The sequence below is a fragment of the Haliotis rufescens genome, unplaced genomic scaffold, assembly GCF_023055435.1.
Source record: "Haliotis rufescens isolate VD_foot unplaced genomic scaffold, xgHalRufe1.0.p SCAF_13, whole genome shotgun sequence".
Taxonomy (NCBI): Eukaryota; Metazoa; Mollusca; class Gastropoda; order Lepetellida; family Haliotidae; genus Haliotis; species Haliotis rufescens.
This window is the reverse complement of record NW_025963813.1, coordinates 28,269,971-28,342,059: the sequence shown is the minus strand read 5'-3', so window position 1 is coordinate 28,342,059 and position 72,089 is coordinate 28,269,971. Positions and strand designations below refer to the sequence as shown.

Genomic DNA, 72,089 nt, shown 5'->3' with positions numbered 1-72,089 from the left:
TACACTAACGATCACGCAGATGTACACTAACGATCACGCATATGTACATTAACGATCACGCATATGTACACTAACGATCACGCAGATGTACACTAACAATGACGCAGGTTTACACTAACGATGACGCAGATGTACACTAACGATGACGCAGATGTACACAAACAATGAAGTAGTCTGAGAGGTACATGGACGACAACTTATATGTACACTAACGATGTTGCAGATGTACACTAACGATGTTGCAGATGTACACTAACGATGTTGCAGATGTACACTAACGATGTTGCAGATGTACACTAACGATGACGAATATGTACATGGACGATGACGCCGATGTACGATAACGTTGTTTTCGATGATGCGGAAGTGTGATCACAACGAAGAACAAAGTCTTACATATTGGTGTACAGTGACGTTCACTTATATATATAGATGACCCGCGTGTACCAAGATACAAATTTTCGGTGACACACACTGGCACAGCATAATCTCAGAGGCATGTAAAGTGTGCTGTGTCGGTGACCTTTAAGAGTGCCACCTACTTGTGCCAGAAACAAGGACCGCAGCGAGCATCGTGACGACCCATGCGTCGTTAGGCGACATCAGACGACCGTTACATCCAGCTTCACGAATCACAAAGTCGGCCACTTATGTTATTGAGACACAACGTGTACAACAGAGGTCTATGGGCCGTGAGTCGATACTGCCCGACTGTTTGATCAAGGCTGTTATACGCTGTAATCTCCAAAGCGGGTTTCAATTGAACTGGTAGAGCAATGTTCAATCCAATATGTCCCATTGTAACGGTTGATTTCACATGATCGTTGCAAGAGTGTACAATTGCTGTCCTGTGTCTTCAACCGTTAACAACGGCGGATCGATACAAACTTATTGAAATCTCTCCCTACCGGAATGGATCGTTATGACTAAATTGAGCACTACTGGGACATGTTCTTCGTGATTTCAAATGAATGTGGTTAAATAAATACACATGTAGGAGAGACCTACAGCAAATAAAACCCAATGTTAAAGCAATTTCAACACGACATCTGATTTGACTATTTGAATTTTAAATGCTCTATCACCCTGTTGGGATGTAAGAGGGAGGTATGGAGAGTTAGGGACCGATCATTTATTAGTGTAGTTAGGGTAGGGGTTGTGATTTTGGTTTTGTGACAGAATCTTGGTCACTGCTTCAAGAAAGGGGTCCATATATTTTTTCAAACCATTTTTTTCAGGATATCTAACATTCTCAGGCGTGAAGTGCTCCAGCATGTATCGTTGTTTCTTTGAGTTTAGAGTTCAGGCTAATTTTGCCTCAAATATTATATCCACGGTAGAAACACTTTGTGACCGCAATATAGGGGTTGTTTTGGGGATTGTATTTGGGAAATGTTATATGGCAGTGTAATGTATTGTTAAACAATGATTGTAACTGAATTTGATTGTAACTGAATTACATTGTTTCTGTTGAGATTCAGTATATGTTCATTGCATTGTATTTGGACAATGACTAGTTGTCAGGAACGTAGTACCATATGATTTAAGCAGTGGTGAGGAAGTTATTACATTTAGATGCTTGAATTATCTGTAAACGTATGATAGCATGGATGGATGTAAAGCGTTATAGAAATAAGTGGAATATTCTGTGACGTTCTTGTGGCACTGGACTAGGCAAGCACTGGGTGGAAAGTGTTGGAAGCTAACTAGACTATATAAGTGGAGCGGCGCGTGCCTGTCACCTTACATTTCTTCTGACATTACATCAAGACCAGCTTTCGTGTGAAGATCACTTATCACCCCGAATTCCCAGCCTAGGCCTATCTCAGAAGCTTGACCGCTGTTGCGGTGAGGTGATTATTATTCTTGTCATTGTCATTTCCGCTGTTCTCACAGCCATTTTAAATATTGTACTACCACTCTATTGTGTACTTCCATTGTAATTACTGTGCAGTACTTTGTATTGATTTGTAAACCAAGTTAATTTTGTTAAGACCATTGTGGATTTATACCATTTGTTGATTTCACACTAAAATTCTTAAGTACAGATTTCTGGGTTAAAATATTGTTTCAATTTGGGAATCGACACGTAATGGAATGTTAAAAACTAAACAGTTTTGACAATACTAAGCTCTGTTTTTATTACGATTCAGGCATAGTCCATTGTAGGATTCAGACGATCTAATAGGGGTGAGAAACGGTGTTTGCGAAAAATACATGCAAAGGCATGTCATTTTCTGTCCACGTCAATATGAAAAATAATGTACACGCCCGTAAAATACGTTTATAACGAACACGCTTAAAACGAACTGACGGATATAACGAACTTTATTTTTGGTCCCGGCCATTTGCTGTATAGATGTTGTATATATGCTTATAACGAACTACGGTTATAACGAACTAAACTTAGTAGTCCATTTGAGTTCGTTATAACCGTAGTTCACTGTACATGTATTCGAAAAAAACAGGATTAGGTTTACAATCATAAAAGGCAATACAATGGGTGAAATGTGTGGCAGCAACAATAATTAACAGGCCATAGTAGGTTCGTCTGTGAACTCACGAATGTCCAGAATTTGTCATAGTCGAATGTCTTCAATGATGCACATGTTCCGTTTCTGAATCCAGGAAACAGTGTTGGCATCCCGTCCGCAGTGGGCAAGAAGATAAGTCACAAGTCAGATCATAGAATGATAAGAATCAGATAGTCTGTCCCGGAAGTAAATCGACATCTGGAAACCAGCTCCCCACACTCCATACCAGGAGGGGAACGGACTGTAGACAACTAAGGAAGGTCACTCTTATTTATGTGCTGCCGGTGGCGTATCACAATAGGGCACTAGAACATTCATCATTTTAAGAGGGCCGGTCGGGTAGCCTAGTGGTTAAAGCGTTCGCTCGTCACGCTGAAGACCCGGGTTCGATTCCCGACATGGGTACAATGTGTGAAGCCCATTTCTGGTGTCCCCCGCCGTGATATTGCTGGAATATTGCTAAAAGCGCGTAAAACCGTACTCACTCACTCATTTTAAGAGCATTTCAATCACCAAAAACTAAACTAACACTATACACTGCCACATAACACAGCCTAAAACTTCATACCTTTCTAGCAGTGGCGCTAATAACACAGTTGACGATATATATCATAACAGTTCATGGCATGATGAATTTGCACGTTCAGCACGTGTTCAAAGCATTGATGAGACGTTTCCAGTCTACCACCTCTACTCTGTTAATGAATGCCTAAAGCGCGTTGATATCAAAAGCGATTCCTTTCCTTGACTCTTCACGATCTCTAAAATTTCCCGCCCCATTAATGCTGACAATGTAATCCAAAGAAATACAAAATTGAAATGTCTGTGATAAAAATGTAAGGATTGAAAATTACCTGACGACCCAGTTCTTATTACGCGGATAATTATAAAGTCGGATCGAGGACAATAGATTGCGGCGATTGGATTTTTAATAGGTCGGGTTCTCCTACATTTAGCCGGAGGGGAACAGAAGAAAGATGATGATATATCCTTGATATGACTTCGCTCCTAGAAACTGAGCAGCTGATTTCACAATGACATGCCGGTTTCTTCCTCCGGTCTTTACGGAGTCGATTACATTTAGAAGGAGTGATCTGATTGCTTAGGCATGACACGGTCAACATGTGCCTGGACACGAGCGGGACCCGAGGGCCAAGGGAAATGAAATTCAGGGTCTAACGAAGCCACTTCTTTGCAGGGTCGAACTGGCCCTACTCCTGCAGATGGCTTGATTGGCCTCTCTTATAACCGTGGGTCATTGTTTTCAGACGCGCTGGATCTGTTTACGTTCCATTTATACCACCGATTGCTCACTTGAATATTCGGTCGATCGTCTAGTTCACAACAAGATTGACGAGCTTACCGTACACAAGAGTATCTAACGTTGTTTGTGCTTTGATACGCAGTTCGTATCGTTCTTTCGTCCTTTGAGCCTTTGATTTTATTTATTATGTTTGAAAATGATTGTGCGGTTTTAAGATTAGTTATTTGTCCTCTTGTACGTGCCAGAGGAGACAATCAGCATAACAACCGAGACCAGCTACTTAAAGAGCCGTCTCGTGAAGATTTCTGGTTAGAACAGGTCTTCAGCAACCCATGCTTGGCGTAAGATACAACAATTATTGTCGTTAGAGGCGACTAACGGGATCAGGTGGTCAGACTCGCGGACTTGGTTGATACATGTCATCATATCCCAATTGTGTAGATCGATGCGCATGATGTCAATTACTGGATTGTCTGGTCCAGATTCGATTATTTACAGACCGACTTCATTTGGCTGGAATATTGCTGACGTTAAACAACAAACAAACAAACAAAACTTACAGAACCGAAAAGTCCACAAACGAGTTGCTGCATAGCTACTTAGAAGTGTACAAAGGTAGATGAGAAGACAGTCGTATAGAAGTGTACCAAGGTAGATGAGAAGACAATCGTATAGTAGTGTACCAAGGAAGATGAGAAGACAATCGTGTAGAAGTGTACCAAGGTAGATGAGAAGACAATCGCGTAGAAGCGTACCAAGGTAGATGAGAAGACAATCGTATAGTAGTGTACCAAGGAAGAGGAGAAGACAATCGCGTAGAAGTGTACCAAGGAAGATGAGAAGACAATCGTGTAGAAGTGTACCAAGGTAGATGAGAAGACAATCGCGTAGAAGCGTACCAAGGAAGATGAGAAGACAATCGTATAGAAGTGTACCAAGGAAGATGAGAAGACGATCGTGTAGAGGTATACCAAGGTAGATGAGAAGACAATCGCGTAGAAGTGTACCAGGGAAGATGAGAAGACAATCGTATAGAGGTGTACCAAGGAAGAAAAGAAGACAATCGTGTAGAGGTGTACCAAGCTAGAAGAGAAGACAATCGTATAGAAGTGTACCAAGGACGATGAGAAGACAATCGTGTAGAGGTGTACCAAGGTAGATGAGAAGATAATCGTGTAGAAGCGTACCAAGGAAGATGAGAAGACAATCGTGTAGAAGTGTACCAAGGTAGATGAGAAGACAATCGTGTAGTGGTGTACCAAGGTAGATGAGAAGACAATCGCGTAGAAGTGTACCAAGGTAGATGAAAAGACAATCGTATAGCACATCAACATAGGGTCAGAGAGTATAGTAAACACACAGCTACAACAGAGAAGCGGATCCACGGGGTGAGAGAGTATAGTAAACACACAGCTACCCACAGAGAAGCAGAAACACGGGGTCAGAGAGTATAGTAAACACACAGCTACCCACAGAGAAGCGGATCCACGGGGTCAGAGAGTATAGTAAACACACAGCTACAACAAAGAAGCAGATCCACGGGGTCAGAGAGTATAGTAAACACACAGCTACCCACAGAGAAGCGGATCCACGGGGTCAGAGAGTATCGTAAACACACAGCTACAACAGAGAAGCATATACACGGGGTCAGAGAGTATAATAAACACACAGCTACAACAGAGAAGCAGATCCACGGGGTCAGAGAGTATAGTAAACACACAGCTTCAACAGAGAAGCGGTTCCTTCGGGTTAAATAGTATAGTAAACACGGACCTACAACAAAGAAGCGGATCCGCTGGTCCAGATAGTATGTCTCAGGGTCACAATAGAATAAATTTGTCGGTCACTAACAGCAGGTGAAAACAGGGATCGAGTGATCAGGCTCAGACTGACTCCCTTTGAGTCATCGTGCATGGATGAAATGGGAGTCTTGCTCACGCAAATACTGGTTTACCTGTCCCAGACTCAATTATTTGCAGGTCACCTTCAAATACCTGGATTATGTGCTACCTGCGGCATTAAACAAAATCCCTTCATTAATACACTACATCGTGTCATTCCTTCATTCACCCACCATTCAAGACGGTGTCAACCCCCCTTTCTGGGCATCCGGCATACCCCTAAATTAGGATAAGACATATGGATGAACAGCTTTATTACAATTAGGAGCGACGTTTCAGTGTTGGTTCTAACACCGTTATCAAGCAAGTAAAGTACAGAGTATGGTTCACAAGCATATACTAGTATACAGGTGAGAGGCAGTGTTTATACAGTTGAGTAGATTTGGATGTAGTGACACTGGAGTGGAGAAGCCTGTTATGTACACAAAATGCGTGATATAAGGTAAACATCCTAACAGGTGAAGCCAGTCGTATAAACAAAGGGATTATGACTGATTGGTTGCGTCTTTGATGAGTTAATAGTACGCAAGTGGTGTGTAATAGCCTTGATCACGGTTGATTGATGGTCTTTGGATGTTGATGGCTTCTTGAAAGTTTTCTGATTTTGAAGTCTTTGAGGTTGATTGTTAGGGCCTTGATTTTGTCCCACTGGATACTGTGGCTGGGATTGTCACGGATATGGTCCGATAGAGCTTACGTGGATGTCAACTTTGGAGACTGAGCTTTGATGTTTAATACGGGTTTGAGGGGCCTTGATGTTTCCCCAATGTAAGTTTGTCCATAATTACACGGACTGTGGTACACTGCTCCTGGTGGTTCTTGCCACCTAGCCCGCAACCTCGCACCTCTTGGAAAGACTGCAAGGTCCTTTGTGGCTGATTCATCTTAAAACTGCAAGAAGATCTACGACACCCTTCAACCAGGCACCTTAATCAGCTATTAATCTGATTCCTCTCTTGATTTGTATTGGCATTTCAGCTAGGAACTGTTATGTGTGAGTGAGTGAGTATGGTTTTACGCCACTTTTTGCAATATTCCACCAATATTACAACGGGGGACACCAGTAATGGGCATTACTCATTGTATCGATGTGGGGAATCGAATCCGGGTCTTTGGCGTGACGAGCGAACGCTTTAACAAACTGGCTGCCACACCACCCCTTAAAAACTCTTGTGTCATATCAGTGTACACAGTTGATATGTGTAAATAAAACTGGGCTTTTCACATAGAATGCATGATCATGCGTGCTCATAAGCTTGGTGTTAAACATATATAGTAGTAGTTAAACATTTCATGGCATCTAGCGTACTGCATTGCGGCAACCAAAGTACAACTTAACAGGGCTCGGCATTGGCACCGTCATTGAACTCCCAGTGGTTGAATGGAAGACCAATTCCATTCAACAATGAACCTGTCAATCAAATTTCATTTCACGCCACCACCAATCTTCATGTGACACCCAGTGTCATTGTTTGCACGTGCGACACGGACGACGGTTAAATGGAGGCCCGTCTATACCAGGTGACAGCCCATTTGAACTTGGCAGTCGAGGGAGACGAGACAGATTTGAGAAATCGTAACCTACCTGCCTTGAAATATCTCGAGGTAGACTTGAATTCCACTTCAACAACTAAAACATCTTACGTTTCTGTTGTAATTACCAATCCCCATATTCCATTTCTATCTCACCAGACAAAGTGAGCTTGTGATATTTACCTGCCTGTCGTCCGTAATTGTCGGGGTCGCATGTAAACATCTAAGAGTTGGTGAGTGCGTAGAGTTTTAAGCCTTTTTTGCAATACTCTAGCAATATCACGGCTGGGGACACACGGAATGGGTTTCACACATTGTAATCGCGTGATGGGCGAACGCTTTAACCACGAGGCTACCCTACCACCCCGCAAACATCAAAGAAACCACCTGACGAATAAAGCAACAACTTCAGATGCTTGTTCTTACGCTGGTACTTCAATTTGTTCAAGAGGTTCGAATGCGGTTTTCAAAATGGCGGCCACAGCAGCTATATTAAAAATTAATGGCCACTGCTCAACCATTTTTGGTCGACCCGTGACGATCCGGGATGGAATAGGTCTTCAACAACACTTGCCGTAAAAAGCGACTATCCTTAAGAGGCGACTAACTGGCTCGGGTGGTCAGGCTCGCGGACTTGGTTATGCTTGTTTGCTTGTTTGTTTGTTGTTTAACGCCGCACTCAGCATTATTCCAGCTATATGACGGCGGTCTGTAAATAATCGAGTCTGGACCAGACAATCCAGTGATTGGCAAAATGAGCATCGATCCACGCAATTGGAATCGATGACATGCATGAATCAAGTCTGCGAGCCTGACCACCCGATCCCGTTAGTCGCCTCTTACGACAAGCATTGTCACCTTTTACGACAAGCATGGGTTGCTGAAGACCTGTTCTACCCCGTATCTTCACGGGTAATAACATTTGTATTCTCCATAGAGATGGTTCTGAAAGTAAATGTGTAGAAATGTGTAAAAATTATCTGCTGTGTATTGCAACAATTTTTAACAATACTACTTTCATCCTTGCAGAATAGGGTTCGATTCCCAACATGGGCATAACGTGTGAAGCCCATTTGTTGTGTCCCCCCGACGTGATATTGCTGGCATATTGCTAAAAGTGACGTAAAATCATACTCACTCACTGTTGACTACATATCCAGTTGTGCTACTGTTTTGTAGATGTGGCACCATGTGGAACGGTTACGTGATCGAGCGAAGCCACAGAACCTGCAACATGAGATATTGGCCTTGGTCAACCGAGTGACCATAGTGCGCATGCTCGTATGAACGTCACGTGTTTTGTGGTAACTGGGCCCATTAAACACGGTATCGGAGGCTCCACCCCTTGATTGGTATCGGGTTGCCACAAAGTAAAGAAAATGACTTAACTTTAAGTTTAGTGTTTAGTGACGGTGCCACCGATGGGGCAGGCGCTCACCTTTACGTGAACACCTGATATCATCACTATTTGATAGTGATTCATAAACACATGGTCATGATATATTCGGAATCCTACAGTGGACTCTGCTTTTAGCAGATATTGTTTATGAATACGGAAAGGGTTTTGTCACTTTAGCTTATACGACACAAATTTTGACATTAATCAGCATCACAACGACACATCATACAAAGAATAGGTGTCACATTTTACGCAGGTTGAGAATAGTGAGTGAGTGAGGGAGGGAGGTTTTACGCCGCTTTCAGCAATATTCTAGCAATATCACGGCGGCGGACACCAGAAATGGGCTTCACACATTGTACCCATGTCCGGAATCAAACCCGGGTCTTCGGCGTGACGAGCGAACGCTGTAACCACTAGGCTACCCGACCAACCCAGGTTGAGAATAGAACCCGATGGAGGTGTGCGAAGGCTTATACCAAAAGGCTACCCAACAGATGTTTACGAAGTATGCGTGTGTACAAGTCCAACAGCTTACAATGGAAGCTACTGCTTGAAGAGCTTATTCTACTAATGATGACGACTTGGAAATGACAGTATTACAAGAAACATGCAAAACTCATTTGGATATAAGTTAACATTTGCGATCAAGAAAATTAGATTTATTTACACAAATCTCTCCATCTGCACATCAATGCAACGGATAAATCTTATTTCCTCACCCCACTGAATGGAGCTCCATTCGGTCCAACCGGCTCTATAGATGTGACCTGGAAGTTTCCTAATGTGACCTCATCACTTGAGGTTCTTAGTGAAAAATGTGTAAATTGATAATAACTTCATGGCCAACAGGGCGATTAACAGATAAAAAGACCGCGAGACCACTTTCGTTGTAACCAATGAAATTAGCCAGTCACTTGGACAGCTAAATTGTCCATTTGAATGGAGGACCATCACGGTAATTGACCTAAATTTATCATGCTTAGCAGTTTCGATTTTTATGGACAGAAACAACGGAAACACACGGAGTTTTCCGGAAATTCTGTTTTCGGCATACCACTAAAACATGCTACACAAATGGAGGCGTGTAGCGTGTTGGCTATTTGCATCTCGAAGTAAGGTTTTTAATGCTTAATGGTTGAATTCTTTCAGCGTCCGAATCTGGAACCTAAAGATTAGGACTGGCCATTATAGCTTTTGGTGTGGTGAATTGTTCTTAAGAAAGTACTTTTTTTTCTCTTTTTTCTTTTTTTTTTGGCTTTTCTCTTGAATATATAAACATAGTTGTCATATGAAAGCAGGGATTCTTAATGTTTTAATGGGAAAAACAAATCTAATTTATAAGTTTGGCGACAAAATAACACAACCACATTCTACACCCACCCCAACAAACCTTCTTACTTTTAGGTGTGATGATTGTGGGTTCGAATCCCTGTTCGCCCCGATTATGTATTTAGGTTAGTCAGCACCACACTCGTGTTCGTTGTTTTCAGTAAAGTGGTAAACGTCTCTTACCACCCCTCTTACCTACAAGTGTGACGACAAAATAACACATCCACAATCTCCCCCGCCCCCCAACCACCCCTCTTACCTACAAGTGTGACGACAAAATACTACGTCCACAATAACCCCCACCCTCCACCCACCCCTCTTACCTACAAGTGTGACGACAAAATAACACATCCACAATCTCCCCCGCCCCCCAACCACCCCTCTTACCTACAAGTGTGACGACAAAATACTACGTCCACAATAACCCCCACCCTCCACCCACCCCTCTTACCTACAAGTGTGACGACAAAATAACACATCCACAATCTCCCCCGCCCCCCAACCACCCCTCTTACCTACAAGTGTGACGACAAAATACTACGTCCACAATAACCCCCACCCTCCACCCACCCCTCTTACCTACAAGTGTGACGACAAAATAACACATCCACAATCTCCCCCGCCCCCCAACCACCCCTCTTACCTACAAGTGTGACGACAAAATACTACGTCCACAATAACCCCCACCCTCCACCCACCCCTCTTACCTACAAGTGTGACGACAAAATAACACATCCACAAACTCCCCCACCCTCCACCAAACTCTCTCACCTACAAGTGTAATGACAAAATAACACATCCACAATCTCCCCCGCCCCCCAACCACCCCTCTTACCTACAAGTGTGACGACAAAATACTACGTCCACAATAACCCCCACCCTCCACCCACCCCTCTTACCTACAAGTGTGACGACAAAATAACACATCCACAATCTCCCCCGCCCCCCAACCACCCCTCTTACCTACAAGTGTGACGACAAAATACTACGTCCACAATAACCCCCACCCTCCACCCACCCCTCTTACCTACAAGTGTGACGACAAAATAACACATCCACAATCTCCCCCGCCCCCCAACCACCCCTCTTACCTACAAGTGTGACGACAAAATACTACGTCCACAATAACCCCCACCCTCCACCCACCCCTCTTACCTACAAGTGTGACGACAAAATAACACATCCACAAACTCCCCCACCCTCCACCAAACTCTCTCACCTACAAGTGTAATGACAAAATAACACATCCACAATCTCCCCCGCCCCCCAACCACCCCTCTTACCTACAAGTGTGACGACAAAATACTACGTCCACAATAACCCCCACCCTCCACCCACCCCTCTTACCTACAAGTGTGACGACAAAATAACACATCCACAATCTCCCCCGCCCCCCAACCACCCCTCTTACCTACAAGTGTGACGACAAAATACTACGTCCACAATAACCCCCACCCTCCACCCACCCCTCTTACCTACAAGTGTGACGACAAAATAACACATCCACAAACTCCCCCACCCTCCACCAAACTCTCTCACCTACAAGTGTAATGACAAAATAACACATCCACAATCTCCCCCGCCCCCCAACCACCCCTCTTACCTACAAGTGTGACGACAAAATACTACGTCCACAATAACCCCCACCCTCCACCCACCCATCTTACCTACAAGTGTGATGACAAAATAACACATCCACAAACTCCCCCACCCTCCACCCACCTCTCTCACCTACAAGTGTAATGACAAAATAACACATCCACAATCTCCCCCGCCCCCCAACCACCCCTCTTACCTACAAGTGTGACGACAAAATACTACGTCCACAATAACCCCCACCCTCCACCCACCCCTCTTACCTACAAGTGTGATGACAAAATAACACATCCACAAACTCCCCCACCCTCCACCCACCTCTCTCACCTACAAGTGTGATGACAAAATAACACATCCACAGTCTCCCCAGTCCCCAATCCCTTTAGAAAAAGAATTTGACTGCCAACTTAACTCTGGCATAAGTGAATCATGTAGATTTGAATCGTAGTCGTTAGCTAAAACGATGTCATCGCTAAGTTACGATATTAAATACACAGTACATTCCCTTTATCCTGACTGTTGGGGACGTTATTCACGCTTGAAGGGGCATTATAATTACTCTGTACCTATGATTCGTATATCCTGAAATGTGTTAATTTCACTGGGACCGGTTAAATAGGGTTTCGCTGTGTATTAGCATTACAGAGAGCGCGTACCGTAAAGATTCGGGTAAGAATTGGATTTCAGTAACACATGCCTGTAGAAAGAGGCGACTAACGGAATCGGGACCGTCAAATAGCTGGAATATTGCGGCCTTAAACGCAAACAACAGAGAACATGATACTAAATTGCATAACGGTAACTTACAGATGCGTATGGAAGACACAACACACCTTATGAAAGGACGCAAAATGCTGATATTGATGAAAAAGGTGAAATTGACGCATTCTATGTTAACTTACAAAGTTTTTTGTTCACTCATTATATCAGAAAATCAAACGCGTTGCGTCTCTTTACCACATTGGGTGGTCGAATAGCTAATGCATTCCCCCTTTTTCAACTTGATGCAGTGAGTGAGTTGGGTTTAACGCCGCTTTTAACAGTATTCCAGTTATATCACGGCGTGTCAGCTTAATGTGGGAGGAAAGCCCGAAGTGATGCAGGTCTCAGACGTTTACCACTTCGGTGAAACCCACGAGAACGGGTATGGTGCTGAAAAACCTAGAAACATAATCAGGGCGAACCGGGATTCGAACCCACAATTATAGATTTCTGGCGTGCCCAAGGGACGCAACTCTGCACAGCGAATCGCGGCGCCTTAGACCCACTCAGACACTATATACTGACTCCTAGCCGACTAGTCCCCGAGCGCGAGGCAGGGCAACAACAGGTACCATCGTTTAGCCTCTTTTGGTATGGGGGCGGTCGGGTAGCCTAGTTATTAAAGCGTTCGATTCCCGACATGGGTACAATGTGTGAAGCCCATTTCTGGTGTCCCCCGCCGCGATATTGCTGGAATATTGCTTAAAGCGGCGTTAAACCATACTCACTCACTCTCTCTTTTGGTATTGAAGCCCCGCTCTACCACTAGACCACGGTGGCAGTCGTTTTTATCACAGACGCGACAGACAAGAATCCTGTCGCGGCACAGGCAACAGATTTTGGAAAATGCACATAAACACTAGAACATCTAAAGAATAAATAATTATTCACGCCCCTTAAGAAAATATGTCTTTAATTTTCTTCTCGAGTTCAATGACATTTGGTTGAAATTCAAAAGATAGTTCAACGCTCTACCGCCAGACCACGGAGGTGGACCCATATTCATAAGAAATATCTGCTTAAAGCAGAGTACTATATCACGAGCATGTGTTTATGATTCACTATCAAACAGTAATGTTACCAGGTTGAGGCCAGACTTTCATGAAATCTGGTTTACGAATCTGCCAACTCCACACAAAAATAAATCTATAAAAAATGAAACGCAGTTAGTTTTTATTCCGCCAAAAAGATATTGGTACAATGGGTTGGGTTTTTTTCATTTTACTGGCGCTATCAATATAAATAAATTATTTAAAATACTATAATTAAAATGTATCTTAAAAGTATAACACACAACGAATTATGATGAATCGCGAGAGGAAAATTAATCAATAATCCAAAAGAATATTTGAATGTCGATTTTTCTTTAAAATGTCGGGCCAAAATGGACGTCAACCTTTTATAGATGTGCACATCATAGTATCATAAAATGATCATTGTATTGACATGTGCGAGGCACTGAGTTAACACATGGCATCATCAATATTTGACAGCGACTCATAAACATTCTTATGGAATCATACAATGGAATCGTACAATGGACTCTGCTTTTCTTTTTTCTTTTAATTATTTTGACCACCTGTTCCCTACACCATCAAACAGGTGCACGCCACTGACGCTATAGAAACTCTTATGTGTTAGGCAGACATACTCACAACACAAACTCTAGATCTCAAGTCGATAGTCATACAACCCACAGCTCACAGTTCTAAGGGCGTTAACCATGTCCCGCCCATAGACTATAGTTATTTTCCAACACAACCTTCTCGCTTGTTATCTCATTACACACCGGTCATACCGCCCTGGTAGCATTAAATATGAAGGAATTGTTTTCTGTCTGCTTGCGATTGATTCCGAAAGAATTCCCCAGTGTTTTAATCCAGTTTGACTCATGCTTGAATAGAAGAGTGTTGATGAATAAGTCAATGTCATGATCAGGCTGATTGGTCTGAGACAGTTTCCAGAACCGTAGATGAGATATCCGCTCACAAAGCATAAACCAGACCCTATTATTTAAACTTTCAATTTCAGCAGCAGTAGTGTCATCATATTTTCATCAGGAACTCGTACAACAAACACATTTGTGCTGACAGAAACGAGAAGGGAAATTGTATTTGACTTCGTTCCTAAAAGTAAACATTTTACCACTGACTGAATTGTAAGACCATTCTCTGGCACACAAATAAAGAGCCGATTCAGACGATGAAAATAAGCATTCTCTGCGAGTAGCTGTGAGCATAGGGTGAGTGTTCGATCGATGAGAGTCAGAGATCCGGAGTCCGTCCGAGTCTCCGAGGCTGAAGTGGAGGCATGGTATTGTGCTGTCTGCACAGGGGGGAAGAACATCGCCGCCGCAGCCACAAGCACGCATGCTGTAAATTACGTTACTTGCCTCACATGGATTGTCTTTCCTTTGAAGTTTAGTCCGCTTTGAAAGAATTAAGTGGTTAAGCATTGTGCTGGAAAGCCCTTGAATACACACCATTTTCCTCGACATAGCGCCGGTCAACTATTGAGTTTTATCATTTGGTTTTCAAGCAGCCAATGCCATCGATACCTGTGATTTGTGGTCGTCACGCACACGAAGAGATGCGCCGGTGTCGAATCGTGCCCGCACACGGTAACTCCTGGCTGTTCCGCCGGTCAATACAGTCGACGTAATTACAGGGTAACCAACATAAAACCATGACAGTGTTTGTGCGGATCAAATCACAGGGGTGTATTGATTGGACAGACACCGGCTAATGAATGAAATACCTGTGCAGACCCGACAACATCAAACGAGACACCGGATGCTTGCGACCAGGAAGGTGTCAGGATACGGAGTTTAGCTGGTTCTGAAAGTCCACGACTTTTGTATATGTTTCTCGCGGACAATGCTGCTACATTTCACTCGCACTTGTCCCGACCACTCTCATCCACCGCGGACAATGTGAACGGGAGTTTCAGGGATGCACGTGTGGGCAATCCAGTCTTACCTGTCCCTGAGTGGAAGTTAGCGTCGCAACAGTGGGGCCGTGCGTGGCCGTTCCATGTATATGGCTTTTCCCTCCTGTTCCTAACAGTGTCCCTGCTCTCTCTGGGTCTAGTGTTCAAATTCTATCAGAGGATTAGAAGATCAAAGATTGTCTTGAACACGACGTGTTTGCTGTGCCTCTCGGGACTGTTCCGGATTCTGTACTTGACCGTGGACCCGTATGGGTATTCAAGGAACTTTTCTGGAGTGATCGTTGGGGTGTTGTCGCAGATTATCTACCCTTTCCTTTGTGCCTCGTTCGGACTTATTCAGATCATGCTTTTACGAATGACCAAAGTTGATGTGGGGAGAAGCAAACTAAGAAGTTGTACGTATCTTTTTGCATCAACTTTATCCTACCTCTTCTGCATAGTATTAGCAGAAGTAATTGTGTTTTATGAAGTCAAAGCGAAACTTTTGCTCATAATTGACAGTGGTTTTTTTATTGTGTTATCCTTATATCTATGCATCAGTTTCATCTGCAACGGCTTCCGACTGTCGCAGTATGCATCTGAAACTAAAAGAGTCAGGAAGGAATTGGGCAATTTTAGCACGAGACGAATCCAGCCTGGGGTGAGAGCAAGTAAGTCGTCAAGCTCTTTACGTTTATCCCGTCCAAAACTTCGCATAACCGACGAGAACCATATGACTATAGCTATAGCTACTGACGTAGACACGACATCGTCATCGGACGAAAATGGAAACGGGACAAAAAAAGAAAGTAGGATACAAATTAAGAAATTGACTACATCTGATGGCGTGGACCCCCCGCAGGAACAGAGCGACCGGTCGGAGACGGAGGTGTTGTTATCCGAAGAGGAGACACCTCCTCAGGCAAATTCAGAATCTTCCACGGGAGTTGACGGTTTACCAATTACACACCCCCTGCAAACATTCTCCGATTTCCAGTCATTATCTGACGACGAGGAAAGCAGACGACCTATGATCCAGAGGCAGACGACAGTAAACTGTGCGTCAGACCCAGACTCGGAAGATGACCGTAAAAGGATAAGGAGTAAGCGGCCACCTGGAGCGAGTGGAACTTTGGAGAATGGTTACATGGCGGACACGGAAATAGTATTCCAATCTCCAAAGTCCAGAAGTAGGAACACAAGGGATATTCGAGACAAACAGCAGAGTAGGCCAATCTTGGAGGATTTTGACAGTACCGACCTTGAACGAAACAGCAGTACATTGTCTGTGAATTTCAGGACCAAACCATCCTCAATAAGTTTGTTGCGAATTCGACAGAGTAAGATGATTCAGAGAGCGGTCCACATTACCTATTCAATAACATTCCTATTCATGTTTGCGTGTCTATTGCAACTCTACACAGTGTTTGGAGTGTACGGAGTTCTCAATTCCTCCTTCGTTCCGGACCCATGGCCTTGGTACACGTTCCAGACGCTTTTCAGGTGAGTCCAAGTTTCATTTGAATAAAAGCGACCGAACCCTTTCCGTATTCATAAGAAATCTCTGCTAAAATCAGAGTCGATAACGATTCCGATTACATATCTGGAGCATGATTCACAATCAGTGATGATGGCAAGTAGTCGCCAAAATGTGAGCGTATCCCGCCCAATCGGTGGTAGCGTCACGAACACATGCAAAGGCACGTCAATTTTTCACTTTACAAAACATGGGAACGTATAGTACAGGTCAAAACAGGGACTGCATCGGACATGAATTTTGTCACCTATGCGTCAAATGTGGAAATGCCCTCCACGTGTTTGACATAACACTTTTTGAAAGCTGTACAGAAGCCTGACAAGGATGGAGAATTCCTTGACGTCTGAGAGGAATGTTCTGCATTCAAATGTAAACAATTCAATCAAACAACCTTCGAACAGCTTCATAAATAATTCAACAGTTTACGTATTTCAGAACGCGGCCTTAAAGGAAAGCGTTTAATAATCAATGTTATGGAGCACAAGCAAAAACGAAATAAAGAAAACAACGAAAAAATACAATTGTCATGGGATTTCTGGAAGTAACGTTTGATTGGAAATGTTATGAAGCAAGCACATTGCTAAACAAAGCAATATCCATGAAAGAACGACGCTTGTTTGATAAGGAAAGCGTAATATAAAACGGAAGCCGTGATAACGTCTTGCTTATCGCTCGCGTTATGCAATTTAAATGTAAAAAAAAACAGAAAAAGACACCATTAACAGAATGTAAATATGCATAAAACGATATAAATGCTTAAAACGTGCAAGCATCATCGCAAGTATAAAGAACCAAAGAGGCTGCCCCTGGAACACAAATTATTGGTCGATAAGCCGAACCACAGCCGTCATGTCCCACAAGAAGAAATGATTATTTCAGGTATACACTGTTTGTTGTCACGCTATAACTATCAGAATCATTTATGTTGTACATTGTTGCAGCCTTTATACAGACAAACTTAGCAAAGGCCAAACCCTTACAATCGTGATATAAACCTACTTACGTATCTAAATGCCTTTCAAAGACCCGCTACGTACATCAGTACAGTAACTACGGTTATAACGAACTCAAAGGGACCACTAATTTTAGTTCGTTATAACCGTAGTTCGGTATAAGCATACATACAGCACATGTACAACAAATGGCCGTGACTAAAAATGAGTTCGTTATATCGGTCAGTTCGTTATAAGCTTTGTTCGTCATAACCGTAGTTTACTGTGTTTTATTTTGCACCAGAAAGAAATAGATTGGCCTCAGGTTTGACACGTAAAGAATAATTGTTCACTGGATATGTCGGGTGTCCAAAAAAAAGAGTAAAGTGAGTGTGTGAGTGAGTATGGTAAGAAGGATTGTTGTTAGAAACAGATTTTTTTCTGGCACTACTTCAAGGCAGAAATATTTTACTCAAAGGGGCAGTGGGGTAGCCTAGTGGTTAAAGCGTTCGATCGTCACCCGAAGACCCGGGTTCGATTCCCGACATGGGTACAATGTGATATTGCTGAAATGTTGCTAAAAGTGGCGTATAACCATACTAACTCATCCACTACTATCAGTGTTTTATATAACATAAGGATATTCATATTTAGTGAAACGCTATAACATATGCTCTTTGAAGAATCTAAAGCATGCTACCATCGGCAAGGAATCAAAATAATTTATACAAAATGCACTGTGAAGAATCAGAACATTGCCACCATCAGCGAGGAATGCGAACAACCATATGATATAAAATTATAACGGTCGGGCAAAAGAAAATAAACACTTGAAAATTGGATTTGAACAACAAAATACATACGCTATCAAGATGTTGCTAGGCTGAATTGTTTTGAGATACTCATTGGTATGATGCATGTAATATCGCCTATGATATCCGTATCAAATATATCACTATCGATTGGTTGGTTTGTTGTTTAACGCCGCACTCAGCAATATTCCAGCTATATGACGGCGGTCTATAAATAATCGAGTCTGGACCAGACAATCCAGTGATTAATATCATGAGCATCGATCCACGCAATTGGGATCAATGACATGATCACTATCGAATAACCATTTCGTCTTTCATTTGTAACCTCAAACTAGGGGGGGATACTTTCTTTTACCCGACAGTTCGTGTACCATGTCGAGATGTATCTGGAGTATGCTACACGATACACAATGAGTCAGAGATAGTCATGCATGGGTCATGTGTATCTGAAGAGTGTAAAGTACAATAGGTGTACAATAGGTGAATTGGGGCTAACGTCGCGTCCAAGATTGTTGCACTTTTATAGCGACGTGCATGCACGTGTGTGTGTGGCTGCTTGTACTAGTCCGTATTAATGCCGATTTATAGTGCTAGCCCACTGAGATACCATGCTGCTGTTAAACATGAATACCCGATTCAGACACAGTAAACTGACTCCCGGCCGACCAGTCATTGTTTTAGACCCTTTAGGGCAACAACAAGTACCATCTTTTAACGTTTTTGTGGTATAACTCGGCCGGGGATCGAACCCCCGACCTTCCGCTCTCCGGGCGGACGCTCTACCACTAGACCACGGAGGCGGTCGTAAAGTACAACAGACTTACGAGGTGGTTCCAAAAGCCAATATCGATACACTAGCTCTAGATCTGTATTGTGTTCTGTTGGGAAATAATTGCGTGTTGTATTAATTAGTTTTACAAACCTGGAGCCGTGGTGACCCAGACATTACACTCGCCAGGGACCATAATCTATAATAAGAATAACATGATCTGTAATTACAAGTACCTAACAGATTAATCTAGTTATAAGGTGAGTTACTGAATTTTGTTAAACTCCGGTTATTGTATAACGGCGTGTCGAGTTACAGTGGGAAGAACACCCAAAGAGACGCATGTTCATGTCATAAACGTTTAACACCGAATGTCACAGAATATTTGTTTAACTCAATATTTACTGAATTACATATGTTAATTCTCTGTTAGTATATTTAGAAGAATAGTGATAGTTACTGAATATAAAGGTCATATTTGCCACCTGTTTTAATCTGGGAACCGAACTTCTCTAATACATGTCAGTCAAGCTCGTGAGTTGGTTGGTTGGTTGGCTGTTTGACGCCGCACTCAGCAATATTCCAGCTACATGACGGCGGTCTGTAAATAGTCGAATCAGGACCAGACAAGCCATTGATTAATATCATGAGCATCGATCCACGCAATTGGGATACGATGACATGCATCAACCAAGTCAGCGAGCCTGACCACCCGATCCCGTTAGTCTCTTCTTACGACAAGCATATTCGCCTTTTACGGCAAGGTTGCTGAAAACCTATATTACCCCGGATCGTCACGGGTCTAAGCTCGAGAGGGACATCGTACTGATTAGCGGAAGATGGATGATACTACCGATATAAAAAAAATCCCCATAGATGCATTCTCTTCATCGTATGCTGAACAAAAAGAGTTAGGGATATGTTTTTGTAGAGAAGACTGAGCATGCAATTTCATAAAAAATATCCTAAAAATATTTCTTTTTTCAGTGTATTGCCCCCAGTAGTGTTTGTGAAAGAACGCATATTTCCAGTTGACTTTCTCACGTAATTTCGAGACGAAGTATCAAGTTATGGTTATTTTTCTTTGCTTATTGGACAAATCCATCTACACATCCAAAAAGCAACCTGTTTGTAATCCACCTTTTACTACAACCGTACGTGATGTCATGGACAATCCAAGATGACATCTCCAAATTTTCGACAAAATACTCCGATATGACGTCGCATTAATACACTAGTAATACGTTGAAGAAATCCAGCAATAGTTAATACATCAGTAATACGTTAAAGAAATCGAGTAATACGTTAGTTAATACACCAGTAATACGCTGAAGAGCTCTAGTAATACGTTAGTTAATACACCAGTAATACGTTGAAGAACCTCAGTAATACGTTAGTTAATACAGCAGTAATACGTTGAGGAACTCCAGTAATACGTTAGGTAACACACCAGTAATACGTTGAAGAACCTAAGTAATACGTTAGTTAATACAGCAGTAATACGTTGAGGATCTCCAGTAATACGTTCGGTAACACACCAGTAATACCTTGAAGAACTCCAGTTAAACGTTAGGTAATGCACCAGTAATACGTTGAAGAACTCCAGCAATACGTTAGTTAATACACCAGTAATACGTTGAAGAACCTCAGTAATACGTTAGGTTATACAGCAGTAATACGTTGAGGAACTCCATTAATGCGTTAGGTAACACACCAGTAACATGTTGAAGAACTCCAGTAATACGTTAGTTAATACATCAGTAATACCTTGAAGAACTCCAGTAATACGTTAGTTAATACACCAGTAATACGTTGAAGAACCTCAGTAATAGATTAGTTAATACACCAGTAATACGTTGAGGAACTCCAGTAATACGTTAGCTAATACACCAGTAAAACGTTGAAGAACCTCAGTAATACGTTAGTTAATACAGCAGTAATACGTTGAGGAACTCCAGTAATACGTTCGGTAACACACCAGTAACATGTTGAAGAACTCCAGTAATACGTTGGTTAATACATCAGTAATACGTTGAGGAACTCCAGTAATACATTAGCTTAAACACCAGTAATACGTTGAAGAACCTAAGTAATACGTTAGTTAAAACACCAGCAATACGTTAAGGACCTCCAGTAATACGTTAGGTAACACACCAGTAATACCTTGAAGAACTCCAGTTATACGTTAGGTAATGCATTAGTAATACGTTGAAGAACTCCAGCAATACGTTAGTTAATACACCAGTAATACGTTGAAGAACTCCAGTTATACGTTAGGTAATGTGCCAGTAATACGTTGAAGAACTCCAGCAATACGTTAGTTAATACAGCAGTAATACGTTGAAGAAATCCAGCAATACGTTAGTTAATACACCAGTAATACGTTGAGGAACTCCAGTAATACGTTAGTTAAATGTTAGTTTAAAGTTACAACTGTCATTGGATAAGTCAAGAAAATGTGATCACTTTATTGGAATTACCTTTGGCGGTGGTATGATGTCACGTGATTGTCTGGGCCAGCACTTGATTGTCTGGTTTGTTTACAGGACACTATCGCAAGGCAGAAGTGCTGCTTTTGGGCGTCCGGCAACAGACAAACTTACCTTTGTATGCCACTGGTAGGACAGGACTTGCTTACCCTTAATCCGAACAACTTGTGTCATCGCTGATTATCAGTGATCCATTCATATACTTTTTACCTCTGTTTTGCCTTTTACGCCCAATGGAATCTGTTTAGTCGGATAATCGAGCGTTATTTTCTAGCGTTGTCGTTTTATATTTACATGCAATTGTTAATGAACCAAAGCACAATAGGTTGATGTCGACATCAGAATTCGAACCTAGGTTATTATACATGTTTCGGGCAACGAGACGTGTATTTATTTTGTTTGTTTGTTTTTGTTTTGTTTATTGTTTAACGCCGCACTCAGCAACATTCCAGCTATATGACGGCGGTCTGTAAAATAATCGAGTCTGGACCAGACAATCCAGTGATTAATATCATGAGCATCGATCCATGCAATTGGGATCGATGACTTGCATCAACCAAGTCAGCGAGCCTGACCACCCGATCCCGTTAGTCGCCTTTTACGACAAGCATAGTCACCTTTTACGGCAAGCATGGGTTGATGAAGATCTATTCTACCCCGGATCTTCACGGGTCTGTATTGATTTGATTTTATCAGGGTAGGTAGGTGCGTTTATTCACCCAGACCATTAAATGATCACAGACGCAAGGAAAAAACATGCTGATTTGGAGGACTTCAAATGATGTTACAAATTAAGCTGACGAAAATACTCTAATTTTCGCTCGGAGCTATTTTGCAGGTCGGAAAGAGTGCCAGAAACAATGACTGTTTTATTGCAGCCTCATGATTCATAGGGCATTGAAGTTGTGGAACTTGGTTACAAGGTGTGGGGATGTCTTGTGAACTGTTAACGCAGTTACGGATCTCCCTAATCTGGCGTCACCTCTAAAGGTCACTCGGGTGACAACTCACAATTTCATTACTGCACTGGCGCTCCTAAGTGACAGTCGATGTTTGGCAGCCTGCTTGGGGAGGTGAAAAGGATAGTCTGTGTTGCGTCCCTTTGCTGTGCCAGGATGTGCTTGGTGTGACATCACCATTCCCTTGCTAGTGTTTCAGCAAAGCGGTACACGTCTACGACATGCGTCTCTCTGAATTTCCACTGAGTAAACTTGTAGCCAGTTATATCAACGAAATACTTACATGGGGCGGTTTTAAACTCCATGCACTCTGACCTGATATAACAATGCCAATGATTAAATGTAATTGTCGATTCCGCATAGCGAATTGCGGCTCCTCAGATGACTGGATAACCCGGGTCCCCGTATATTATGCTCTGTTTAATTGGGGGGGGGGGGGGGGGGGGGGGGGGGGGGATGACGCCACACGCAGCAATATTCCAGCTATATGACGGCGCCAACTGAGTCGCCCCTATAACCAGTTTAGTTTGCTGGGGAGCAATTCTAACCTGACATCCACACCGGGATGGTATAGTATTTCCGATACAAAGTGATAAAACTATATGAACTCAGGGACCATAATAATTCATGTCTGTGACTAATGTGTTTTACACCAATAAGTTCAAATTTAATGTAATTTAGTCAAGTTGATGTCTGCCTGCTTCATACCTAATATGAGGTGGACAGAAATCAATTTTACTAAAATACATGATCACCCTATCTGAAGCAGGCCATATGAGTGAGTGAGTGAGTTGGGTTTAACGCCGCTTTTAACAGTATTCCAGTTATATCGCGGCGTGTCAGCATAATGTGGGAGGAAAGCCCGAAGTGATGCAGGTCTCAGACGTTTACCACTTCAGTGAAACCCACGAGTACGGGTATGGTGCTGACAAACCTAGAAACATAATCGGGGCGAACTGGGATTCGAACCCACAATCATAGGTTTCTGGCGTGCCCAAGGGACGCAACTCTGCACAGCGAATCGCGGCGGCTTAGAAGATTGGGCCACCCGTGGCCCCCTACAGGCCATATGACAAAGGACCTGAAAATATTAGCTTATATATAACAGCTTCGCGATAACGCAAAGAACGAATGAAGAACGAAGCGTGGCTTATTTCACGATAAAAAAATGTTCTATTGTGACGTCATTTCTGGAGATTCGAATATGCGCACGCATTTTGATGACGTCGTAAATTATACGTTGTTTTTTGGAGGAAAATGTCTAGTTAGTTGTTCCCTATAGATGTGTCTGGGTGACGCAGATGAAGGCAGTGGCCGAACGATCACACCCAAAAGATGCCGAAATATGACAATTGGATGAGAAAAGGCACAAATAATCGACGTGAGGATTGTGAGAATATCCGGGAAGTACCAAACTTTACCCACCTGTTCGTAAAATGAACTTGTCCGACATTTCCAAGGTCGATTTTTATACAGGGAGTCTTACATGTTTGGATCTGTGCTGTGTCACTGTAAACCTCATAAATTCGGTCCAATTTACCAGGGAAAACATATCGAGTTTTCAGTAGTTTGAGACATGCGGGGTGCTGATATGAGACAAGAAGGGCGTAACCCGAACCATATGTACACACAAGTTAACGTAAGTGAGTGAGTGAGTGAGTGAGTGAGTGAGTGAGTGTGGTTTTACGGTTTTAGCAATATTCCAGCAATATCACGGCTTCCCATGTCGGGAATCGAACCCGGGTTTTCGGCGTGACGAGCGGACGTTTTAACCACTAGGCTACAAGACCACCCCATACATAAGTAAATTCATTCGAGCTAACGAGGTTGAACAGATCATCAATAAAAGTTCTATGGTGGACATGCGGAGGTCATTTCCAAATTTGACGCAGTAACAAACATGTTGTCTGGTGCGATTTCCAATTTTGACTTTTATCATGTTTGTTAGAATGAACACTTGCCTTGCCTTTGCATGTGTTTGTAAATGGTGCCATGATACGCTTACCTTTTCGCGAACACCTGATAGCGGCTCATTGACACATGATCATTATATAATCGGAATCGTGTAATGGACTCTGCTTTCAGCAGATATTTCTCATCATTGTGGAATGGGTTATGTCGATATTCGTTTTCTGAATATGACAAAGAGACAGCTGGTCTTTAATTGTTGCATCAGACTGACAGTAAGATGAAAACGTCGTTTAATCCATGTCATTACACGTGCAACTCAGGTCAATACTGTGGCATGTGTGTCGTCCTCGGTCTCACCAAATTGATATTAGCGCAATACAAGTGATCTCAGAGATGGCGCTTACTGACTAATTCGGCGGCAATTGAGACAGTAATTAGAGAAAGGGCAACACGACGTGGCTACGTTGGAAGTTGTGCTGGAGATGGCCTGAAGAGCGATGGGTCGCCCAATGGCTAAGCGCATGTCTGATCATGGATTTAATCTACATATCGGAAAAAGAGAGCTATCTAACATGCGGACAGAGGGCTGAATAGCGGTCAGCCGTATCGATCAGAGGTCCACACTGACTGGACACGTTAGTGTGGACATATTGATGTCATATCGCGTGGGCGGAAATTTGGACAACGAGAAGTGCTACATTATCTCCCTTATCAATACAGGATTGCTTTGGGTCAGTGGTTCATGAATACGATGTAGTAAACTGCCGGGCAAAAGATGTATACACTTTAAAATTGAATTTGACGAACACATTGCAAACGACATTAAAACTTTACATCAAAACTCTGCAAGATTAAGGTCCAAAACACAACTGTGATGCCCGGATCAAATACACCATCAAATAATCATTTCCTGTTTGTTTCATTTTGAGACACCATCCCACATAGGTGTATACTTTCTTTTACCCGGTAGTGTATTCAACTTTGGATAGTAGTTTATACTATTGGCCTAAATAAATGCTTATTCATTTCTTAGTTTGGTGGGTCGTATCATTACAAGAATATAACTATCAAATGTTTAGTTGTACGTCATAGGGTTTGTGTTTCCATATTTGCCGGGGAGTATTGTCACCGTGGCGTATGGGTTATTTATTTATGTAAAAATGTCTATTTCAAACAGAACGTTGATAAATGTAAATATCCATACATAGGTTTTAGTGACACTTTAATGTAAATCACTTGGAAACATGTGTCAGTCATTACAAAAACAGTCATAAAACGATAACTACAGAAAACCTTAAATGGATAGAAATACGTAATGGTTGATTAATAGGTATAAAATTACGCTTATTGATTAATATACGTGACAGATGGTGACATCAATGAGTATACCCGCAAACAGGAAATTGCATAATGATATAATGACACAGGTGGTACGGTATGTCCTTCGTCCTCATCGTTTCGCTGAGAAACAACGGCAAATGTTCGCCGAGCTCAGATCTAAGCAGACAAAATATACGACGTCTAATTGATTACAACGTAAAATAGCTGTAGAGTGGGTGGGTGGGTGAGTGAGTGAGTGAGTGAATAAATATTGCTTAACTCCGCATCAACAATCTCCGCTTTTCGCGGCAAAAGTATCAGTATATGTTAAGTAAAAGTATAAAACCTCGACGAGATTCAGCGATCCAAATATATATTATTTTTCATCTCTATTTTGCCTTTTATGACCTGTAGAATCTGTTTCGGCAGATAATCGAGACTGATTATTCTCTGGTGTTGACTTTTTGAATTTATTTTTTACGATTGTAAATTCGGAGAAAAGTGAGGCAAGGAAAAGGAAGACCGGATTCGAAGCCCGATATCATATTCCTGAGGCTATCTTCTCGACAGGACTGGTTAGTAAATTGTAGTAGTAGTTAGTAAAGATGAGGTTTATATAACGTAATCATAACCTATTTCGGCTTAGTTAAGTTTATTGTAAAGTTAGGCATATGTGCATGTTATCACACTGTTTGGAAGATCTATTTCAGCTTCGGTACAATTTGTTATAACGTTTGTAAAGATGAACTGAGGTACCGGTTTATATTGCGTTTCCAAGTACCGGTTATTGTTGCGTTTGTAAAGACCAACTTCAGCTGAGGTATCGGTTGATATTGAGTTTGTAAGACCTCTTCAGCTAAGGTACCGGTTTATTTTGCGTTTGCAAAGATCAACTTCAGCTAAGATACCGGTTTATATTGCGTTTGTAAAGATCAACTTCAGCTAAGATACCGGTTTATATTGCGTTTTCAAAGACCAACTACGGCTGAAGTACCTGTTATTATTACGTTTGTAAAGACTGAACTGTTTTGTTTGCTTGACATCTGGATCTTTGATAAAAGAAATAATTTGTAAAAAAACTAAATTATTCGGCTCCTTTTTTTACGTGTTTTTAAGCAGCGAACTAAAGTTCCAAGTCATATTACGAATACAATAGATCTGAAAACAACAGAGACGGTTTTTAAATTATCATTAAGCAAACATTATTTGGGCATCTGGTTTCGTCGCATAAGAAACGAAAATTGCATTTCACAGATGCTTGGTTACGTTACAGAAGCATGGCTCTGCCCGCCTTAATATCGATGCGAAGAGCTTTTATTCAATATTGCCTCCTCCCTTCTTCATAACGAGATACAATTGCGCTGACTCAGCGATTAAGAAATTATTTAAAAATACATAAAAGAAAAACGCACACAATCAATGTCTGTGTTGTTAGTTGTGCTAGCTCGACCCGCGCGTAAGGGGCCATGTGACGGAACCTATCCCTGTACTGGCTGTTAAATTAATGATTAACATCAAAGAAAATCTATGGAAATAGCGTTCAGTTACCTACCAATTGAATTACGCTCTAATGGACAGTTAAGTCCCGTATTATAATCAATATCTTCACTTCCCCAGAGCTAATGCTTTGTCTGTAGGCAGTGTCTCCATCGACTCAACTTTCTTCATAACACGTCCAAAATTCATATCTTAAACCAAGTATTGATTCTGCACCTATTGTTAAAAAACATGTTCATTAGATATCTCATTAAGATTTTCCGACCCAATGATCAAACGGAGTCAGTTTCGGTTTTGACTATCATGGATCTAATAGCTGATTTCCTTCCAATTCAAGATCAGTGATCAAACGTGGCGCATTTACATTGAACGTTAGTAACCACTTCCCTTCTCGTCTCCAATGCCATCCCCTCCGTTGTTGAAGAGGAGACATCAAGCGCGGTAGGGTTGACAGCCGTTATTTCCTATGCAAAGCTCAAATCCAAAGATTATATCCTGGCAATTTAACCGTCAATAGCCAACTGTGTTTCCCCTAAGGCCTGATCCATATTCGTTCGCAAGACGTGTTTTATCAAATGAATGAAGAAGCTGAGAGATCCACTTCCTGAAACTTTATCGGAAACAGTTAAAACAGTATTCGGTCGAAAGGGTTTACATATAATACACCAAAACTCAGTTTTAATATTGACAGTGGATGGTAGAATAGTGATATACATTGCAGAGGAGACCCATGAAAGAGACATTGACGCCTTCAGATGGGTATCGGCTAGAAATAATACAATTACTGCCTGTTGTGACAGAAATGATAAGTTGCCATTTTCCCATCGATTTTTTGTAAAATAACAAAGGCGATGTTTACAGCGGACATATGCTGGGAGTGATGCAACTCAAGAGAATTGGCAGAGATGTTTCAATGTGCTACTAAATTGTAGATAAATACTTGATGAGCCTTCGACAATCGTAGCCTTCATAGGTTGAGGACAAGAGTCACTTCAGAAGGTGTGATTCAGTGAGCGTGTGGCTGAAAGCGTTTTCTGCCGTATTCAGAAAGCGCATTGTACAGTCAATGCACCGGCCTGCAATCGCAAACGCCCCTTGACCAAAGAAAGCTGCGGTTCATGTCGAAAGGGCCCAGGGTCTGTCGGGGTACAATAGAATACAACATGGGCCAGGATTTGTATTTTTCTCATGCACTATCAATACTAGATCAATCGATACACATGGTCATTTGGCATATATCTCACATGTTTTTTCCTCAAGGTTCAACTTCAACGCCACTTCCTTAGAACATCCAGTTAAAATTACTATATGATATTTCAGATATATAAAGTAATTATTTCCCAGGTTTGAAATATAATTTCATGAATGATGGTGTGAAAAGCAATTGATCTTATTACAACGAACCTTATAGTGAAAGTTGTATGTCTGCATTTGTATCATTGGCACTGGATGGGAACTGATTGATTGCTGACAACTTTCGATGCAACTTCAGTAAACTACGGTTATAACGAACACGCTTATAACGAACTGACAGATATAACGAACTTATATTTTAGTCCTGGCCATTTGTTGTACATATGCTGTATATAGGCTTATAACGAACTACGGTTATAACGAACTAAAAATAGGGGTCCCTTTGAGTTCGTTATAACCGTAGTTTACTGTAGTTAGTATTTACGTATTACATCTAATTGGTGGGCGGTGGTGTAACCTGGTGGTTCAAGCATTCGTTCGTCACGCCGAAGGCCCGGGTGCGATTACCCTCATGGGAACAATGTTTGAAGACCATTGCTGAAATACTGAGTAAAGCGGAGTAAAGCCTTACTCATTCATCCAAATTGAGGTACTTTCTAATTTTCACATTCATTGAATAGAAATGTGTACCTGTATGTTCCTGTGTTTATTCAGGAGAACACTTGACTTGCCTTTGCATGTTTGTGACGGGAGCAGGATACGCTCACCTTTTCGCGAACACCCGGTGTCCTCACTATTTCATAGTCATTCATAAACACATTCTCACAATGAAGTGAGAATCGTACAATGGACTCTGCTCTCAGCAACCATTTCTTATGACGATGGTAAAGGCTTTGTCGATCTTTTAATATACTTATAAGTACAACAAAAACATGAAACAATGAAAAGCATGAAACATGCTTCTTTTCACACATTACAAATTATGGTCACCACGTGCAATTCCGAATACAATACTTTACAAAGAACAACAACAAATTCTTTATAATATTTATGGTAAATATATGTTAAGAATTATATCACAGGATCTGTTTTAGTGAGGCCTTGTCCTGGCTGCAGTAGCCATCTTGACGATTGTTGATAAGTGACAACCATGGCAAATATAATTGCTGGAGATCATTTATTTAAACGTGTCACAATCATAAATTATGGATACTTTAGTCTGTTGTTCATAAACGCAATACTTTGCCAAAACAAACCCGCGGATAGCTGGGAACTGCTTCCATCCACCGTAAGTGATCCCGATCTAAAAGAGAACATCTTAAATACAGATCTCAAATCGAAAATCAATTTCTCTTGCCCCCTCTTATGCATGTGACAGATTTACAGCTGTTACAAGAACCGGTTATTGTATGTTTTATAAGGGTTTATTACCCCAAGGTCAAACGCTCCAATACGTCCTCGTTGATGTATTGCGAACCGACTCAAACAATACCTTTAATTTCCGTTCATTAAATATTGATGCATATTTGTCTTCCAAACTTCTAAGCTGCGGAGATGTCAGGGATTTCTGGTTGGTCTTTGGGCCGCGTTAGCAGGGGAAATAATTACCACAGTGAAACATTTTTTACGTGTATGTCAATTTGAATATGCCCCGTTATGGAATCATGTATGGCCGAGCTGGGACCTGTTATTTCACGGTTACCATACATGGCTGGTATGAATAAATGAGATATCCCATGTGTTTCAGTGACAGGTTATGGAATGGATTAATCTGTTTCTCCCTGATAATAACAAATGATATTGTAATGTTGCTTGTAAGAGAGGCACATACAAGCGTTCCATTCGGTTAACCGCTGTCAGAACATGTTGCCATGGAGATGAAGTATGAGTATACACGGGTGTGTACTCTCTTTAATACACTTTATAATTTACGGATTAATGTTCAAAGAGGTTGTTTGAAAGCAATTATTGTAGGTACAAAGGAATACGGAACACGTGATTCAAAGTAGTTCGATAAAATGTCGACTGCTTACAATACAAAGTATACTGAAAAGTAACTGTCATCATTTTGACATTATTATATTGAGGTTTTAAGAAGCACAAACTGAATTACATTTCTTTGAACAAAGTGTACCTCATTTTCATATTTCGACAAAAAAGTATTAACAAATTAAAATTATTGTAAACAATGCGAAAGTTCTGTAAGGTGAAATGTCATGTATCTTGCCCCTTTCTGTATAAACCACTGTTTGAAAGGGAAAGAACATTTGGGATGTGGCTGTGCCATTGACCCCAATACGCATTACATAAAAGCGACAAAACATTCCATAACCTCTAATCTCTAACAAAAACAAATAGTGAAAGTCGATTGTAAGATTCCGACTATTTCATACGCATGATAAACTATTGATATCAGGTGTTCGCGACCAGGTGAGCTAAGGCTGTCCTACCGGTGGTACCATGACAAACACATGCAAGGGCAAGTCAATTGTTCATCTGAAAAAAACTGGCAGATATCTTACCGGTCAAAACTAGGAATTGCCTTGGACATAATTTCTGTCACAGGTGCGTCAAATTTGTGAACATCCAACAATGTCTACCATAAAACATTTTGAAAGCTTTGCAGAAGCGTTGGATGCTGTAACCATGATCAAACAACTATTGAGCAAGGATCATATGATGTTCGTTGAAATCGTCGCAGAAAGAGCATGCTCAATTGTACCTCAAATGTTGTATGATGTAGACACCAAAGGCTTGAGCTGCTGGCAGATAAAGGTTAGGCTGACTATTGGAAAGTTAAAGTCACCCCTTTGTCTCTTGTCTTGTGAAGAGTGAGTGAGTGAGTGAGTTGGGTTTAACGCCGCTTTTGACAGTATTCCAGTTATATCACGGCGTGTCAGCTTAATGTGGGAGAAAAGCCCGAAGTGATTCAGGTCTAAGACGTGTACCACTTCGGTGAAACCCACGAGCACGGGTATGGTGCTGACAAACCTAGAAACATAATTGGGGCGAACCCGGATTCGAGCCCACAATCATAGGTTTCTGGCGTGCCCAAGGGACGCAACTCTGCACAGCGAATCGCGGCGCCTTAGACGACTGGGCCACCCGTGCCCGCCTCTTGTGAAGAGTCTCTTTATCTGCCTTTATGCATATAAATAAACATGAAATAGGTGCGACGGTTGTACAGGTCTCCTTTATTTCTAATTCAGGTGGGTAAATCAGTGGAAGGGAACTGACTCTTTGACCATAATTGCAAATAAGTATCAGATCATGGATATACCTGAAGCTTAAGTTAAACTTCTTTGCCAAATTCCATATGTTAATTTTGCCAATCCCAACAGAACTTCCGATTCATATGCATAAAGAAACAGATCAGCCAGAATAAGGGTACATTTGGTGGCCATGGGATTCCTTCTTCTAGCAGACCGTCTCCGTGGTCGAGTAGCAGAGCGTCCGCCCGGAGAGTGGAAGGTCCAGGGTTCGATTGCCGGCCGCGTCATACCAAAAGACGTTAAAAGATGGTACTTGTTGTTTCCCTGTCTGGCGCTCAGCATTAAGGTGCTAAAACAAGGACTGGTCGGCTCGGAGTCTGTGTTTGTACTGTGTCTGAGTGGGGTATTCATGTTAAACTGCGGCATGGTACCTTAGTGAGCTAGCACTATAAATTGACATCAGTCCGGACTAGTACAAGCAGCCACAGCCACACACACACACACACACACACACACACACACACGCACGTGCATGCATGCACGTGCAATAATCGTTAAACCCAATGTCACCTCATCTCACCTACTTCTAGTCTAAATGCCTCCCCCCAAATTGCACATCGATGTCATCAATGAGAATGTCCAGAATATTATTTTCATATTCATATAATTTTCTCAGTATAGTTGAGATGATATTTGGGTTCATGTTTACACATAAACGACACCAAGATACCCCTGTATGTCTTCTAAACAAGTAATTAATGCCCTGCTTTGCTGAAATGAATTTGCCAAGGCTCGCTTTTAAGGAAATAAATAAGGTGTTCTTTTCTTGCCTTGTCCAAAGAATGTAGTTCTTTATATTTATTTGTTTAACAAAATAAGAACATGTTGATGGTGGAAAACATGATAGACTTCCGGAACATTCAAGAAAATGCTCATCTCAAACCAAAATCCCCTCCCTCATCCTTGAAAATCAAACGGTTTCTCCAAGAGTATTGGCTTCTCTCGTCTTGCGGGACATGTGGGGATACACAAGGTTATACGAACACCAAGACTAACATTTAATCCCAGGAATAAAGTTATCTTATTTAAAAATATATATCTCCAAAATATAAAAATACAAATTCTATTACTCCCAGAACAATGCCTAGAGCTGAGGTAATTTGCCAAATCATCCTTGACTTTGTTGGATTCGGTTTTTTAATTTGTCCTGTTGGGTTTTGGAGACAGACTGACGAACATCCACTACAACCTTACATGAACTGTTCTTAGACGAGAGGGGGCACGGGTGGCCCAGTCGTCTAAGGCGCCGCGATTCGCTGTGCAGAGTTGCGTCCCTTGGGGACGCCAGAAACCTATGATTGTGGGTACGAATCCCGGTTCGCCCCGATTATGTTTCTAGGTTTGTCAGCACCATACCCGTGCTCGTGGGTTTCACTGAAGTGGTAAACGTCTGAGACCTGCATCACTTTGGGCTTTCCTCCCACATTAAGTTGACACGCCGCGATATAACTGGAATACTGTTAAAAGCGGCGTTAAACCCAACTCACTCACTTCAGACAAGAGTTATGTTACATGTGGACACGTGATTGGTTTATTGCTGCAGATCCTATTGATATCAGCGTTAAATACCTATCTAGTCATGGCACTTACTCCTCACAATGCCATCCGTTAATGATGGTATCTTTGACATTTGAATTATCGAATGAAATGTATTTAATGTGTGAAAATCCAGACATTTCATTTTAAAGCACTCTATGGGACAATGTAGACTTGACGTAATAAGAGTATTTAAATTAAGAACTATCAGATAAAATGAATATGTCGGAAAATCCAGACATTTTATTACAATGCAGCCTTCGCGACAATGTAGGTTTGACATAATGGGATCGACATGGCGTAGCGTAACATGGATACATATTAACGTCCCATACACACACGACCGGCACAGCATGGCGGAGAAGTGTTCTGGGAAAAGATGACAATAGTTGTTTTGTTCACTAATGGAATTAGCGATGTGTGACGAAGTTGTGAGGTGAATTGTGACATGCAAGAAGCTTGTGTCGTGATTATATTTGTCCCTAATTCCCGTTTCCCCGGAAACCTCTTGATAGTTTATTTGATCCCTGCTGTAATGAGCCGAGGCATGTTTGCATGTTTATTCATGTTTAGCGCTGTTTTTTCTGTAAAGGTTATATGCGTTCTGAGTGTGCGTGTTTTCACATGTTCGAGTGCGTGCGTAAGTGATTTGAAGCCTGTTTGAAACGATGTGCGTGTGTGTTTGCGCAGAAAAAAACTTGCGTTATTATGCGCACGTGTACGGATGCACTGCTTTGCGTGTTTAACTATAGTGCGGGAACGTTTGTAAGGACATACCAGCGCATGATCAGGAATGTGCGTGCGTAGATGAGACGTATCCATGTGCACGTCTGCGCATTGCGTGCGCAAAACCATTAAGTCTATTTAAGTGATTAGATGAAAGGAACTTATTTGTACACAGATCATCATTGGAGAAATATTCTTGTTGCAGATTAAAGCGATGAGTGAAGGTTTGATGGAGATTTAACTGCCGTTATCAATTTGCTCTTCATTACCCAACGTAACGCATTGAAAGCCAGTTTCGTTAAATCTGAGACAAGAGCTGGAAGAAAGCCTACTTCTAATAAAAGCAGATAATCAAGCCGGCGAACTGAGCACCGGTCTCATAACACGATCAATGTGGATGTAATTCAAGTACACTTGTAATTTAGGGAATGATGGAGAGAAAGTTAAACTTGTAACGGGGCAAAAATAGCCAGTCTTAGTCAACAAGACCACAGCGCAGCTGCAAATTAAAAAAAGACACATGTTCATCTTAAAAAGAACTGTTACATTAAAAGGACATGTGGGGTTATTGATGAAATTGACTACTAGTCTTGCTGAACCTGAGAACGTACGGGGGTAATTATGGAGAACAAACACGGTGGTAATGATGGTCATTGCTAAAAATATCGGAATATTTTGTTTTGAAAACAACTGATTGAGGGCAGATATCTATTTCTTGAGATCATACAGCGATTTACGGGAATAGTGCTTAGTATGTGCATATTATCATATTTTTGTGTAACCTACGCTTAGACATCAATGGTATGTCTTCCGGGGGCACGGGTGGCCCAGTCGTCTAAGGCGCCGCAATTCGCCCTTGGACACGCCAAAAAACGCCCCTGTGATCGTGGGTTCGATTCCCGGATTGCCCCGATTTCTAGGTATGTCAGTACCTTGCCCATGCTCGTGGGTTTCACCGCAGTGATACACTTCTTAGACCTGCATTACTTCGGGCTTTCTTCCCACATCGAGTTGACATGTCGTGATATAATTGGAATAATGTTCAAAGCGTAATCAAACCCAACTCACTCGCTCATCCACAATCTGACAGGCGGTGATAAAACTGAAAAACTGTTCATAATTATAACGTTCAATATTGATCACGAGTATGACGCTAACAAACCTAGAAACAGGGTGAATCGGGATTCGAACCCACCTTCAAAGGTTTCTGGCACGCCTAAGGGACCCAACTCTGCATTTACGAATTGCAACCGCGTAACAGAAAAACGTATTAGATCTGAGAATAATCAGAAAATTATATGATCAGCATTCTCGACTTTCAGATAGGTGTGTTCTCGGTGCGATATTAATGTTCATTAGGCCCGTGAAGATCCGGGGCAAAATTGGTCTTCAGCAACCCATGCTTGCTGTAAAAGGCGAATATGCTTGTCGTAAGAGGCGACTAACGGCATCGGGTGGTTAGGCTGGCTGACTTGGTTAATGCATGTCATCGATCCCAATCGCGTGGATTGTTGCTCATGATATTAATCACTGGATTCTCTGGTCCAGACTCGAGTATTTACAGACTGCCGTCATGTAGCTGAAATATTGCTGAGTGCGGCGTCAACCAACCAGCCAACCAACCAACCAATTAATGTTCATTAAACTCGTGCTGTAATTTATGTGTGAGCAAAAAAACGACTATAATCAATATTAATAAACAACACTTACAACAAAACATCTAAAGTAAACACAGCAAAATACGAAATGGGAATAATTAGAAAAATGATCAACATGTTAGATTGTTAAGATTGTGCACTCAGGATATCACATGAATATTCACTATCCGGTATGAGATCAGAGCGATTGCTTTGTGGATAAAAGAACCAACTTGGTTCAACCCTGTATTTACCAAACCCCACCACCAATAACAAAAAAAAAACACGCATGGGGAATTATTACTAGAGAATGATTTGATCAGCTTTTTAGACTACTCCGATAGTCAGATAACGACAAGAATATCTATAATTATACAGTGCTATAGATCAGAGGGATTATTTTATTACAACGACAACAAAATATAATCTGAATATAATCTATAAGCTGAAAGTCGAACAGAACAAAAACGAATTTGGAAAAATTAGAAATGATTTGATCAGCATTTTGACTGCACCGACATGAATATCTATTATGCAGTGCTAGATCAGAGAGAATATTTTATGAATAAAGCCATGTAGCAGTAATTTCTTTTATCACTGTGTCCTGAAAACGACAAAAAAATAAAATCTATAAAGTTAACTGAAACACGAATAGAACAAAACCGAATTTGGAAAATAATTAGAAAATGATCTGATCAGTTTTTGAGATTGCTCCGGTGTTTGTTCGTGAGTAAGACATGGATCCTCATTATCCTGCTATAGATAAGAGTGATTGCGGGGTCCTCGAACATTGCATATTGTATAAGAGCCAGATTGCATATGACCTGAGAAACTTGAGGGGACGTAACGCGCCGGAAGCCTCAACAGACGGATAACTGTCACAGATTATATCAGTATTACGCCGGGATGAGAGCTAGGAGAGGTTGATCAGTGTAATACAATTCCACTGTACTTTTGATGTAAGCAAAATGCACCAGGATAGCCCGTTCACCAATAATACAGATCGTGTGAGCGCGTTCTCTTATGACATTAGGTTTTCTAATTCCCTTTCCTGGAAACAGTTTTTGTTATGCGCAATGCGGCCGGCGTGAATCTGATATTCACAATCATGGATTACTTGGAATTACTTGTCAGGAAAATATCGTCTTATTTTTTTCTTGGCGCGAATTGGCTCGCGCCCTATCCCCTCAATAGGATTAAGTGCAAAATAATCGGGAGGAAGGAGAAGAGCATCAGAGCTTGATCAGACTCATGCATCACTAGGGCGCATGAAGTGACATTTTCATCGTCGTTGATGGTTAGAGTACTGCCGTGGTCGCTATGCAGATTATTCTATCATAAATGACAGGGCGGTATTGGGAGCACGAGGCTAAGCTTTCTATATGGTAAGATGGTCAATGGAAATGAAAGGCATACGTTTCTACAGCAATGGGATGTATTGCAAACACTCCGAGCTGTGCTGTCACAGTCTTATTGATGCTGAAGCAAATACCATCTTGAAGACTTCAGAAGAATTCGTTGCCATCCTGGACATGTATTGAAGCACGCTTATATTGGTTCGGGTCTCAGCGCCCTTGAAGTAATGGATTGTAACGTGTTACGCTTGAAGTCATCGAGGCACCGTGTTATGATAGCCTCCCCAGACAAATACTGATAAATACTAAGGAACCCATTTTTGACACTAGGCCATTAAACCTCCATCCATCCTTCCCACTGCTGTGAGGCCTTGTTCTTGGATAATCATAAAGTACAGGGTCAGTCTGGCGGGCTGCTATTGTTATTGACTTTTATGCCATGGCGGGGAACTGGCAAGGTAGAAAAAACAGTCAGGTTAGCTCAACGTCAACCGATTTATTCGGTTCGATGGATATTGTTCAAGTTGTAAAATGTATCTTCCTTGGGGATATTGTGGAAGAAAACAAAGCGGTTTACGTTGTAATAATTTACTTGTCACGATGTATTTTAGTAGAAACAAACTTAATGAAGTAACTAAAAATGTGCCTTTTGCATTGATTGTTGGACCATGGTGAGGCCTGGGGTTTGAAACATCGAGCTTTATGTACATTCTCTCCGTTACGATTTCCGAATTCAAATGGCCAACGCACCGAATGTGTCACGACATGCGTTTCTTTTTTATTTTTTGAAAGACGTATTCATGTGATATGACGGCGGCATGTAAATATATGGATTTTGACCAGACAAACCTAGTGATTGATATCATGACACACGCAGTTGGGTTACGATGACACGCCATCAACGAGGTGAGGTAAAATGGGGTTGTATACTTATATATAGCGACGTGCTTGCACATGTGTGTCTATGTGTGTGTGTGTGACTGCTTGTACTAGTCCGGACTAATGCTGATTTTATAGTTCTAGCCCACTGAGATACCATGCTGCAGTTTAACATGAATACCCTACTCAGACACAGTATACTCCGAGCAGACCAGTCCTTGACTTAGCCCCTTAACGCCGTGGGCCAGGCAGCGTAACAACAAATGCCATCTTTTAACGTCTTTTGGTAAGACGCGGCCGGAGATCGAACCCCGAGCTTTCACTTCCCGGTCGGACGCTCTACCACTACGGCGGTCAGCCATCAACGAGGTCACCGAACTTATCCACATACCCGATCCATTTTGTGGTCTGTACAAAATACATTGCTGGAGACCAATCATATATTTGCTCCCCTCGAAGCCTCTGTTCATGCTTGACTCCACTTATTAGCACATGAAGCCCGCGTTGATAGTAATGTTTGCGTGGGTTTCGTTTTATGATGTTTGTAACAATAATGCGGTTCTGTGACAAGAGACATCATGACTTGTATTCAGACACATCAGAAATGGTTTCACAAATTTTACACATGTGGAAATCGAACCCGTGCTTTCGGCGTGACGGGCAACCGCTTTAACCACTAGGCTACCCTACCGTGCGATCAACGACTATAGAAACTGAATTGAACCTTACAATTACTGACTAAGAATCAGTTTCCTAACTCTTTGATATGAACCATCTGTGTATTAGTTTAAATAATGTTTTTGTGAAGAACCAGTTCGAAAGGAACTGACTGGAGGTGAAAGGTACGGGCCTTCCGATGAAAAGGTGAGGTGAATTAAGGTTGATGTTGACGGGGTTCGGTGATTCAGTATGGGACACGAAGATGAGGTGATGGTGACAGACATTTTTTGTCAAGATGACAGATAGAGTTCATCGTTTCAGTACGTGGACCCAAAGGTGTCAGGGCTAATTATTTCAGTAACAAGAATCCGACGGTGAAGTTTACAATGTGAGTTGTGTGAGTATTCAGATAAACCCTACACTTCTCATGGGGAACCGACACTGTAGGTTTAGATGAGTTTAGATCAACATCGATAAAACTAGGACTATTAAAATGATAATTTGTAAGTAACAATATTTTATCAACATTACTATGTATCTCCTCCATGCCAAGAATTTCCCAAGTTGTGGAAATCGATCGTTTGTCCCCCAAACCCCGATCCCAAACTGATCACACTGTCGAAGTGATGGCAAAATATAAACACAACTTAATGCTTCCGTTAACTCGAAAGTATTATAACGGCAATAACTAATGTACCGTATTCAATAACTTTGAGAAAACACAGACCCACTTCAACCATTAGTGCAGTGTAATAATAACTCTCATAGGACCAAATGACGTCTGATGGCGAATTTGATTTGAGCTATTGCTGTAAACACATTGTCCTCGTCTCCACGTTAATACAGGATATCACGTAGATAGTCCCCACGCGGGGACAGGGGATGCTGATCCACACTGCGTTCTTAATGGCACTTTGTCCCTCTCGGTCGACATGTATTTCCCAGGAAATTTGAGCCAGAAACGCTAGCAGTGCAGTTACTTCCATGCTGGGGACGGATGGTGACTTTATTATTTTGCCTTGATAATCAACTGGTCTCAGATGACCTGAGTATTTTGCGGGAAGCCCTGGCAATTATTGGACTGTGTGCGCTGCCATCTTGATACAGTATTAACCGTCTGGATTCCTCCCAATGGGATGGAAGCGGCTGTGTTCTCAAACATCTCTCCGTGTGCTCTCCTTTGTAAGTCTCCTGAGACGGTTTGCAGATTCACTTGCAGACTTTTTGAGGAGGAAATCAAACGTAAAATATATCTTTGAAAGAATTCATCAGACGGTGGTTTGTTTGTTGTTCACTTGGTCGGTAGGTTACAAATCGATAGGTTCCCGTTTCGCAAAACATTCAAGCAACACTTCAGGATGTTAGATCTACATTGGGGAGGTTCGGGAGTGGTGGTACCGACTTATCATTCTGTTCTGAATGGATCTTTATACGATGGAACATTGAGTAATCCTTCTGTTCTAAGCGGACCTTTAGTATTGAGGGCATTGTGTTTTCCTTCTGTTCTGAATGAAACTTCAGTGTTGTTGTTTTAATTTTTTAACACCTCGCTCAGCAATATTCTAGCTATATAACAGCGGTCTGTAAATGCGGTAGTGAGAATACCGAGTTATGTTTCTGTTCTGAAATTAACTTTAGTATTAATGTTGTGAACACAGAGTTATCCTGTTGTTCTGAATGGAACTTTATTGAGAACACAGAGTTATCCTGTTGTTCTGAATAGAACTTTATTGAGAACACAGAGCTATCCTGTTGTTCTGAATAGAACTTTATTGAGAACACAGAGTTATCCTGTTGTTCTGAATGGAACTTTACTATTGAGAACACATAGTTATCCTGTTGTTCTGAATAGAACTTTATTGAGAACACAGAGCTATCCTGTTGTTCTGAATGGAACTTTATTATTGAGAACACAGAGTTATCCTGTTGTTCTGAACGGAACTTTATTATTGAGAACACAGAGTTATCCTGTTGATCTGAACGGAACTTTATTGTTGAGAACACATAGTTATCCTGTTGTTCTGAATAGAACTTTATTGAGAACACAGAGCTATCCTGTTGTTCTGAATGGAACTTTATTATTGAGAACACAGAGTTATCCTGTTGTTCTGAACGGAACTTTATTATTGAGAACACAGAGTTATCCTGTTGATCTGAACGGAACTTTATTGTTGAGAACACATAGTTATCCTGTTGTTCTGAATAGAACTTTATTGAGAACACAGAGCTATCCTGTTGTTCTGAATGGAACTTTATTATTGAGAACACAGAGTTATCCTGTTGTTCTGAACGGAACTTTATTATTGAGAACACAGAGTTATCCTGTTGTTCTGAATGGAACTTTATTATTGAGATCGCCGAGTTATCCTGTTGATCTGAACGGAACTTTATTGTTGAGAACACATAGTTATCCTGTTGTTCTGAATAGAACTTTATTGAGAACACAGAGCTATCCTTTTGTTCTGAATGGAACTTTATTATTGAGAACACAGAGTTATCCTGTTGTTCTGAACGGAACTTTATTATTGAGAACACAGAGTTATCCTGTTGTTCTGAATGGAACTTTATTATTGAGAACACAGAGTTATCCTGTTGTTCTGAATGGAACTTTATTATTGAGAACACAGAGTTATCCTGTTGTTCTGAATAGAACTTTATTATTGAGAACACATAGTTATCCTGCAGTTCTGAATAGAACTGTTATTGAGAACACATAGTTTTCCTGCAGTTCTCAATGGAACTTTATTATTGAGAACACAGATTCATCCTGTTGTTCTGAATAGAACTTTATTATTGAGAACACAGAGTTATCCTGTTGTTCTGAATGGAACTTTGATATTGCGAACACCGAGTAATCCTGCTGTTCTGAATGGAACTTTATTGTTGAAAACACAGAGTTATCCTGTTGTTCTGAATGGACCTTTAGTATAGACTATACCGAGTTACTTTTCTGTTTCAAAGGGAATAGCGGTATTGAGAACATCCAGTTAAATATAGTGTTTTTCTGAACCGAGTTGCGGTATTGAGAAAACCGAGCTTTACTTCTGTTCTGAGAGGAACATTTATGATGTTATTGATGGATATAAAAATATGAAACAAATTCCGATTCCCCTGTCCTTCTTATCTTTGATGAAACAATGTACAACTCGTTGTGTCGACTTGCGCCATTCAGCTGACAGGACCCATTTGTCGATAGAGTGAATTTCAAATTCGCCCCTATAATTACCAATGGTCTGTCAACAAAATGCCAGAGTTCGTGGGTGACAACAAACTTGCGGACTCCTCCCCCTCCCCCCAACACCCTTGAAGTTCCGGGTTAGAATTGGTCTTCAGCAACCCATGCTTGTCGTAAGAGGCGACCACCTTGATCGTGTGCTCGAACTCCCTGACTTGGTTGATGCATGTCAGCGTGTCTCATTTGCGTAGATCGATGCTCATGGTGTCAATCACTGGTTTGTGTGCTCCAGACTCGATTATTTGCAGACCGCCGTCATATAGACGTAACATTGCGGTGTTAAACAAAAAGCACACAAACAAAATTTCATCCCACAATAGAAACTGTGACATATCTACATTATTCTGAAAAGTGGGGTTATATTTCAATGCACACATTTACTTGAACTATCTAAACACAACTTATAGGACAAATATCACGAAACAAACATTTATTTCTACTATTGTTGGAAAAATTAGTTAGTAACAAAATGGAGATAAACAAAACAAACAGATTTGTGTATGCAATATATTGTTTGTTGTGTAGCTAATACTTTGATGTCAGTACCAATAGGATGTAGGTTAATGTCATGTTGAAGTATATCTATATATCGGTCAGACTCTATGGTGGTATTTAGAATTGCACCTGCTGATCTGTATCGGATTTACATTACTTTTGTTGCGAAATGATTGACGTGATAGAGCAGATTTATTTTTAGCGTCAGTTTATCAAAACGGACAGCTTGGCAATCTTAAATACGGATTTTCCTGATAGACGTTGAGAAATATGGTGCTGCCGTTCCAAAACTATCTCAGTGAAGTGTGGAATATATGGATTCAAGATGGCGAATCTATAACCGGAAATTTAAAACGTTTTACAAGCAGCCGTATCTCCTGGGCGCGTTGGTGATGTTACAACGTCTAATAGGTGTGGAGGGGCCATCTGGCAGCAAGTCGCAGACCTTTATTGCTTTAAGGAAACCCACAAGCGTGGGGACTATACGGACAAACTAAGGACCAAAATCGGTGCAAATTTTCGGGGACTATCTGATCCTGCCAGAGAAGGAACACAACTCGAGGAGTTAAACACATCTCGAGGAGTTAAACCTATGGTCCATGAAGTCTTCCTAATGCAAATGCGCCTTCCTCATAAACGTCCTCTATTGCCTCTTGTCCCATCGACAATTAATCTATGGTTATCGTGGACAACTGAAGTACAAAAGTCTATGTAATTCAGATTTACACGATGTTCCAATGACAATCCCTCGGAGTTAGTAAAACGCCAAGAACAGTGACATCACATATTGCCGGACACGTGTATCCAAACTTATATCAATCGCTACAAATTATGATAAACTGCGTGGACACACATTAAGCCTCACAGCGAAACGTTTTTAAGCGTTATCTTAATCTGGACATGTAGCCGACTCCTGGGGGAAATTACGGCACCGCGTCGCTGTCTAACACTTCTCTGGTAAATGTTTTGGACTCTCTCTCTCCTTCACACACATGCCTGATGATAATTCCAATTCGGTTGCGGTGTCTACAACTTGTCGCTGTGGTCTCCCTCATTACCGCAGCGTTCCCAAAGGTATGGGGGTATTAGGGGGTACAAGCATCGTCTCCAGCACTGCATCCCCTTCAGAAGAACTGCGTCGACTGTAGCACAGAGGTCAGAGCAGGATAATTGAACATGCAATGGACATTGATTTTTGATAGTTCTATTTGGGTGATCGACTCTAGGGGGCCAGAGTGTATATTAGAAATCATGACGTGTATGTTCGATGTGATAAATAAGAGACATGAGTAGGTTTTTAACACCGCTCTTAACAGTATTCCTGTTAACAACGGCGTGTCAGCTAATGTGGGAGGAAAGCACGAAGCGATGCAGGTCTTGACGTTTCCCACATGGTGAAACCCACGAGCACGGGAGCGGTGCTGACAGACCTTGAAACATAATCGTGGCGAACCGGGATTCGAACCCTCATTCATAGGTTTCTGGTGTACCCAAGGGACGCAACTCACAGCGAATTGCGTCGCCATAGACGACTGGCCTACCCGTGACCTCGATATATTGTATACACATGGTATTGTGTTATATTACCGAGGGCGTGGGTGGTGTCAATGTTTGTGATAAGGTTAGGTGAAATGGGATTGAACGTCGCGTTCTTGTTTTATAGCGCTGATCCACTGGATTTAACATTATCCCACCCAGACACATTATACTTAACCCGGTACGGTCAGTCCTCATTTGATCCCCCTCATCACGAGCGTCAGGCAGTGTTACAACAAGTTCCATCTCTTAACGTCTTTTGTAATGACACGAACAGAGGATCGAACCACATCTCTCCAACAGAATGATACTTGGTGCAGACTGGTTTAACAATAACAGGTCTGTGTTTACTAGCCTAATATATAACTATGTACATTATGCAAACATGTGACGAGCATAATTGTTGTAGCTCCCGCCTTTGGTGTCTGCAATCACAGCTTGTGGGGTACAACCGAGCACGCTCTTTCAAAGAAGATTTCAAAGAGCGTCAAACGACTCTCGCTCAATTGTTCAAGTTTTATGTAGACATGTCGAGGACGTTTCCAAATTTGACGCATCTGTGAAAAGAATAGGTCCTATACAATTCCCTTTTTTGACATGCAACGTATGTTCCCTTGTGGGTTGTTTTCAGACAAACAATTGATTTGCCTTTGCATGTGTTTGTGACGGGTACCACCGGTGGGTATTATTACCGATAATCGACCAATAGGATTGTGAGAATAAGTTGAAAATATCTAACTTAACTTAACTTATGTTTGTAAAATGGACTTGTCTGATTCTATTCGGGGAGTCATTGTTGTTAAAATTTGGGAAATATTTTTAAAGCTTGTACATTTTATCAACATCCTTAAAGATGTTGATATCTCATATAAGAAATAAACGACTCATGGTTGTTGTTTATCGTACAATAAAACACTGCCGTCCCTCATGGTTTATTCTCCCTGCAGTGTTTTATTGTACGATAAACATCTACTACTCGTTTACTTCTTATATAGATATGAGCGATCATATGTTCCACTGGTTAATAGGAATAGCCGTCGGGGAAATAACGCGCAGACCACACATTACACCCACTGGAAATCCCATTTCAGACGCCTTTCCGACAAGCTTGATGACAAAGGTGCCATCAAACCGTAATGCCCTTGGGTATGTGAAGACATACATTAGCATTTGTAACCTTGCGGTTAGTGTGTTCGTCCGTTGTTCACAAGACCGGGGGTTTGATTCTAATGAATACTTATTGCGAAGACCTTGATAGGCATTTAGAAGTTGGGAGAACAGAACACACTTTTTCATGGATGGCAACTTCTTTTATTCTTTGTTTTTTGTACTTTTTGCGAGTTGCTAACCTTGTAACAGTGTTCCGTTGCTTTGTGGCTGTTCTCTGAAATATATAGGAAATTAAAGGCAACATTGGCTAATGGTCTTTGTTGTTCACAGTGTTATGTCAATTCTATATGAATACGCTCAATACCTCACCTTCACATGCAGCTTTGATAAAGATCAAAGTTAATGATAGATATTTTATTGATAAGTATGTTCCTTGATGTTCTTTATGTTCAACAGTTTTATCGATAACATCAACAAAGCCTAGATAGAGCCGTATACTTCAAACACAATGAGACATTGATGGAGGCAAGACAGGAAATAGACGCAGTGTTGTTTGTATAACAAGAAACACAATACGTAGAAATATAGTAATGAAACAATAACCGGTTGATAAACAATCGATGCTTGGATTGCAAAAAATGGAATTAAATGCCCTGTGAAATATGTTGCTTTATAGTCTAGTTTTAATATATCGAGTGGAGAGATACTCGATACATCTGAACATATAAAATCGGAATCCCATTCGAGTGAAAAAGTTTCAGTTCGCTCGAACAACTTTATACTGGAACTAAATTCTAGGCTCCAATGTCGAGAAAATCAGTTAATATATAACGTTAACACCAGGGAGTAATCCCCTCGATTATCTGCCGAAACAGACTCCAAAGTTGACATTTTCAGTCTTGGCTGTGACAGATCACTTAATGAGATAAAAAATGTTATTTGACTTGAAAATATCCTCTGTATATCCTTGGATAGGCCGTACAAATCCTGAATATTCCATACAGTCTCGAAGTGGGAAGACCAAATATACTCGACATATTCTCGAGGAAGGGAAAGAATCTTTCGTGCTTTGGCTTGTACGTTATTTTCCCGTGTTGTTTCAGGTGAACAATTGACTTGCCTTTGCATGTGTTTGTGACGGTGCCAGTGGTGGGGCAGGATATGCTCACCTTTTAGCGAACACCTGGTATCAACACTATTCTTTCAGCAGAGATTTATTATGATTATGAAAAGGGGTTTTGTCGCTTGTATTAGTTTATATTACTATAAAACTTGGCTGTGTCACTAACATGTCACTAACAAACTGTACTAAACTAGCTTGGCTATTTTAAAACAAACTTCATTTTAATATCCTAATTCCTCTGTTCCATGTTGTTTTCTGATTGTTTTTATACTTTAAAAGGGGAATATGCTCCATGGCGTAGTGCACATTTTCTGACAAGGTCTAGACTGTTTAATTATGACGATATGTTAAACTCAGACTCTGTCTCTGTGACATTAAGGCTGTCTAACTGCTAACTCGGCAAGCATAATACAATATGAACACGCAGACCGAGAAACTGATTTTTGTATGTCCGGTAGCCGCGCCGAGTCCTCCTTCAAATAGCTCCGGCTTGAGTCCGTATTATATATCAGTTTCTCTCGGTCACAGACGCCTCAAGACAGTGCGCCTTAAAGTGCTTCTTCTACTGTGGTTTCAGCCATTATTGCCACATGATGCAATTCTATGCCATTATTGCCACATGCTACATTTGTCTCTGCCATATTTGCCACATGCTACATTTGTCTCTGCCATTATTGTCACATGATGCAATTCTATGCCATTATTGCCACATGCTACATTTGTCTCTGCCATTTTTGTCGCATGATGCAATTCTATGCCATTATTGCCACATGCTACAGTTGTCTGCCATTATTGCCACATGCTGCAGCTATCTAGCTGCCATTATTGCCACATGCTGCAGCTATCTAGCTCCCATTATTGTCACATGACACAGTTATCTGCCATTATTGCCACATGCTACAGTTATCTAGCATTATTGCCACATGCTACAGTTATCTAGCATTATTGACACATGCTGCAGCTATCTAGCTCGCATTATTGTCACATGTCACAGTTATCTGGCATTATTGTCACATACTACAGTTATCTAGCATGATTGTCACATACTACATTTCTCTGCCGTTATTGCCACAAACTACAGTTATCTGGCATTACTGCCACATGCTGCAGCTACCTAGCTGCCATTATTGTCACATGCTACAGTTATCTGGCATTATTGACACATGCTGCAGCTATCTAGCTGCCATTAATGTCACATGTCAAAGTTATCTGCCATTATTGTCACATGCTGCAGCTATCTAGCTGCCATTATTGTCACATGTCACAGTTATCTGCCATTATTGTCACATGCTAAAGTTATATGTCATTATTGTCACATGTTACAGTTATCTGCCATGTTTGTCACATGTCACGGTTCTCTGCCATTATTGCCACATGTCACAGTACACTGACATTATTGTTACATCTTATAGTTATCTCTGCCATTATTGCGAATGTCTGCGACTATTGGTACATGTTACAGAGATTCAGGTTTGAAAGTGATGGTGTGCCAGTGGGATTTCTATTTCTTTTCTTTTTCTGTCAAATTTGACAGTCAATAATTATTCGTTGAGTTGTTACCGTTTTACAATTAAGCTTAAGGTGACAGAAAGCCCTGTTGCCATACCATTGAACCAAGCTGAGAGCTTCCTGTTCTTGTTATTGCAGAATGACGCTTGCGATAAACATGTTTAATCCTAACATAGTTTCACGTGTGTGTGTGCTTGTACCAGCTCGGACTAAAATGCCAGCCCACTGAGATACCAAAACACTGTTTAACACGGATACCCTATTGATTCCGTGCCGACCAGTCCTTGTTTTAACCCCCTTAATGCCCGGCGCCATGCTGTGTAACAAGTACCATCTTTTAACGGCTTTGGTATGACGCGAGATCGAACCACTGGCCTTCCTTCTCCGGGCAGAAGCTCTATTCACTTGACCACGGTCGTGGTCACACTTTAGAAAATGTCTATAAATAAATGTCTGTAAAATACGTTTATAACGAACACGCTCATAACGAACTGACGGATATAACGAACTCTATTTTTGGTCCCGGCCATTTGCTGTATAGATGTTGTATATATGCTTATAACGAATTACGGTTATAACGAACTAAAATTAGTGGTCCATTTGAGTTCGTTATAACCGTAGTTTACTGTAGTTAAATTATGACAACTGGACAGATCTTCTGATGTTTTAACTTGAACCTGTACAAGACACGGCATTTCACATGTTTCAAGCAATGACGTCTTCGAACAACGCGCTACACGTTCCCAAGAACAGTATTTATCATAAAATCGTTTCACCTTGTCATCTTGCAGTAATGTAACTCATCGATCAGTTCATCATGATCTACGGCATACATGTCCCACGTTGACCATGGCTATTAATCTAATGGAATTGACCTTCACACTTAATGAGTAGCGACGAAGGGTCAGCGACCTTCATATTTTATAGATGCCGCCATATTGCATGTCATCGTTTTTGCCAAATTGATTACTTTCAAAGCTAGCATTTTCGCATTCGAAAAGAGGCAAAACAAAATTAAATAGTATATATCATACATCTCTACATATCTATCTATACAATTCCGTATTTGCAATGTATTGAACATCACCATCTTACATTTTTAACTTTTTTATATAATCATGTCATCATGATTTTTATATAATGTCGTCATGAAAACTGTTTACAACTAGGAATTTCGTATTCCGAAGGAGGTAACAATTTATAGGCTTCTCGCGAGGGGAATACGATTTGTTGTTTGAGTACCCCGAGCCGACAACGAATTTATCTTACCGCCATGTTTATCACTTACCACATTTTCAAAACAGATTGGAATGCAAAGTGTTTTGGGTTTTTTGCCGCCATTGCCAAACTGCTCATATGAAAGCTCGTATCATGGAGGGGCGGTCGGGTAGCCTAGTGGTTAAAGCGTTAGCTCGTCACGCCGAAGACCCGGGTTCGATTCCCGACAAGGGTACAATGTGTGGAGCCCATTTCTGGTGACCCCCGCCGTGATATTGCTGGAATATTGCTAAAAGCGGCGTAAAACCATACTCACTCAATCGTATCATGTATAGCTAAAAGCAATTTTCGCTGTATGGAGCTTGAATTTGCAGTGAATACAGGGATCGGACAGAGAATGAAAACATGAAAACTGAACACAGGTCGTAAGTGGGTGCGAGTGAGTGTGGTTTTACGCCGCGCTTATCAATATATCAGCGATAGCACGGTGGGGGAGACCAGAAATGGGATTCACACACTGTAACCATGTTGTTAATCGAACCCTTGTCTTCGGCGTGACGAGCGAACACTTTAACCACAAGGCTATCCCTCCGCCCCTGATCACAAGAAGATACCAATATATGTGTATAACAGTCACCTTAACTTGGACCACTTGAAAACTCAAGACAATGCCCAAAAATTATGAAACTGCACTTAACTCCTCATAAGTATGAGAACTTCCTGTAGTTCATGTCTATGAATATTACATAAAACGCAGACCGCCTCCGTGGTCTAGTGGTAGAGCGTCCGCCCGGAGAGCGGAAGCTCCGGGATTCGATCCCCGGCCGCGTCATACCAAAAGACGATAATAGATGGTACTTGTTGTTACCCTGTCTGGCGCTCGGTAGTAACAGGCTAAAACAAGCACTAGTCGGATCGGAATCAATATACTGTGTCTGAGTGGGGTATTCATGTTAAACTGCGCCATGGTATCACAGTGGGCTGGCACTATAAAATCGACATTAGTCCGAATTAGTACAAAAGCCACACACACACACACGTGCATGCACGTCGCTATATAAGTGCAGTAATCATGGACGCGAGGTTAAACCCCATTTCACCTTACCTCACCTACTGGACATTGGCCCCTAATTTACAACATTTCGGCTGCCGATTTGCATGCTTTCGCTTACAGACGAAAACAGGGAAACGTTCAAGCCTTTTCTATCCTAAAATTGTAAGTAACAACGACATGTGTCATTTTCAGGCAAGTGATGTCCATATATTAAATGAAACAAGCGGTCGGTTTACCTTTCCGTTCAATAAAGTATCACTAAAATTGAACGTGCCGTTGTATTTTCCGGGTTTTAATCAACCTACCGACTCTATTTCACGGACGACCCTATGTCTAGAAGGGCATGCACAAGGGCATGCACAAGGGCATGCATGTCGCTATTTGAGTGCAATAATCAAGGACCTGACGTTAAACCCCATTTCACCTCACCTCACATTAAACGCATTGCCTGAAAAATGTACAGCTTCTATTACGACCAATGTCGTTGCCAAAAAACTGTATATAATGATTAGTTATTATCATAGACCCCTTACCACAATTGTGAAACCTCGTTAAATACAAACGGCACACAGTTCATGTGTATGACTGTTCTTATAATAATCTCCCCCATTAACTGGTTAACATGCACCAAATTGTTACACTGGTAGATACAATAGAAAGACATTAAGTCAAAACGTACCCATCATCAAATACGCAATGCTTGTAGAATAGTTTTCTGTTACATGTGTATAATTACATTTTCAGGACTCGTTAAGATCCAGGTTAGAATAGGTCTTCAGCTACACATGCTTCCGTAAGAACCGACTAACGGGATCGGGTGGTCTGGCTTGCTCCGTTGGTTAATGCATGTCATCGTATCCCAGTTGCGTGGATTGATGCTCATGATGTCAATCACTCGATTGTGTGGTCCGGATTCGATTCGATTTACTGATCGCCTTCATATAGCTGGAACATTGTTAAGTGCCGCGATAAACAAACAACCATATTCAGATTCTGCATAAATCCGTTGATGAACGCACTGCTGTGAATTGAAATATTAATAATGGGATAGCATAAAAAATTCACAAGCATGACAATCTGAAAGTATGCAAATTATCTGCTCGACCCTCAGGATATCGCTGTTGTGTTTAAGATGATAAACTGATTTGATCTTCCACCAAGCCATGATCGAATTCTGGACCTTTTTGTTCGAAAATTATAGTGGAATCGGAATGCATGTGAAACATTCAATTTGTATTTTTCTTACAATAAGCGTGCTATATGTACTTCTGCCCATTATACAATAAATTATTGATGTCCTTGAAAGATCCACACACTTCTTTGTGAGAACTGCTACAACACTATGCTTCAACTGGACGTGGCCCGTCTTGAGGAGAGAAATGCGAGTTCAAAGAACATGCCTTATAAGAGATTCGGCCATCAATATGAATTCCCACAAGCAGTCCCCGCCGACATCACGGCGTCTCTAGCGCCTCGTGTAGCTCCCCAGCGTCGCCCCCTTCATACTCGAGACGCAGAGTAGAACAAAACGAAACAAACGAGCATTTGCCAACAGCCATACATGTGTAACTGTAGACGGCAGCATACGATAGATCGAGTAGGCAGCATCAGTGACGATAGTGTACAGGGTAGGGACGGATGTGTGGGATGGGGTGGGTATGTGGGGAGAGGCTGGTGGTGGTCGTGGAATGTTGTGGAGAGATATAGAGAAACGGAGCAGCGAATCACAGTCAGAACCAGTAAACATGGACATGGCACGAGCAGGTTTCCACTGTTCTTTCGGCAACAAGTTTAACATTGATTTTTTCGTTCAATATTTTCCTTAGCTTTCTGAATCTATCAATGTAACCACTAATCAAATTTTCTGCTTTTCTCGCATATTTTTTTCCCCTTTCTCTCGGAGGAAAATAGATTTGTATGAAGGACTGCGTTTCGTTCACGGTTCTTCTTCCATCGCCATTTGCAATAATTGGTGTATGGGATTCAGTATTGTAATATATCCGCTTCAGAAACACGAAGAATAAAGAAAAACACACAGCTATATATAATTAAGTTACTGGAACATCGTTCTTATATGTTCAGGAATTGGTCAATAAGAGACAATCAACAAGATTCACATTTAAGGAGAATGTACTATCCACTCCTGTGACCGTACATACGAAGTGTATATTTTATGCTTTATTTAGTGCTTTTTAATTGTTTAAATACATGTACGTATATTTTTTATTGTTTGGGCCATGATTAGTTAAATACAGTTAAAGTAATTTAAACAGAATCAGAACGTTCAACTGCATTGGGATGCTTCACCCAACCCTAAACAGAGGATACGGGTTATGAGTAGCCGAGTAGATAGAGCATTTGCTGGTCCCACTGAATACCTTGGTTTGATTCTCAACATGGTTGCAATACGTTCTGAAGATCATTCTTGGTGTCCCTTATTATGATATTTCGGGAATATTTAATTTGATTAAATCAACGTAAAACTCACTTTATCAATACATATTTATTACATATGTATCCATGTGTATGAAACGTTCACATGTCCCGTAGGTTGATTCCAAGTCTTACTAATGAAATGTCTAGACAAATTACAACTGAATATGAAACCCTCCCTGCCATGAGTTTGCCAGAAGCCATCAAGTCTATACCAATCCCTCTTCGTGATGAACAGTAGAGAACAACAGATTGATGTTAGAATATCAAATAGCTTTTCCATGTACATATATGTGGACAAATTAAATGTCAAGCACAGCACTGGTGAAAAACAAAATGTCAATGGACACACTGTCACGAATTGCAAGCTGGGTTAAAAAATATATCATTATCATGTAACACTGCGGCAAACAAAACTTTGGAACGAAACGAAAAATAACATTTAAGGATCGATCTAGCTAGCTCATGGAATATGCACGTTGATGCATTGAGGGTTTTATTATTCGTATCTGGGAAATGTGGAAAGAGGGATGAACACAGTGAACGCTGCAGGTTCATGAACCTTCATTCGCGTGGTTGTAACCTTATTGGAACCATGATGTGAACCAGTGTGTTACCAGTGAACCAGTGTGTTACCCGTGAACCAGTGTGTTACCCGTGAACCAGTGTGTCACTTTACCATGACTGGTGATGTAGTGTCACTAAAAACAAATCACTGTTATATTTATTGAATGGAATTACACACACAAAGTGTTAAGGACAAACGAATTACTATCACGAGTGCAGAATCCATTCCCATATCGTGCGTGCATTTATATGTTTTGATAAACAATTTAGGGAAGAGCATTGCAAATAGGCCCACTAACAGCCTTTTAATGTTGATATAATGTCATGTCCTTGGTCTTGGGCGCTTTGAGAAGCAGTTTATTAGCTATTATAGGACAATGTCAATCTGCTTATAAAAACCATTTTGGAACTATATGTACTTTCAAAGCACTGTATTGTTTATTGAGAGATGGAAAATACATATATCAAAGTATGTACACGTCCTTACTTGTATGTAGGTTGTGTACACCATGGTAATTACGTGTGTATTGTGCCAGAATGAACAGAGTGTTTGTTTATCACTAATTGAGGCTGATATTGAATACAACGCGAACATGGATATTGACAAGGATTGACATATGTATGCAATTTCATTAAAATCAGATCTTCTTGCTACCGCTAGACAAAGGTCTCGGGACATCCCATAACAGTTATCGTCAAATCTATGGACCATTCGCCGTCTGAAGGTCTAGGGACTATTCATTGTCTAAAAATCTATGGACCATTCGCCGTCTGAAGGTCTAGGGACTATTCATTGTCTAAAAATCTATGGACCATTCGCCGCTCATAGCTGTATAAACAATTCACCGTCTGAGGCCTATGGACAATGTATGTTGTTCTATGGATCATTCACCGTCTAAATGTCTGGGGACCATTCACCGTCTTGTGATATATAGACCATTCACCTTAACATGATATATGGAATCCCTACAACTCTGTGATAATTCAGCGGATATATTGTAGGTCTATGGGCCATTTCAAAATATTAATGATTATGGTCCATAAACAATATTTTGCCTTCATATATACCTTCAACATTATAATGTAATCCATATTTGTCTTTGGACAGGTCTCGGTTCTCGCTTCAGTTTGTGGAGCTAGTGTCTTGTGTTGGTTTAAAATGGGTGATTAAGTGAGGTAGGTTAACGCCCCTAGGACCTTATTTCAGTTTTATAACGGTGTCACAGCTGAATGTCGGAGGAACGACACAGATGACAGATGTTCACTATTCCCATTTAACCCACACGCACGGTATGGTACTTACAAACCAAGTTTCGCGGATTCAAACTCCAAATTAGCCGATCCTGCCTCGGCTCATGCATGGACCCAACCTTTGACCGTAATATGTCGCGCCTTGCAGCAGTTGGAGAGCCTTGTCTCCTGTTGGTTTCGAGTTCATTAACACTTCAAACTTTGTCCATGGTTCATCCAGTACAGTCAGTTCAAGTTTCAACCACAAACCTCTATGAGATTTATATGCCTCCGCCTAAGCTCTAGATATCCTGTGAACCCTACTTCATTTTTTCATCTGAGATAAAGCTCATGACAAACTGCAAAGGTCCCCTCTAATCCTCACCCTGCAGGACTAACGTTGTCTAGCAGCTGACTGGGCCTAACTTTATACTCCCGAAGGTAACAAAGCATTTCTGCTGATGTTACTTTCTACAGATAGTTAAGTCATGATGTAGACAAAACTTTCCCCTGGTCGTATTTACGGCCTTCACCAGTGGCTGGGGCTTAATTCCGGTGCTGGATTTTATTATCCAATCAGCAGGCACTAACTGCCCGTGTGCGGTCTTCATTAATCTCATGACACCCAGGGGAGACAACTAATACCCCTTAATGTACTCCATGGCCATAACCAGGGGAATACGGGGCTGATGGGTAAATAACGAAAGGTTAAAGGTCACTTCAACCCTCAGTATCATGAATCTTGTGATAAGAAAGATATGTTGTCATCTTTTAGAAACGACTGTTATCAGGACAAAGTGATATATTTTTATGAATAGTTTAACTCGAATCAGGACGTCACACATGCAGACAGCTGTAGTCACAAGTCTTATGGAAAGGACACCATTGCGTAATCTGAATTAATGTCACTTTTTTAGTATCGGCGTATATTATATGTCTTTGATGTTATGTTTTAAGTTAATGTACCATTGCTTGTGTGTGTGTGTGTTGGGGGGCACATCAAAGTATATTTTCCATTTGGGAGCATAAAATATAGGTTTACGACGTTTTTTTCAGTAATATATCACCAATATCACAGCGGATACACCTGGGGTCAGCTTCACACGTTGTACAAGTATTGGAAATCGAACTTCGGGACTTCGATTTCGGCGTGACAAGCGAAAGCTCTATCCACATGTCTAGGTTACAACATTTCCCCAAATCAATTCAGCTGGATTTTCAAAAGCAGAAACAAGAAAACACAACATTCTTTCATATCCTTTCATATCCTTTCATATTAAACAAGACTTAATCGATGTCGTTTGGAACAATAAATAAGATCTGAGTTGCACGGTACATAAGATTGTATATTGATGGGAGTTTCATTAGGACTTTTACGACGATGGAACCATTAAATCAACAAAGTAATGAATATAGCACTGGATCCAGACTGAATTATCATTCCTGCAAACATATGTCTCTGTTCCTCATTGATTACCGTAACCATTATGGAAATATCAGCAGAATCCGTATCAATCGTAGAACACGCCACCCAATTTATGATCACCGCCTATAACTTACATGTACTCAAAAGTTGGTTTAGTAAAACTACCCACTGAAAGCCCGTCTTCTTGATGTGTGTATATATATTAGAAAAAGTATGTATGTATGTATGTATGTATGTATGTACCAGATTCGAGATGTTGCCAGTATTGATCGGTATTGCCCGGTTTGGAATTCAGTGTGTGTAAGCCATAGATAGGTCTTCACCGCAGAATAATGAAGGTTATTATTTTGTCTAAATATTGGATTTTAACCATGGTCTTTCGGGAAAGCTAGATTATCACAAAAGCTTCCGAAGGAACAATTAACTTATGCACATGCACAAAACAATTAAGTCAATAGTGTGCTTGGCAACTGACGGTTTATTGACATTTTGTGAAATGCCATGTAGTGCAAGGCACGTTGTTGTTGCCAGCTTGTCAAATCCCAGCACAGTACCTAGACAATGGTCGCACTTAATCCGGGACGATATGCGATAAATATTTAAACGCTGGATATCCCTGTTTCACATGTTGCTCTCAGCATCACATTTTGATATCCGGATTTGCACGGTCGTGACATGTAAGCTGTGGACTCATGACATGCAATGCTTCCAAATATGGAGTAGCTAACGATTACGTATTCATAGGTTACAAACTGCTGTCAAAATGCCACTGCAAGGTTAGAATTTCAAAACGAATATTTCATTTTTCGTAAATGAGATTCAGTCTCAAAATAGTCTTTTGCATAACTCAAGTCAATCGATATTGAGATACATTTTTGTACCTGTTATGTTTTGCACGAAATTCAATGATCGTGTACATATATTATTCCTGTTTTAACAAAACACCTTATACCATGTGATCGTATTAGACCATGAGCCACATGCTATTATATCTAAAGGTGTATAAAATTATTAATTATAACATAAATGCTCTTCAACATGTCCACTGATAAGCTTCTGTTAATGAAACATCATTACGCATTTTAACAGGTTCCGAGTAATGCCGAAGTCTCGTGAGTATCAGAGATGTATATCTCACATGTATACCACGGATGTATATCACATATGTATATCACAGATAATGACACATACATTTTTGTATGTATATCACAAATATCATACTTCATCCATGACGTGACCCATGAAAATTCCGGGATAGAATAGGACTTCAGCAACCCATGCTTGCCGTAAAAGGTGACTATGCTTGTCGTAAAAGGCGATTTACGGGATCGGGTGGTCAGGCTCGCTGACTTGGTTGATGTATGTCATCGATCCCAATTGCGTGGATCGATGCTCATGATATTAATCACGGGATTGTCTGGTCCAGACTCGATTATTTACAGACCGCCGTCATATAGCTGGAATATTGCTGAGTGCGGCGTTAAACAACAAACCAACCAACTAACATCATCCATGACGATCCGGGTTAGAATAGGTCTTCAGCAACACATGCTTGCCGTAAGAGGCGACTATGCTTATCGTAAAAGGCGACTAACGTCAATTACTGGATTGCCTGGTCCAGACTCGATTATTTACAGACCGCCGTCATATGAAACAAACAAACAAACCGTAATTATTACACAATAATGACATGGTGCTAAACAATGACGTCACAAAATAACACGCGTGTTACGGTTTTAGAACAGTGCTGTGTTATGGTAACACAACCATGTTACTCACGTCCATGTTTCACGGCCGTTATAATGTCCGGGATACGATTTAAGCATGGCTCTGTCAGTGAAAGCGTCGGCTTCCCGACTTACTCGAAACAGTTGGAGGGGCTCTGGTGCTTGTCTTGTCAAATTACGGCTTTGATGGCTGAAGGTACTATTTACTTGACGACAATAATACATTGTACGCGCACTGACTGGCATCATAAAATGTCAAATAGGTTCGACCTTCTCCTGGATGTAATTCTACATAATATATTGCGTCACGTTTGATGGATTAACTTGTCAGCTGAAGTATAGATTAAAGATATTTACCTCACTGTAATACTCATTTGAGTGGGGTTTAGCTTTCTCGACCGGTATTACTAGGAATTCAACTTTTATAATGATAGATGCTAATGGTTCATGATCAGTTATTGTGATCGACAGTCGTGCAAGTCCCCTTATATAAACACACAAAAGATCATCACGTTGTTCTGCCAAATGACCCAAGTGATGTCTGATGAAATTCCTTAATATTATTTTGATTTATACCATATGTTCCCGTGTTTGTTCAGTGAACAACTGACTTGCCTTTGAATGTGTTTCTGCCACTGGTGGGACAGGATACGCTAGCAATACGCTTTCGCGAATACGTGGTATCATCACTGTTTGATTGTGATAAAAAACAGTTGTGTTCCACGTACAATGTATATCAAGGTACAAATGTAGCATGAATGAGCAAGGCAGTATTGAGAGAGCATAGCTTTCAGTATGTTTTTGTACTATTCCAGTAATATCGGGTCACGGGTGGCCCAGTCGTCTAATGCGCCGCGATTCGCTGTGCAGAGTTGCGTCCCTTGGGAATCCCGGTTCGCCCCGATTATGTTTCTAGGTTTGTCAGCACCATACCCGTGCTTGTGGGTTTCATCGAAGTGGTAAACGTCTGAGACCTGCATCACTTCGGGCTTTCCTCCCACATTAAGCTGACACGCCTCGATATAACTGGAATACTGTTAAAGCGGCGTTAAACACAACTCACTCACTCACTCCAGTAATATCACGTCGGGTACCAATAATGATCTTGACGTTTTGTACCCATGTGGGAAATCAAACCCGCGTCTTCGGCGTAACGAGCGAACGCTTTAACCACGAACCACGAACCTACCGCCCCGAGTAATGCATGAGTAGACGGTCCTTATTTCAATGTTACTTTTAAAATTGTTTTCTAGGTGTTGGTGAGGTTCAACTCCGCGGAACACAAACCTATTTGTAGGCATAGGGTCGTCCGTAAAATAGCGTCGATAGGTTGATTAAAACCCGGGAAATACAACGGTACGTTCAAGTTTAGTGATACTTTATTAAACGGAAAGGTAAACCGACCGCTTGTTTCATTTAATATATGGACATCACTTGCCTGATAATGACACATGTCGTTGTTACTTACAATTTTAGGATAAAAAAGGCTTAAGCATTTCCCTGTTTTCGTCTGTAAGCGAAGCATGCAAATCGGCAGCCGAAATGTTGTAAATTAGGGGCCAATATCCAGTAGGTGAGGTAAGGTGAAATGGGGTTTAACTTCGCGTCCATGATTATTGCACTTATATAGCGACGTGCATGCACGTGTGTGTGTGGCTGCTTGTACTAATTCGGACTAATGCCGATTTTATAGTGCCAGCCCACTGTGATACCATGCCGCAGTTTAACGTGAATACCCCACTCAGACACAGTATATTGACTCCCAGCCGACCAGACCTTATTTTAGCCCCTTAATCTATTAACGACCTTTTGGTTATGACGCGGCCGACCTTCCGCCCTCCGTGCGGGCGCTCTACCACTAGGACACGGAGGCGTCCCATATATCCAGTATCCCCCAAGGGAACCAATAAAACGTTAACACTCACAAACAGTCCGACCCAGCGTCAGTTTATAGTGGCCTCGCAAAAATACAGTTTGCACGATCTTGTCAAAGTTAGATTGTGAAGGAAAATATTTTTTACCAAAGACATTGCCAGAGTGAATATGATTCTAATAGCTCAATGGCACTAAGGGCATATTAATCCTATTATTTCCAAACTGTGCCATGCACTGTCATATTAAACCCATCAGTTGTATAATGTAATGTTCAATCACCCACGCACTTGGGATCCTATGACGCTGATGTTATAAGCAGGTTACATTGACCACGCTACATATACATGCAATGATGACGTAGAGCCTTGTAAGCAGAGTGAATGAATGAGTCTGGTTTTACACCGTTTTTAGCAAAATTCCAGCAATATCAACTCCAGAAGTGGGCTTCACACATTGTCCCCATGTTGGGAATCGAACCCGGGTCTTCGGCGTGACAAGCGAACGCTTTAACCACGCGACTACCCCACCGCCCATCTGGTAAACAGAACCACCGTACCCCCGTTCTCGCGGATTGTTGTTTGTTGTATGGAGCGGTGCCGCATCAATCTGTCGCCAAACAGCCTTTAGTGGATGGTAATGGCTCCCTGTCACGTGCTTGGTAAGAGATTCTCATCGTCATTACAGTAGTTGCAGTAAAAATGTGCTCTTAATGGATGAAGGACATAGACCGAAACACGAACATAACACGTTTCAACCTGTTGATAATGCTTTGTAATGCTTCTACTCACTGTCAACTCGTGGGTTTAGTGGAACGTGATTAACTATGAAATATATGGCGGATGTTGCCGAGAGGACATGGTTACCCTGTTCGCGAGCACCTGGCTTTACATTAGACCGTAGTGCAAAAAGTGGCAACCATTTGCATATATCAGTATACTCTGACAACAATTATACGCTTGACACTCTCAGTGAGTGAGTTGGGTTTAACGCCACTTTTAACACTATCCCAGTCATATAACGGCGTGTTAGCTTAATGTGTGAGGAAAGCCTTAAATGAATCAGGTCTCTGACCTCTACCAATTTGGTAAAACCCACGAGCACGAATAAGATGCTGACAAACATAGAAACATAATCGGGGCGAACTTGGATTCGAACCCACCATCCTAGGTTTCTGGCGTGACCAAGAGACGCAACTCTGCACATTTAATTGCGGTGCTTTAGACGAGAAGGCCACCTATGCCCCATACAATCAGAGGAATCCGGGAGTAACATGTATGTTCACACAGCTTCCATAACTTCATGTAATCCTAGCATTTTTCTATTTACCCACCGACCGCCTCCGTGGTCTAGTGGTAGAGCGTCCGCCCGGAGAGCGGAAGGTCCGGGGTTCGATCCCCGGCCGCGTCATACCAAAGGGGCATTAAGGGGCTAAAACAAGGACTGGTCGGCTCGGAGTCAGTATACTGTGTCTAAGTGGTGTATTCATGTTAAACTGCGGCATGATATCTCAGTGTGCTAGCACTATTAATCGGCATCAGTCCGGACTAGTACAAGCAGCCACACAAACACACAAACGTACATGCACGTCGCTATATAAGTGCAATAATATTGGACGCGACGTTAAACCCAATTTCACCTCACCTATTTACCCACCGTAAAGTTAGGTAATTGAAATTAATATCTACAGTGCCTAAGGACGTCTGGCGCTATTCCTTAATAATAATGATAATGCAGATATGAAATATTGCTCATTGACATTGTCTCTTGTGACCATCATTGCATATGACATTTGGTCTGTCGGGGACACGCGGTTTTATCATTGCTTGGAGTTCGCGACAGGCTATTTTTGTATCAATAATGGAGGATATATTTGGTTGTCAGTTCGAGTCACCAAGGCCTTCTAAATCCGTTAGTTGCAGCTTGCATGTAAAGATGTACTCTGCAGAATTAAAATTATCAAAGAAGGAATAAATAATCTTATAAAACTCTTCATCGATAACTCTTTAACTGTCAAGAACGCAAGACGAATTGTTCAACCTTCGCGGGAACTCATGTTGCCGTAAAATACGAATGACAGATCATCCATTTGCAGTCCACAACTAAAGGGCATTATTTAATGTCACCTTTGTACACTGACGGCCAAAAGACATTTCACCACTTCAAAAAGGGGTGCCGCTTGGCCAGCCGAATCTACGTATATATATATATATATATATATATATATATACGGACGGCATGTCAGACACTAACACTGAAAAGAAACCACCAACCACCAAAGGAATGCCACGACTGACACCCAAACAACGCGAGCGGGCCCTTGGTATGATACAGATGGGGGCACCCATGCTCACAGTGCTAGAACTTTTGGTTACTCTCGTGTTGCTGTAACTAATCTGATGCAACGTTACAGACAGACGGGGCAGGCATCAAACAGGCCTAGGACAGGCAGACCCAGGGTAACTACGCCCAATGAAGACCGGTACTTGCGTACTTCCGTTTCTCCGGAAACGATTCCTGACAGTGACGTCATCAGCCACGAATGCCTTAGGGCATCTGATAAGTCGACAGACAGTGGCAAGGCGACTCAGGGCTCAAGGAATTAAGGCTTACATACCTTACAGAGAACAGATGCTGACAGCGCAAGATCGTCGTCAGAGATTTAGATGGGCCCGGACTGTACGTCGTTGGCAGCGACGTGACTGGCAGGGGGTCGTCTTTACTGATGAAAGCTGGTTCTGTCTGTTCCGAGCTTACGGAACCACAGGGGAAAACCAACGGCGGCATGTTGCGTTCAGGAGGTCGTGCCATTTGATTGAGGATATGACCACTGGTCATCGTGGTGTCCACTGGTACAGCAGCTGACACGTGGTGACCCTTATCCGCATGACAACGCCAGACCCTGAACACGCGTTGCCGTGGCCTGCACGCCCCCCAGACATTACCCCCATAGATCACCTCTATGTCATGGATCGTCGTGTTCGACGGCGACCACATCCTCAAGCCAACTGACAAGAACTGATCCAGGCCCTGATCAGACGACTGACTTTTTCTGTGCGCCGGATCTTCACGGGTCAGCAGATGTTATGAGCAACGTCCCACGCTATCGTGGTACCGTGATGATCACGGGTCCCAGGAGGTACCATGTAGAAGTATACTATCCATTATTATATATATAGGGACACGGAGGTTCAGTCGTCTTAGGTGCGGCAAGTTTCCTTTTGGCACCCCAGAAATGTATGAACCATACCTTGCCCGTGGGTTTCACCAAAATGGTAAGCGTCTAAAACCAGCATGGCTTTAGACTGATATGACTGATATAACTGGAATACTGTTCAAAGCGCTGAACCCAACTATATATATGATCTCACCATAGACAGTTAAATGGGGGTCTATTTCTTGATAAGAATTGGCAAACTATTCGAATTAACCGAGGAACGTCGGGGTAGTCCAGTGGTTAAAGCGTTCTCTCGTCATGCCGAAGACCCCGGTTGGATTTCCCCACCTGGATACAATGTGGGAAGTTTCTGGTGTCCCCCGCCGTGATATTGCTGTAGCATTGCTAAAAGCGGTGTCTCTTCAGCTGTGAGCTCTTACTGTGTTTCAAAATCAAGTCGGACATTTCGCCAACGTCATAAATAGATGTGTATTGCGAACCATACGTAAAATCCCATGTAATCTATTCACACTCATATCTCGCCAATCCACAGACCGAGGTGTTAACGAAACGGAAGCGGCAGTTCCCTTCTATCACAAACGAACCAATGTCGCGATGAGGGCGATATCGGTAGCTCGAATGGATGAGTATGCCCTGTCGTGTGCAATTGCCATGGTAACGGTCACGGTCACGATACAGTAACTATCAACCATGCTGGAATCCTTAACGCGAATGAAAAACAAAATAAAGCTAATGTCGATTAAGTGTTTTGTATGACCAGAAGCGACTACCTCACCAAGAAGAGGTGCAATTCCCCGGCCACCGTTCCAAATCATTCCTCTTCAATCAAGCAAAACTGTCTCTTTCTCCTTTATCATTAGAAACTCGAGAAATGCAAAATGTTCAGGTTTGACGTTAAAAGCATTATTATTGATCTTTGAACTTCTTGCCACCACATCTAATAGCCCAGTGGCGTGTAGGAACTCCTCGCTGTTGCTGATATATCTATGACGCCACCGAGCACCTTGTAATTGCCGGACGCTGGCCTCGCGCGCCGCATAAATTGGACACCTGTTGATTTCAAGAAGTCTTTATGGAATTGTGTTTTTGTTGAGCTGGTTGATTTTCTTGTCGTGGAACAAGAGCACTACCATTGCTGATTGTGCTCACGCATTTCTAAAGTTTATAAACTAAACATATTACACATGACCACATATGGCTTCTTTAAAGATAAACCATGGATATTTCTTTGTTGGAGGTCTTGTTTTTAGGTTAATAAGGGTACTTCTAAATATTTTTGATATTACTGTGGTTTTGTGGAGCGGTGGGATAGCCTCATGGTTAAAGCGTTTGCTCGTTATACCGAAGCCGAAGACCCGGTTGCGTTTCCCCACGTGGGTAGAATGTGTGAGGCCCATTTGTGGTGTCGCCCGACATGATGTTACTGGAATATTGCAAAAAGCGGCATAAAACCAGACTCATTCACTGTGGTTTTGTGGATATTCACAAGTTATGGATATCAAACCAGTTGGAACGAAGGGAAATAATAATATGGAAAAAAAAATTCTTCTTAGAACATTAACGTCTATCGAAAGAGTATAACTACGACATCGACAGGTTTGGTGATTTGGTTGATGGCGGGTCAACACATCCAGCAACGTGGATCGTTGTTCATAATATCGATCTCTCCAGACTCCATTATTTACAGACCACCGTCATATAGTTGGCATGACACTCACTGCGGCAACCCACACTGTAAAACAAATTCCGGGTTTAAGTCCGATATCTGCGCAGACTGTCCGTGAACCGTTTATTTCCATTTATGTGCGTTATCTCGACCAGAACTTATGTCCTCGCGTTGTCCCGGCTGTGCGAGCACTAAGTGCCAATTTTCCAGCAAGCTCTGGACTGATTTCCTGAGATTCTCAGAAAAGAACCTTTCAACTGTGGCCGTCAAGGTCACCGAATCCCAACTAATTGAGCAGTTGTGAACATACACTGCCATATAGAAAGTGGTCAATTGGAACAAATGTTATATTTGGGGATAACACTTTCTCAGTACAGATTCTAATGATTTTTCCGGGATTCGAACCCACACTGCCAGAGTGAGGCACCTAATGAATGGCCAGCACACAAAGTCAGCGATCTCACCCACTATTTACCATTATTTACAGACCGCCGTCACATAGCTGGAATATTGCTGAGTGCGGCGTTGAACAACAAACAAACCATCTTCGCCCCCCATGCGGCAGAATCTTACTGTAAGCTCACATTTGCTCTGTGTGTGGATCAGCTGTATATTGACTCACTGTCGTTGCCAAGGTCATTCACACCTAACGTAAGCAAATAACCTAAGTATCTGACCTTATTTACCAATTATGATAAAAGTGTTGGTAATGAGTATGTTTAGTAACCGTCGTCGGCAACAGCACCTCCACCATAATATTCGACTATGGCCATCACCTCAGGCCAAAATCTGATGGTTTCCCAGAGATGCTCCTATGGAGTCTAACGCTGAAGACACATCTCAACCATCTCATTTGTCTTTGTCTATTTTTTACCTATCTTGCTATCAGGATTTCCCCTGACAAAAATCTTTGAATAATGAAATCCGAAAAAGCTGATCTCAAGAGTATTCAACAAGGACAACAAATTTAGATTAAAAGAGGTAATCGGTTTAGTTTGAACTGCAAATATGTCAACCTCAGATATGTCAGAGATGCGACTCTAAGTACTCCCGAGATTTCGAGGTTATGATTTAGTAGGTGAATGATATTTCTTGCAAAACATACAATACATTTTCAAAAGAAAGATTAAAAATTCATCTCGTGAGAAGGCTGAAAAGATTCTCTTTCAAGACGTATTTCCTCGAGAGCAAAGGTCCGGAACTTGTGAAGGAAAAAGGGGGAGATTGGAGGATGAAAAGAGGGGGAGTATTTAACGCGAACGCTGAAATGGCTGGTTATATTCATTGCCAGGAAGTAGTTACGTGACAGGGGCTCGTGTTTCAGATCGAGCGATGACATTTCTGACACGAGAGTCAGCGATAGCAGAATAAATAACGTGAAAGATAAAATTGTAATAAAGTGATTGGATGTGTCTGGTATATCTGGAATATCGGCGTTGAAGTGATTCATAAGAGTTGCATTAATGAAGATGAATTGAACACAGATTAATGTTCGCGTGTTGTATGGATTGTTTTTTAGTTTTGTGCTGTCAGCTTGACTTCGGTATGCACGTCAGCTATGTGACCAAACGCAACGCAAAATATAACCAGGGACCAGTCTCTGTAATAGAGGGCCCGTGAAGATCCGGGGTAGAATAAGTCTTCAGCAACCCATGGTTGCCGGAAGAGGCGACTGTGCTTGTCTTAAGGGGCGACTAACGGGATCGGGTGGTCAGGCTCGCTGACTTGGTTGATGCATGTCATCGATCCCAACTGCATGGATCGATGCACATGATATCAATTACTGGATCGTTTGGTCCAGACTCAATTATTTACAGACCGCCGTCACATAGCTGGAATATTGCTGAGTGCGGCGTTAAACCACAAACAAACAAACAAATCTATATGAGAGAGGATCCGGAGCAATGCGTGATGTATTGGTAACGATAGCAGCAAATATAGGTACGCTGTTTAAGCATGTTCTTGGTGTCTTTCAACTTAATACTGCAATGAGCTTAAGGGAGTATAAGCCTCACCCACTCAAACGCCCCTTCCTGTAATTGTGGTACAGGAAAGTATACGTTATGCAGCAAAGGTAAAGATTTCTTCTGGTTGTACAAATACGCACACAGTCGTCTTTCGCACTTTCAGAGAATTTGACGACAAAAAAATGCAATGATCAATACATTCACATGGCAGACAATATTGTATTTGTTCTGACAATGGAAATAATTTCTCAAAAGTAACTCACTTAAACTAAGCTAATGAAACTAATTCAAATTCATTAATGCCCATGAACTTTGAATAAAATCTATTCAATGAGCGAAGCCAATTCATGTTGTTTCCCGTGTAAGGTATTGATAATAGAAGCAGCGCCAAACGTCACTTACTCACTTTCAAATTGACGTTATATTGAGTCTGAATCATCATACGTTAAATTGAGTCTGAATCATCATATGTAGTTTGTCGTTTCCATATCTGGTATTACTGTTTTGTCATGTATTCACAAGTTTATTTTTGTCCTTCCAGATCGACAGAGGTGGCCATCGGTCTGACGTCAACGGGCGTTGTGTACATCATTCTCAGTCATCGAACCGCCAGAGGGCGTCGGAAGGTGCACATGGCACGTGACCTGGTGTCTGATTGCGTTGTGTGACAGATCTTCTTTGAAGCCAGTTTCTGTCAAAGGTCATGCCGTGAGACAGTCGACTCTAACATCAACCCTATGGTGACCTTTCATGAGCGTGTAGCATTCCGCTATCTGTGATTTCACTGCGCAAAGTTGACGAAAATAAACCGAACATTTTGCAGCATGACAAGGTCCTCTCAATTCGAGATAAGGAATATACCACACGTGGGGACTTTTTATGCATTATTTTCTATGTGGGATAACACAAACATGTATATAGATGATTAGATACATGTAACGGTTGTGAATTCATACACGTTTCGGGGACTACTTTTTTACATCACGTGACCAGGTGAACCTGGTGTCAATATTTTTTATAGAATGATTTTTAACCTAAGGCCAGTAAACGTTTCCTTTTTACCATTTCTTCTTTGGGAAAACGGAGGTGGACCATATACACAACACCAAGACAGCAGCTGTATTCTAAGTTGAGCTGGGTTGTTTAGGGCTAATGTTTATTATTCTATATGTCATTCCAGTATTTATGTTATATTTATTTATTGTAAGTTCGTTATGCCGATCTGTCAAGTATTTTTGTGTTGACTCCCAAGTTCATGAACATGGTAGTAACTGACTACCCTTGGTCAACTCATTTTATAAGTCATCAAATGTCCTATTATAAGGTGGCACCAGTGTAACACTCTCATCAACTGCCTATCTCGAACTACGTATACCTCGACACATACGGTGGTGTCCGAGGATTTCTTTAGAGATTTTACACTGTATATCTGTCTCATAATAATAACGGGTCTTGTAAGTAAATGCTTAAGTAGGTATGGTTTAGCGCCGCTTTTATCAATATTCTAGCAGTATCTCAGCGTGGGATAAAAGGATTGGATCATACAATGTATCCATATGAAGTATCCAACAAGAGATTTTCGAAGTGACAAGCAAACGATGTGACCACCGGACCAACCAGTCGATGTAATGCTAGTCGGGCAGATATTTCGACAATGGGCATGTGAACCCAGTACGAAACTATGAATATGAAATATATTGCCGATTGGTAAATGGCATCTAACAAGCACTGGATTATCTGGTCCAGATCCCATTGTTCACATGCCGCCGCCGTCGTATGGCAGGAGTATCGCTGAGTACGCCGTTAGGCAACTATCAAACACTTATTTTTTTAATGAAAAATGTGTGAATGGCGGGTACTGCAAGTAACGCAGGACACGCTTACTCTATTCGCGAACACCTGGTGTCATCACTGATTTTCAGTGATCCATTCATATAATTTCGTTCCTAGTTTGCCTGTTGCGCCCAATGGCATCTGTTGGGCAGATAATCGACACTAGTAACACGCCCAAATGAAATTGGAAGCATTTTTAATCAGAGCCCAGATTCAAAAAAGCGTTCTTTGATCAAACCTGCAAATAAGGAAGAGAATATATGGATGTCATCTTCTTTATTATGAGGAACACAGCGTTTCGGAGTATATGCTTATTCCTTCATCAGGTGAAAGAATGTTATGAGGCAGAGAGCATATATATTTACATGTAAGGACAACAAAATTATTAAGATAACAAAAGGTGGAAAATAACAAAGGGTAGAAAGTAACAAGGGAAGCCAACAGATGATTGGCGCTGATAGGTGATTAGACAATGGAAGCCAACACTGAAGTTATCATATCTAAGTAATTGGTAAAGGACACTGGGCAAATGGGGGGTTTGCTATACTGTGTCATTGACTTTATTATCAGTAAAGGAAGGAACACTATATGTGACGTTATGTGATGTTAAACTATATGCCTCATCTTTCCACTTAACACCAGACCATTCTTTATGAAATATGCATTTCACACGTGACGTGGGTTAATCACAAAGCAAATCAACAAAATACGAACACAATCAACCTCCTGTCGTAGAAAAGACGTGAGGTACAAAGAGGCAGGTGTTTGCAAACTCTCCGATCAGGCTCATTTGATAAATTCCTTGTGCAGGTCATCATCACCATGAAGAGCGGCAACCAATATGTCTACAAAACAGAATTCAGATGACATATTCTGACTTTTCTTTTTTTGTCGTTGTCAGTTATATATGTTCTGCCATTTTCCAGTTTTCTACATTAGTAAACACTCATTGCCTCTCGCATCTTCAGACCAACGCTAATCGATCTGCATTCAATTTGCCTCCGTGGAATATGTTGATGCTCAGGTGATAAATAGACCAATCTGAAACATATATCTTCTGCACAACCTGACATCTTAACAGGGGGCACGGGTGGCCCAGTCGTCTAAGGCGCCGCGATTCGCTCTTCGTCCCTAGGGCACGCCAAAAACCTATGATTGTGGGTTCGAATCCCGGTTCGCCCCGATTATGTTTCTAGGTTTGTCAGCACCATATCCGTGCTCGTGGGTTTCACCGAGGTGGTAAACGTCGAGACCTGCAGCACTTCGGGCACATTAAGCTGACACGCCGTGATACAACTGGAATTCTGTTAAAGGCGGCGTTAAACCCAACTCAAGAGAAAGAGAAAATGACATCTAAACAGAAATAACTCTGCCATTATGAAATGCTTTGTGATATGTCTCCAAACGGAGATTCCTGTACCTGTAGCAAGGGCAGCGTGTCCTTTTGGAAAGTTAAACCTGCTTCATCCCATGACGATCTGAAGACAGATAGCCCATTCCGAAACGTGCTGCTTGCTGAACCAATTTATAGACATAACACAATTTATTATATTAACATATATAGTGCATCAGTTTTTTATAAAAGGACTTCCCTGTTGGCAAATATAGTGCTTACGTGTTTAATTCTGTCTGGTTACATGTATTATATATCCCTAAAACAGCATCACGTTCGATTGTAATCCTGGTCGATATTAAATAAATATATAATTATTGTATATATGTAGATCAGTAATTTTTATAATACAGTAAGTATACTGCGTTCCTCGTCTTCATACTGTTCACGTATCTCTAATTATTACATTTAAGTATATAATTAGTTTTATACAATTAATTTTATTGTAATATTATCAAGTTTCGTTTCCGACACAGATAGGTCATCACACTTAAACTGTCATAATCATTCAAGATTTTCAAATTGAATATTATTGCCACACCGTTTATAAGAATCGTTCATGTTCATTCTTTCGTGTGAGGTTTAAAAAGAGGATTTCAACGCACGTGGAGTGTTTTCTGTTTTTACAACATTATATACAGAAATGACAGTATTTCATTTTAATGGTTCTCCTGCCCCTGTGTTTCGCAAATATGAAGAAAACATTTTCTTTCCAGTCACACTTTAGCAAAACAAAATTAAACTATATATCAGTATGGATAGTGTTGTAACGTTTTACTTTGTTGCATTAAGAAACTCTCCGTGCATCTTTCATTATATAGTTTAGTATACCTTTTCGCGATGACCTTGAAAACAATAGGGTTTTTCTTTTTTATCCTTCCACTTGGTTGGGTGTTATATAATGTGTCCTAAAATGGGTAATTGTTTTAGACAAGAATAACAAAACACTTCTAGTTGGGGTCTAAAAGTTACTTTTTCAAAACGTTTTTAATGAGGTCGTTCTATCGGGCCAAAGTGGAACCTTGTCTAAATAATGGCAACTACAACTATTCACACTGTCACAATAATTGGGGAATATACGACTGTCATTTCACGTCAAGCTTTGGACGTTGTAATTTGTGCCCAGTGTGGTGACATTTCTGTTTCATTAATGAATTCGTTAATTGCCTGATTGATAAATATTACAAAACTTTGAGTAACGGACAAACGAAGTTGGATTTATATTGCATGAACATTTCCACTTTGAAGAAACCCCCATCACCAACATAGACGTCATCCAAACTGCAGTGATTACCATATAGATAACACCCGGTGTCTGCGAACATTACCTTGTTCACGATAGTATCACAGTCACATATCACCAGCGCAAAAACAAACTCAAAGAACAGGATTTGTTTGAAGTCTGCACAGACAACTTTTTGTGCAGCTGTTTAGGCTTGAAGCAAATCCCGTTCATCATTGGCTTTGAAATCAACCATTTGTTGGTTTTAAGAAGAAAGAAACAATTTGTCCCTTTAAGATGTAATTTGAAACGGAAACATTTCCATGTGTCTTGGTTGACAGTGACAACGCTTATACGGTTTATCTATCGACACTCTTTTGAAGAACAATAAAGCGTTCTGCTGTGCGTCAGCGGTTAAAGCACAAATAAATGGGACTCTCAACGATCCAGCGGAAATTTGATCCGAAAAAAATCATGTAACTCCTTTTTGAAGACGACAAATTGGTTCGGGGAATGGTGGCGGACAACATAGACGTTTTTGCAGAAGCGCTTCGTGGCTGGTGATTTTGTTTGTTTGATTGTTTGTTCTTTAACACCACACTCGGCAATATTTCAGCTTATATGTCGGCGCTGATCCTGCGATTATGGTCCGGAAGGGACAATACATATACCATCAGTGAGAAACGATTGAGGACTAGTTGTTTGTTGTTAACATACTTTATTACAATATTTTTTTTTAGAGCTCTCTGACCTTCTGATCATTATATTGTACATCTAAACTTTAAAGGTAAAATAAAACCTGTATTTCACATATACCTACTATACTACTCAAAACATGTCAAGGATCGCCAGATTCCTTTATATAACAATAGTTTACTGACAGATTAACTACAGTTAAATATGAAAGAATCGGTTGGTTCTAAGCCAATGACCTCTGGATCAGTAACGCTTATGTCGAGCTAACCGTTATTCGAGATACGCAGAATACCGAATCATTTTAGACTGTAGCGCAAATATCAATAAACGATATATTAGTTACACTTCGTAATCGATACATCGACTTTTAATCAAATAGATTTGATAGTTTACACTATTAAAGTGAATTCTGATAAGGGTTACACATGTGGGAATTTGATAAATCTCGTCATAATTGAGACATTCATGAATAGCAAGAAAGAGGTTATACATAAACATAAGGTAAACATGTAAATAATGTTCCCCAAATCTGTTTTCCTATATAGATGACAGCTGGGATTGTATTTATGTGTCATTTATTATCACACCTATATATATTTATAAGTTTTAATCTTGTTTGTTTTATTCTGCAGTTGTAAAAAGGAATCTTTATGGGTTGTCCTAGAGATTGACCTTCAGACGATATATTGCCATTGGTATTAATTATAATCACTTCTGATAATTTGTCAATAAAATCAAATGAAACAAAATGAAAATGTCAGGGTTTTTTATTTCTTCGTGTACCGGACCACGTTGGTCATACACATTAATATTAACCCTTATGACCGTCCGAGGTAGCCGATTGTTCTCTCCATGCGATGTT

At 41.2% G+C, this 72,089-nt stretch overlaps 1 protein-coding gene across 1 annotated transcript; it reads left to right on the top strand.

The window, feature by feature from the left end:
* The first annotated feature begins 14,526 nt into the window (after positions 1-14,526).
* Positions 14,527-68,285, top strand: LOC124118295. The gene is made up of 2 exons (XM_046480407.2): positions 14,527-16,752; positions 66,625-68,285. Exons 1-2 carry the CDS (start codon positions 15,182-15,184, stop codon positions 66,749-66,751), a joined length of 1,698 nt encoding a protein of 565 aa, XP_046336363.2. The 5' UTR covers positions 14,527-15,181; the 3' UTR covers positions 66,752-68,285.
* Positions 68,286-72,089: the final 3,804 nt, after the last annotated feature.

What these genes read in the sequence shown, in the direction of transcription:
- LOC124118295 (XM_046480407.2), top strand. Translation starts at nt 15,182, where the DNA reads ATGTTTCTCGCGGACAATGCTGCTACATTTCACTCGCACTTGTCCCGA. An exon ending in ACGTTCCAGACGCTTTTCAG is followed by an intron (nt 16,753 to 66,624) that starts GTGAGTCCAAGT and finishes TTGTCCTTCCAG; the next exon opens with ATCGACAGAGGTGGCCATCG.